The 72,089-nt window shown below is 38.0% G+C and overlaps 2 protein-coding genes and 1 pseudogene across 2 annotated transcripts; all 3 read left to right on the forward strand.

Annotated features, from left to right (window-relative positions):
• The first annotated feature begins 3,213 nt into the window (after positions 1-3,213).
• Positions 3,214-7,043, forward strand: LOC108696510 (5-hydroxytryptamine receptor 3A). Its single transcript, XM_018225948.2, has 3 exons — positions 3,214-3,498; positions 6,417-6,461; positions 6,818-7,043. The coding sequence occupies exons 1-3, from the start codon at positions 3,322-3,324 to the stop codon at positions 6,929-6,931; spliced, it is 336 nt and encodes a 111-aa protein (XP_018081437.1). The 5' UTR covers positions 3,214-3,321; the 3' UTR covers positions 6,932-7,043.
• Positions 7,044-32,848: 25,805 nt separating this feature from the next.
• LOC108695840 (5-hydroxytryptamine receptor 3A-like) lies at positions 32,849-45,338 on the forward strand. The gene is made up of 7 exons (XM_041569044.1): positions 32,849-32,965; positions 34,879-34,923; positions 35,263-35,372; positions 36,317-36,486; positions 41,003-41,160; positions 43,197-43,407; positions 44,782-45,338. The coding sequence occupies exons 1-7, from the start codon at positions 32,849-32,851 to the stop codon at positions 45,042-45,044; spliced, it is 1,074 nt and encodes a 357-aa protein (XP_041424978.1). The 3' UTR covers positions 45,045-45,338.
• A 6,780-nt stretch (positions 45,339-52,118) lies between these two features.
• On the forward strand, positions 52,119-66,311 carry LOC108695842 (annotated as a pseudogene).
• The last annotated feature ends 5,778 nt before the right edge of the window (positions 66,312-72,089 follow it).

The raw sequence follows: 72,089 nt of genomic DNA on the forward strand, positions 1-72,089 counted from the left end.
CACTGGGGCAGATTAACTAAAGGGCGAAGTGGCTGCCGCTAGTGAAAATTTGCCAAAATAACAATTCGCAGGGACATTGCCAATTTACTAAAAGGCATATAGGACTAGTCGCTTGTGAAAGAGCTCAGCACTAAGGGGCAGATTTACTAAGCTCGAGTGAATAATTCGAATGGAAAAATATTAGAATTTCGATGTATTTTTTTGGGTACTTTGACCATCAAATTTGATCAAATCGAATGATTCGAACGATTCGAAGTAAAAATCGCTCGACTATTTGACCATTCGATAATCAAAGTATTGTCTCTTTAAAAAATACTACGACTTCCTACTTCGCCACTTTAAACCTACCGAGGTTTAGTGTAAGCCTATGGGGACCTTCCCCAGCACTTTTCCAAGTTTTTTTTGATCGAGTAAAAATCCTTAGATCGATTGCTTAAAATCGCTGGAATCATTCAATCTAACGATTTTTGTTCGATCAAAGCTTTTGCGCTAAGATCCTTCGAATTCAAAATTCGAACCTTGATAAATCTGCCCCTAACTGTTTTGCATCTTTTGGCAGGCGAATTTTCGCAAACTCATCAAAATGCGAAGTTTCCATCACCCTTTTTGCCAGAGTCTGTTTCACCGGGTTATACCTGGCGAATTTATAAGATGTAGCTCTGTCCTCAATAATCATATGCCAGTGACATTATATTCTGTATGGCGAAAAAAGTCATAAAAAAAAGACAAAACGCTGACGTTTTTATATATTTTAATGTGGCATTATTTTTAAAAGTTGTAACTGTTAAAGGGATACTGTCATGGGAAAAATTTTTTTTTCAAAATGATTCAGTTAATAGTGCTGCTCCAGCAGAATTCTGCACTGAAATCCATTTCTCAAAAGAACAAACAGATTTTTTCATATTCAATTTTGAAATCTGACATGGGGCTAGACATATTGTCAATTTCCCAGCTGCCCCAAGTCATGTGACTTGTGCTCTGATAAACTTCAATCACTCTTTACTGCTGTACTGCAAGTTGGAGTGATATCACCCCCCTCCCTTTCCCCCCCCAGCAGCCAAACAAAAGAACAATGGGAAGGTAACCAGATAGCAGCTCCCTAACACAAGATAACAGCTGCCTGGTAGATCTAAGAACAACACTCAATAGTAAAACCCATGTCCCACTGAGACACATTCAGTTACATTGAGAAGGAAAAACAGCAGCCTGCAAGAAAGCATTTCCCTCCTAAAGTGCAGGCACAAGTCACATGACCAGGGGCAGCTGGGAAATTGACAAAATGTCTAGCCCCATGTCATATTTCAAAATTGAATATAAAAAAATCTGTTTGCTCTTTTGAGAAATGGATTTCAGTGCAGAATTCTGCTGGAGCAGCACTATTAACTGATTCATTTTGAAAAAATGTTTTTTCCCATGACAGTATCCCTTTAAATATATTTTTTTAACCATTTGAAGCTCATGCCACATTTGTTTTAGGGTGGGCTAATGTCTAGGACAATAGAGGGTGCTTTTTTTATTTTGCTTCCTTGGACATTTTTAATAATAAGTGGCCTCTTCAAGCATTTTAACCAAAGTCTCTAATAAAGACATACAGTGGTGTGAAAAACTATTTGCCCTCTTCCTGATTTCTTATTCTTTTGCATGTTTGTCACACAAAATAACGATAACACAAAGATAACACAAGTAAACACAAAATGCAATTTTTAAATGAGGGTTTTTATTATTTAGGGAGAAAAGAAATCCAAACCTGTGTGAAAAAGTAATTGCCCCCTGAACCTAATAACTGGTTGGGCCACCCTTAGCAGCAATAACTGCAATCAAGCGTTTGCGATAACTTGCAACGAGTCTTTTACAGCGCTCTGGAGGAATTTTGGCCCACTCATCTTTGCAGAATTGTTGTAATTCAGCTTTATTTGAGGGTTTTCTAGCATGAACCGCCTTTTTAAGGTCATGCCACAACATCTCAATAGGATTCAGGTCAGGACTTTGACTAGGCCACTCCAAAGTCTTCATTTTGTTTTTCTTCAGCCATTCAGAGGTGGATTTGCTGGTGTGTTTTGGGTCATTGTCCTGCTGCAGCACCCAAGATCGCTTCAGCTTGAGTTGACGAACAGATGGCCGGACATTCTCCTTCAGGATTTTTTGGTAGACAGTAGAATTCATGGTTCCATCTATCACAGCAAGTCTTCCAGGTCCTGAAGCAGCAAAACAACCCCAGACCATCACACTACCACCACCATATTTTACTGTTGGTACGATGTTCTTTTTCTGAAATGCTGTGTTACTTTTACGCCAGATGTAACAGGACGCGCACCTTCCAAAAAGTTCAACTTTTGTCTCGTCGGTCCACAAGGTATTTTCCCAAAAGTCTTGGCAATCATTGAGATGTTTTTTTAGCAAAATTGAGACGAGCCTTAATGTTCTTTTTGCTTAAAAGTGGTTTGCGCCTTGGAAATCTGCCATGCAGGCCGTTTTTGCCCAGTCTCTTTCTTATGGTGGAGTCATGAACACTGACCTTAATTGAGGCAAGTGAGGCCTGCAGTTCTTTAGATGTTGTCCTGGGGTCTTTTGTGGCCTCTCGGATGAGTTGTCTCTGCGCTCTTGGGGTCATTTTGGTCGGCCGGCCACTCCTGGGAAGGTTCACCACTGTTCCATGTTTTTGCCATTTGTGGATAATGGCTCTCACTGTGGTTCGCTGGAGTCCCAAGGCTTTAGAAATGGCTTTATAACCTTTGAAATTGAACTCAGGTGTGATAAACCACAGTTAAGTTATTTTTTAACAAGGGGGGCAATCACTTTTTCACACAGGCCCATGTAGATTTGGAGTTTTTTTTCTCCCTTAATAACGTAAACCTTCATTTAAAAACTGCATTTTGTGTTCAATTATGTTATCTTTGACTAATAGTTAACGGTTTTTGATGAGCAGAAACATTTAAGTGTGACAAACATGCAAAAGAATAAGAAATCAGGAAGGGGGCAAATAGTTTTGCACACCACTGTATATATGACCTATATGTACCCGCCCTATTTAAATTGACATAAGTGTAGGTGTGTTAACGAAGTTTCGATAGGAACAAAGTAACACTAGCAAAAATGTGCTCAGAAATGCCCTCACTGACAAAACTTCGCCATCGTTCATCTGTGAGGCGTAACATTGCATTTCGATAAATAAGCGTATTTGCTGCGAATTAACGTTAGCAAAGTTGTGCGAAGTGTGGCGGAGCCTTCCGAGGCCCTGTAGTAAATTTGCCCCATTGTGTTAGTGGCCCTCACAGCATCATATAGGATAATGGCAGAAATTGTGTCAGATCTCCCCCTGATATGTGTGGTTTTCTTCTACTTCAAGAGAACAGGAGCAGTAATTCCTTCAAGTCAGCCTCATTGCAGCTATATGATCAATTGTTCAAAGGGTACCAGAAGGACATAAGGCCAGTGAAGAACTGGGCAGATCCCACAATCGTGGCCATAGATATTACAATATATGCAATCTTAAATGTGGTAAGATATTTTCTCTTTCCTTGGCTGTTGTTGCTTGCATTTAGCATTCTTGTTTTCTGTTTCTGTGATTGCATCATAGTAAAACATTATTACATCACTGCTAGGATCATGGCTTTGGGTTATGCAATAAAAGACACTAAGAGGCTGATTTATTATCAATAAATGGTCAGAAGAGGGTGAATCAGTATCAGAAAATGTGAATTCTTTAACTTGCTTGAGTTTGTTGCACTGCTCACATACGACTGTGATTTTTCATTCCAAAAAATAAAAAGCTTTCCACTTCAAACCTGGGGAGCTTTTCATTTCTCAAAAAGGAAAAAAATTCTGGACAAGGAAAAAATCCAGCTGATGCAAGAAAACAGTGAGCACATTTCATGAAACATAATTTTTTTTAAACAATAGCTCCTCTATAGTGGCAATGGTACTTGGTATAATTGTGTTCCGCCCACTGCATTTTTTTGGTAGCCTTAGGGGGAAATTTACTAAAGGGCAATTCACAGATTTACTAATGGTAGCTGGCGTCAATTTCGCCAAGGAGATAGACTGGTGCAACTTTGCATTGCTGCAGCATATACGTCCATTGTACTTTAACTGCATGCCGTATGCTAATTAGCCAACGCTACCGTAATTTCGAACTGCTGAGCGTAATTTGGCTGGCGTAATTTCGCCAGTGTTCTGTACCCTGTGCGCAACTTCGGATCTTCGTGAATTAGCGTTGTCCAGGTGAATTTACTCCTGGCGAACTGTTGCAATGTGAGCGAAGCCAGCGCTGCCGAATTTTTGCCGGTTAGTGAATTTGCCCCTTAATGTGCACCTATAAATATCTAAAATCACCCTGTATTAAATTTGCCTGAAAGTACAAGTTTAGGATATTCTCATACAGAAAAATGGACAAGTGAAATATTTTTTTGAGTAAACGGGGGGGGGACAGTAATGCTCATCCTAGTGAGATTTGGGGTGAATACTTATTTATTGCCCTGGGAGAAACATATCACGGTACAAAGGGGCAAATTCACTAAAGGACGAAGCGCCTAAAGCTAGCGTTTATTCGATAGCGTAGCGCATTTTCGTTAATTCGCCGATTCACTAACAGACACTGGCGTAAATTCACTAGTGTTACTTCGCACCCTTACGCCTGCCGAATTTGCGCAATGGATGTAACTACGCAAATTCACTAACGCGCGCATTTTTCTGAACGCTACCTTTTACGCTAGACTTCCTTCGCCATCTCAGACCAGGTGAAGTGCAATAGAGTAGATAGGGATTGCTTCAAAAAAAGTTGAAATTTTTTCAAAGTCCCAAAAAACGCTGGCGTTTTTTCTTTTTTTATGGGTGATAGGCTGAAAAAGATCGAAATTTTTTTTGGGGCTACCCTCCTTCCCCCCTACATTTCCTAACTCATGGCACCTTAACTATACAGTGGGCACATGTGTAGGGCAAAATAAAAAATTTCTTTGATGTTTTGAATATTTCCCATACTTGTGTAGTGATGCTACATATACCTCCATTGTAAATTCAATTTGTCGCCGTATGCAAATTAAGCATCGCTAGCGTAACTTCGCTTTGCCTGGCGAATTAACACAAGTGCAACTTCGCAACCTTTTGTTTCCCCTGAGCGCAACTTCGGATTTTAGTAAATTTGCGTAGCGCTGGCGAAAATTCGCCTGGCGAAGTGTGGCGAAGCCGACGCTGGCGCAACTACGAAACTTAGTGAATTTGCCCCAAAGAATTTCACTGGCACTCAGGTCAAATCCAAGCAGGGACAAGCCCTTGCTACAGTCATTTGCGAAGGTGCAACGTTTCAGTGTAAGCCTCTTTGTCAAGCATATTAAGGGACAGTGTAGGGGCAGATTTATCAAGCGTCAAAAAGTAATTTGAATTTTCGAGTGTCAAAATTCCCACATTCGAATAAAATGTATATTTGAATGTGAGATTTATCACACCTCAACCATGGAAACAGTGCTAATTCGAATATTTGCCACCTGCTGAGTTCATGTACAAGTCAATGGCAGAGGTCCGTTGAGCCATTTGGAGATGTTAATAGCTGTAAGACATGCCGGGAGATTCTCTGGCGTCCTTATCTTCAGGCATATCCAGCTCTGTTGTCATGCGTCTTGAAGTGATGCTGCCTTCGGTTTGCCTGGCACTTGCCGCTGAGCGTCATCATACTCACGCTTTGACGCCAAGCATCATGAAGTCATCTTTTGCCGCAGAATTTAATTTTTGGCGCCAAATTCCTTTTAAAAAGCCTATCCTCCATTTTGACATTGCCCAAGCTGGCTTCTGTTTACAGATCCTGCTGAAGCGTTTCTGCTGTTTTGAATTCCTGTTTTTTGACTCCTGCCTGTTTTTTGACTTCGGGTTCTTGCCACCTGCCTTGATCCTTTTCCTACGATTTGCCTTAAACTTGCCGGTACCTAGTTTCTGGACTTATTAATTTACGCACTAACTCCTTGATGGTTCAGCAGCGGAAAGCCCAGGGACCAAAAAGGGCCGTAGTGAACACCAGAATCCACAGGGGTGCCCTGTGCATCTGAGTGTACCCACTGCTTCTAAGGTTCCTAATAGACGAGTACGTTACAATAGCCCTCCTGAAATTCAAGTTTTTTTCGAGAAAAAAAAGTTGATTCGTACAAATCGAATACGATTCAAATTTTCAGGTCGGAACCATTCGATCGAATATTAGACATTCACTTTTTACTTAGATAACCTCCCAGTTGAATTGTGAATATATTTGAATTAAAAAAAATTCATATGAATTCAAAATCTTTGATAAATGGGCCTCCCAGTGTCTTGATATTTTGATAAATATGTCTATACTCATGAGAATAATAATGAATGGATTAAATGGTACCTTAATATTTTATCTTTCCATAAAACTTTAACTCCCTTCTTTGTTCTATTCATATTTTTCCCAGGATGAAAAGAATCAGTTATTGGCAAACTACATATGGTATCGTCAGGTTGGTATGGAATCTGAATTTTCAGCAAAGTCCCGTTCTGGTGACCTTAGACGGATCACTTTTTCTGCTTTTGATTCAGTCACTGGGAAATGACTTCCATGTTTAAGGACCAACATAAGGCTAAACACACCGAAGGGAAACATATAATAATACATATCGCTGTTATTCAATAGAATGTAAAAATGAACTTTGATGCTGTAAGGTGTTTAATCATAACAAGACATTTTTGAATGCACAGAAGTAGTTAGATGTATGCTGTACTATTTAAAGAAATATAAGAAAGAATAGACATTTACTAACTGTATGTCTCTTGTATTTTACAAAAAATCCTGCATATTTATTGTCATTCTCTGTAGAGCTGGACTGATGAGCATTTGATGTGGAATCCAGAAATGTTTGGCAACATAAAGAGAATTGCCATTCCAACTAACCGCATCTGGGTCCCAGATATACATATTCAAGAGCTGTGAGTATCAATAGTGAACTTGCTCAAGACTATTGCACTAAACTCATGGTTACAACCTTACCCCTGTCAGTGTTATATTTACAGAATACGCGTTGAATTGTATAAATGGATCATGATAATTCCACCAAGGAACAATATGCCCTATACACCTCCCACAAGACAAAAAGCGACACATCTTTCCTCGCCCCTCTCTCTTTTGCTGTTCTTCTATCCATGGTCAATAATACATTTCTTGTTATCCATCATGCTTTCTTTTCCACCGTATACTTTACACATTTTTTCATTTCTTTTGGCAAAACAATGGGCCTACTGTACTAGCCTCTCAATTTATTTCTACCAAAAACTGCAGTGGAATTAGCTGGTCTATCTAATGCACAAACGTTTTTGTTTGTATGTATATTCAAGTTTCCCTTTGCACCTGTTATTCTGGTTGCACCTATTCTATTAAAACTCACTTCACATTAACATGGCCTCTGGTCTCAGTTAAACTGTTTATGGCTATACACCTGGTTACCCAGCCTTTAGGCTCCCAACCACAAGTCTCTCCACAGCGGCCCTACGTAGAGGTTGTGACACTAATAAAGTGGAAAATAAATGTGAATACATATTTCTGTTTACCATATTTTACCTCTCGCCTTGGGTCTGTTCATTAGCACATGTAAAGTAGCATATATGCATGCCCATGGTTGTGCAAACTGGAATAGACCTCCAGTTTAGTGATGATCGATTTTTTTCCGCCAGCTATGGATTTACGGCGAAATTCCACATTTCACCATTTGCAATTTTTTTTCTTGAAACTGTGTCAAAAAAATGTTGCGTGTAAAAAAAAAAATTTGTGAATTTATAAAGACAGATTCGCTCGCCACTAATCCAGTTTTTTCAAATCCCTCTGAAAATTGGAACAATGGAACAATTGAACATAACCAACAAAAACACAGATAGTACTTACAATGCCCACCTCTCTCCATGGTGCAGTTTTCTCCTGATAGGAGCACCAGTTCGGGGGGTCAGGTAAGTAAATAGAATCATTTGGGGGTGCTAAAATTTTGGCACCCCCTTTTTTCTTCAACCAGTCTCAATGCTAAAATTTCTGTGAAATCATAAAGATTTTTCCTTTGATCCATCTTGTTATTAACACAGTGACCTGTACTGAAATAAAATACTTTAAATTGAGCACAAACTCAATCACTCTGCTAAGGCTGGGAGGCATATTCATCAAAGAGTGAAACCAGAGCCTGCCACAGATCACCAAAGTGAATTTCCACCACTCTATATTCATTTCTATGGGGTTTTAAATGTTCATGAAGAGGTGAATTTTAAGTTGCATCTGTTTATTGATAAATATGCTTCAAAAATGCCATAGAAATTAATATAGAATAGTGGAATCCCACTCTCATGAGCTGGAATGAGCTTGTGATTCATGCTTTGATAAATATATCTGTTGCTGTCAATAAATTGTGAATAGACATAAATTTAATTCAGGACATTGCTCTTAATATATCATACTTGCTTATTCCCACATTCATCTGGTCCAAAGTACGGTCCTTTATATTGCTTCTATGTGGCAAAATGTCTGTATGCATTGAAATTTACATTTTATTTTTTCCTACCCGCTGTATTTACCCACTATGAAGCACATAATGGATGAGCTGCTTATGTTTTCTTTATGAAACACATAATGGATTATTTATTAAGGATCAAGTAGTGTTTTCCATGAAAGTTTTCAAGTTTATTTTTTTGGTCAAAAAAAAAACCTCTAAATTTTCGAGATTTATTATACCCCGACCCTGGAAATAGTGTGAATCTGAAAATACATCTAAAACATGTTGAGATCATGTAGGAGTCAATGGCAGAGGCATTTAAAGATGTTAATAGCCTTTGTGATGTTTTTTTTCAGAGGGTTTTGACAAAAGCTCAAATTATGAAGGTGAATGACATATAACACAACTACTGAAAAATGAGTTTCACAATGTCCTTTGGATAAACCATAGATGAATTTAGGGCCATGAAGTAATATGTGATGTATATGGAATCATAGTTCCACAAATAAATATGTCAATGAAAATCAATGAATATGAGGTAAATGGGTAAATGGGTAATAATGATAGACAATGGGGGTCATTTATCAACACTGGGCAAATTTGCCCATGGGCAGTAACCCATGACAACCAATCAGATTGCTGCATTCATTTGTACTGCTTACAGCTGACTTTAAAAAGCTAATCACTGATTGGTTGCTATAGGTAACTGCCTATGGGCAAATTTGCCCAGTGTTGATAAATGAGCCTCAATGAGAGCTGCATATGACCAAATGCATGTTTCCAATTTTATTTTACATTATTTGTAGTGATGGGCGAATTTCTCCCGTTTCGCCGAAAAATACGCGAATTTCCTGTGAAATTTGCATAACGGCGAAAAATTTGCGAAACACGAATTTTGGCACCAGCGGCAACATATTTTTGATAATTCCGACGCTGGTGACAATTCTGACGCCCATTAAAGTCAAGCGGCGAAACGCGAATAAATTCGCCCATCTCTAGTTATTTGTGAATTTTTTTTACTAACTCAACGTTATTTTTCGTCAGCTCTTCAGTTTGGAATTTTAGCAGCTATTGAATGGTTAGGGTCAAATTTACTTTAGCAACCAGGCAGTGATTTGAATGAGAGACTGGAAAACGAGTAGGAGAGGAAGTAATGAAAAGTAACAATAATAATAAAATTGTAGCTGTACATTTTTTTGGCATCCAGGGCCAGTGTTGGCAGCCAGTGACCTGACAAACAGATATCATTTTAAATTGCACATTGGAAACAGAAAAGGAAGGCAAAATATTTAAAAACTATAAAAAAAAAGAATACCAACTGAAAGGTTGCAAAGAATAAGCCATACTAAAACTCAGCTTAAAGGTGAACTACTGTTGCCATGTGTATTCTCTTTCCATAAAGACTGTGATACACACTTTATTTGTAGCAGCCTTGGCACAATCAATATTATTAAACACAGTATTTGGATTAATACTCTTAATGATTATAGTATGGGTATTTTATTGATGATTTAGTTTCTTCATATTATATATTACACATATTTCATTTCAGTTAATTCACCTGCTAATTGACTTGAGTGTATCTTTAACAGAATAGTTTTGGGTGCTTAGAATTAAGATATTAGGAGTATTTAGGTTGCAATTCGTTTGAGAAGCATATTGTTTTACACCTCTGAAACACTCCTGAGAACCCCCCTATTTATAACATGGTTATATACGTTTCATTCCAAAGCCAAATAAAATGCTATATGAGGACTGTTCCTCAGTTGATGCATTTTATTGTAGGTATTGATCCGTGTCGCTTCCTTAATTTGTTTGTGTAGCCTATTGCTCTGGGGATTATCCTCAGATTTCTCTATTGATAAAGCATTTACACACATTACTTAAGTTATTACAAATCAAAATGCAGTATCAAAACTGCTGCTCATTTAATGCATTCTACTGTAGGTGGTGATCAGAAGAAGACCTCTTTTTTATGTAGTGAACCTGATGCCTAGTGCATTTCTCATGGCTCTAGATGTCCTTGGATTTTATCAACCACCAGAGAGTGGAGAAAGAATTTCTTTCAAGATCACCCTGCTTTTGGGTCTTTCTTATTATTGTATCCGATAATTTACCTGTGACATCCACGGGAACGCCACTGATTGGTAAGCACACATCTAACCTACTGTTAGTCTCTGTGCTAGCTAGCTAGAATCAGAGATCGAACTTACTTTATTTTCTGTGTGCTAGAAATATATTTTATAGTCTGTATGGCTCTACAAATATATAATAAGCAACATCTACAGCCTAAAATTCCCAAGTGGATAGAGAGACTGATCTTGGAGAAGATCACTGGCTTACTGTGCATCAGAAACCATAAGATGTTTAAACTATCAAAGAAAAGTAGTTCTTTTACATCACAAGAATTTGAGCAAACCAGCACAGGTGAGCAGTATTTGACATTTTATATAAAAATCCAGACTAAGCATGTACAGGTATAGGATCGGTTTTCCGGAAACCCAGCTCCAAATTACAGAAAGGCTGTTGCCCATAGACTCCGTTTTATCCAAATAATCCAAATTTTTTAAATAATTTCCTTTTTCTCTGTAATAATAAAACAGTAGCTTGTACTTGATCCCAACTAAGATATAATTAATCCTTATTGGAAGCAAAACCAGTTTATTGGGTTTATTGAGGGGCAGATTTACTAAGCTCGAGTGAAGGATTCGAATGAAAAAAAATTTGAATTTTGAAGTATTTTTTTGGGTACTTCGACCATCGAATGGGTCAAATTCGATCAAATTCAATCCAATTGAATGATTAGAATGATTCGAAGTAAAAATCTTTAGACTATTCGACCATTTGATTGAATAAAAATCCTTCGATCGATCACTTAAAATCGTTCGGATTGTTCAATTCGAAGGATTTTATTGTTCGATCGAACGATTTTTACTTTGATCATTCTATCGAAGCATTTGCGCTAATTCCTTCAAATTTGATATTCAAATTCAAAGGATTTAACTTCGAGGGTTTATTAACCCTCGAGATTTGACCCTTGATAAATGTGGCCCTTAATGTTTACATGATTTTCTAGTAGATTTAAGGCATGAAGATCCAAATTACAGGAAGATCCATAATCCGGAAAACCCCAGATCCCGCGCATTCTGGATAATAGGTCCCATACCTGTATTAGTAAAAGACTATCCAGTTTTATGAAACTTCAAAAGCGCAGTGTAATAATAAGGGGGTTTATCTATAAATGTCCACGATGTTCATTTTAATAATTCGTTAAGGTTTGTGGGCAGCAACATGTAACATGGCCTTTATGGCATTGGTTTGACTATACAATGTAGTAAGTACAGCAATTATAAGTATAATTAAAGGTACTGAGCAGTTCTATGACCATAAGGCCTTAGGTCCTGGAACTACAAGGTAACTACTAATATCCTCATATTCTATTTATCCCATTTTTTAAAGAGGGATCTCCATTCAAAAACAGTTTTTTGCACAGTGAAAGACAATATAATCCTAAACAAATTTTCCAAAAATGTTTAATGGTTTAGTTGTTTGTAAATATAATTGCTATTGAAAGCAGTATTTGTTTACTCCTTTCTGTACTCCGGTCCTAATTCTTGAAATAATGTAGCAGAAGTCAGTTCTCTTCCCGGATTGTTAATCAGCTGGCTTTTGCTGCTTTGTTCCAAGAGTCAGAACCAGTATTACAGAGAATATGACAGCCAGACAGATACTGCATTCCATAGAAATTACATTTGCAAATGTAGAATTACATTTTTCCACGGTATCAATTTGCTCAAGGGCCAACTGGCTCTGACAACTTACAAAGAAACTCACAAAACTGGAATTAACATTTTTCCTACAATGTAATATAAAATAATAGCCATAAAGTCTATGAAATAGTTTTATACATCCTTTCATTACATTAGGAGGCCCATTTATGAAAGGTTGAATTTCGAATTCATGTGAATTTTTTAATTGGAATATACTCACAATTTGATATGGAGGTTATTTAAAGGAAACTATACCCCTCAAACAATGTAGGTCTCTATAAATATATTTATTGCATAAAACAGCTTATATGTAAAAGCCAGCTTTATGTACCGTATATACTCGAGTATAAGCCGAGTTTTTCAGCCCCCAAAATATGCTGAAAAACTGTACCTCGGCTTATACTCGGGTCAAGCCCAAAAACGGTCGCCGGCGTCTAAGAATAGTCGCCAGCGTCTAAGAATAGTCGCCCGGCGCCCAAGAATAGTCGCCACGTCCAAGAATAGTCTCCAAGAATATTCGCCGGCGTCCAAGAATGGTCGCCGGCATCCAAAAACGAGACGCTGGCACCTCCAATGGGAGCAGAAACCCTCAATTTTTTGATTGAAACTTACCAGAAGCTGCTGCATTTCTCACCCTCGGCTTATACTCGAGTCAATACGCTTTCCCAGTTTTTGGAGGTAAAATTAGGTACCTCGGCTTATACTCGGGACGGCTTATACTCGAGTATATACGGTAAATAACCATTTTCATAATAATATACTTTTTTTAGTAGCATGTGCCATTGCGTAATCATAAATAGAAAAAATAAGGGCCGCCTCCTGGGAGCATATGATTCACAGTGCACACAAACAAACCAAACAAACTTGTTAGGTCACATGAGCCAATTAACAGACAGAGTTCTGTATTTTGCATCCACACTTCTTCCTGTTACAGTTAGAGTTGTAGTATTTCTGATCAGGTGATCTCTGAGACCATCTGAGACCATCACAAAATGGTAGTTCAAGGCAGAAGATGTAAAAGGGCAATATTTACTTAAATATATATACACGTTTGATCAGATTCTTTAATTTGCCACTTAATTCGATATAAACTAACTGTTGTTTTCCTTTAAGAAAAAAATACAACACAAAAAATACAATTTCTAATATTCGATCGAATGGTTCCACCCAAAAATTTGAATTGTATTTGATTTGTTTTGTATTTGATTTGTATTTGATTTGTATTCGATTCGCACAAATCAAGTTTTTTGAAAAAAAACAAACTCTAAAGTCTAATTTCATTTACTGGATTTTATTCTCATTTTGATTTCAGAGCAACTGGCCAAACACAACCACAAAAATATTGCTGACTGTGCAAACTCTATGGGGCTTATTCTGCCAATGAAAGAAAACCCTGACACGCTGGATAGTATCCTACAGGAGGTTATCAGCATCAGGAAAACTGTGGAAAGCAGTTCCATGACAGTGAAGTGGAGTGGCTACAGATTGCATATGTCCTGGACATCCTCCTATTTCGACTGTATCTAGTAGCAGTACTCACATATTTCCTTACCTTAGGAATCTTGTGGTCTAACTGGCACACATCTTTGACAAAGGTTTAGGTTGTGATTGTACAGAAAATATGATGGGAAATCTCTGGAACTGATATGTAGGCAAGTCTGAGCCTTATGTTCAGTGGAGTTCATAATACCTTACCAATGGTATTAAAGGAGTAAATGTTAACTGCAAAATAAAAAAACGTTAACGCAGCAAAAGGTGGAGCAATATTGACAGTATCTGATTTAGGCCAAGGGTTTGCAATGGGGATAGTAAAGTATAGCTCTTGTTTGTAGTCACTAATGTTCTTCTGTACAACTCCTTTATATGAGGAACTAGGCATTGTATGGCTTTACGTAAATTGTAAATATTGAATATCAAGTGCTTATAAACATTTTTTTTGCAACCCTTATCATTTCCTGGCACCAGTTCTATTTCCAAGTTCTCCAGAATATATTGATTTTGCTACCACTGAGTCATTTTGTAGTGCACCCCTGGGTATGTACTGCAAAATATTTGGGCCTGGTGTCCGCTAATTGTCATTTTTTTTAGAATGATTATTAAATGCTCACATGATAATCATGTTTTTGCATCTGGTGCTTGACTTTGATCATTTTGGCTTAGTCCATTATTTATTTTATCATGTTTTAGCTTCATCATGAATCTGTTGTCACCTCACAAATTGCACATCCGCTGCCAACTAACTCCTACTCTCATGCCTTGCTACAAGCTTCCCTTGGCAGACTTATCCCACACAAAATGTCTTACCGAGCTTTCCTTGGCAGACTTATCAAATACAGGGATAGAAATAAAACTCACACACACATTGATTAAGATTAGATAAGAATAATATATTGTAAGAAAATTAATACATCACCGATTGAACACAACGCAACGTCTAGCCAAGCTTCCCTTGGCAGACTTTTGAAAGGAACATCAGCTGGGGGACCCCCGGGACAGGTACAGCGAACTCTCAAAGCCAGATCAAGCGGACAAGGTTCTACACAACAAGTCTGCTTGTAGATGAAGTCCCAAAGCCCCCTCCGCTGAGTTTTTTTTTACTAGTGTAACAATAAAATAATCAATCATGACAGAATTTGGTTATTATCCTAATTGTGGACATATACCAAAATAATGGCCATGTGCCCAGAACTGTGACCATGAGAATGACCATGAGAATGAAAATAATTGCTGTATACCTAAAACTATAACCATGTGAATAAGATACAAGAAGGAATTATTATATTTTATATTTTATATTATATATTATTATATTGAAATAATAACAAGTAATAGATGGCTACATGCCCAGAACCATGACCATGAGAATGGCCATGTTTATATGTTTACGTTCATTCTGTGAACTAGGGATATTTTTTTATACAGAATGTATTTGGGACAAACAGCACCCCATACAAATGGCAGGATGGAAAGGAGAAGAACTCTTCATTCCTGCTTCTTTTGGAACATTTTTCTGTAGCAGTTCCGTATCTAGTAATTACACCACGGAAAATATACGGGAAATATTTATCCTGCTAATACAACTGATAAAAAGATCAAGCCCTTTTAAAAACTGGGGAACATGTTCAATTGCTTGGTATAAAGTTATCTTTATTAAGGGTTATGAAAACATTTACAGTGGATTTTACCTAAATACTAAAGGCATCAAACCCCGTGGATGGGAAAATCTTTGTGGGGTCCTTTTACACACAAGACATTTAAAAAGTACTTCTCAATAAGCACTGTATCTACAGAATAGAGAAAATACTGAAAAGAAAAAAACAAAGGTAGAACATTGTGGTTTGTTAAGCAGCTAGGCTATCCATCAAAATTTAACAGCCGGATCAATAAAAAGAATTTTACTGACATATAAATAATGAAAGACAGTTTATTTTATATGATGTTGCCAAACAATGCCTTGTCTGGAATTTCCCTCCAGAATATGATTTCAAGTTATACAGTTAAATAAGCAGAAGCCATGGATCGTTGTGGACAATGGGAATTAGCATTATGATAATATCCTCACACGTAGAATACATTTCAACAAAGGAAAGCATCAAAATGCCTACAATGGCATGTGTTGGTAAAGAGTATAATAAATTTAATGAACCAAATGAGTAAATAACTGCAAAAGCACTCAGAGATGAACCAGAGCTGAGGATAAAAAAAAGAAATAACAGTGTTGTTGCCCTGTTATATCAGGGCAACAATGTATCCCAACCATCTTCTTCAAATGTAGCCATTTACGGTTGTCTAGCTGATACATCTTAGAATTTTTAATGCATCAGACAGACCAATCGCATCTTCGAATCGCAACTGATGTCAAAGTAAAAGATAGTCTCTAGCCCTTTAACACCTGCCTGACTAAAAAATAATTACTAAGCACAGGCTCACCTGTTCACCTTAGGGAAAAAGAAACTGCATCGAATGCATTGTTGCTCAGCCTCAGAAAGCAGGGGTGTGATATTGTCATAAACCCCCCCCCCCCACTGCATTCTCAGCATTTAACCCAGCTTACAAGTCAACCAAGTTTCTGGATCAACCCCCAAAAATGCTCTAAACAGATTGTTCCTTCCAGCTCCACTTGTCATGTCAGCCCTTAAAACTCCACTGTAAACATGACAAGTCATCCAAAATGTCATTCCTGGCCCCAGGGATCTGTTTGCCGGCACACTCTATAAAGATTGTTCATTTGCCTGGGTGCATGATCAACAAAAATTCTCCATATACTTCAAAAAAGATAAATATATATAAAACCATGCGATATTAAAAAACAAATGACTTACAGTAACAACTAGGGATGCACCGAATCCAGGATTCGGTTCGGGATTCGGCCAGGATTCGGCCTTTTTCAGGTTCGGCCGAATCCTTCTGCCCGCCGAACCGAATCCGAACCCTAATTTGCATATGCAAATTAGTGGTGGGGAGCGAAATCACGTGACTTTTTGTCAGAAAACAAGGAAGTAAAAAATGTTTTCCCCTTCCCATCCATAATTTGCATATGCAAATTAGGGTTCAGATTCAGTTTGGTATTCGGCCGAATCTTTCATGAAGGATTCAGGGGTTCGGCTGAATCCAAAAAAGTGGATTCGGTGTATCCCTAGTAACAACCTGACCACATAAAATGTTGTAATAAATTATTAATTGAAAATACAAATAAAATAAAAATTCTCCTATCTGAAATATCACCACTAAAATTGAACATAGCTACAAAAGGACAAAGTTCTTAGTCAAACCCTCCTATTTTCACATTTCTGGCCATGTATCTGGAACACCAGTGACTGTTCCAATAAAGCCCAACCCTCCTGCCGTATCAGTGTAAGTACCAGATTGACATAAATTCCTGCTGCGATACTGATCTTCCATTGTAAACTTACAGTATAGAACCAAATGATTAAACTCTCTTTGGTCTTCCTGCTCAGCCTTGTATGACACAGTGGTGATTTTAAACTCACAGGTAAAGCTGCCACAAATTTTAAAAAATATTCTGCCCATGGGCATTATCCTACTTAATGAATGCAAAAGCACCAACAATGATTATATCACCTTCAATGTTACTTTTGTTTTATTCAAAATGCATGTCAAATATTAATGGTGTTCTCAGTTTGCCCTCAGGGAGCCTGTATGCCATTAGCCTGAAATCTGTTATACCCAAAAATTCAATAACATTTGTGGGGTTGATTTTTTCAAAGTAATTACAAAACCAGCAATATGTGGTCGGTAAGTAATTGTCAAGGAAATGAAGCCTCTCCTGCACCACCCACAAAATGCAGCACCTGTGATGGAGACAGGGCTGTGAAAATGAAGGAGTCCAGAGAGCTGGTGGAAACCAGAGCATGAATCAGAAAATAAGGCTCAGTTACTCTCTTGCAAGCTCATGTCTGTTTAGTGACGCCCAAGCATAGGGACCTGTGCTCATCCACTGTAAGCCCTACGGGGTAGGGTCCTCTAGCCTTTTTGTTTCCTTGACACTGAGCACTTAATCTGTAATGTAATTATATTTTTTATATTTATGTGAATTGTATTTCTAATAATGCACTTATTGTTACTTTTTATTCCAATGTCCCCTTGTTTGTTACTACTAATTTATTGTTTTGCTGTACAGTGCTTTGCCCTCGAGGAGCGCTTTACAAATAAAAATATACATACATACATTTAAGTGATAAGCCTTTTGGAACAGACAGGTGGTGTATCATTCTGAAGTACTCCAGCTCCTTCTTAGGGACTATATCAAGGGGAGAAATCCTAAAGTTGTAAATGGACCAGCTACACATTTGTGTGTTTTTATCATTTTTTTCTAAAACATTTGGATACTAATCAACTCATTTTTAAAATTCCTTTCCCTTTAAATAATGGCAAACAAAACCCTACACTGAAGTAATTTGAACTAGAATTCTCCCATGCTTCTAACCATGGAAGTATTCTTAATAGTCTAACTGTGTCAGGTATTGCTGGGATTCAAGCCATGGACCTTTGGGTTTCTGGCTCAATGCCTTAACCATTTGGCCAGGTGAGCAGCCTGTATGGTTGCTTGCTATATGTTACCTGGCCTCTGCAGTCCCAGCCCAGCTGCAGCCTGTTTGGCCTCTGCAGCCCCAACCCAGCTGCCACCTGATTAGTTACAATCAGCCAATCAGGGCTGACTCTGCCCTATTTAAGGTCAACCCTCCAAACACACCTTGTCAGAGCATTGTTTCCCAAACTAGCAGTGTGGCATTGTCCCTATCGAAGGGTTTCAGCTGTTGCCTTCTTGCCTTGTTCTGTCCTACCTTGAACCTTTCCTCCTTATCCTTCCTTGTTCTGTTCCTGCCTGGTCTTTCCCTCCCAGTTCTGCTCCAGGTCTACCTTTCACCTTGTCTTAAACTATATCAGCCTTGACCTGACCCCTGCCTTGCTTGTTCCTGATTTCTGCTTCCTGTTCCATCTTGTACCGTGCCCTGACTTCACCTTGTACTGACCTTGCCTCGTCTGTTCCTGATTCTTGCTTTCTGACCCTGTCTTATACCTTGTACCCCTCTCTCGCTATCCTGCTCTCCAGTACTCTCTTGCTATCTGCTCCAATCCTCTTTTGCTATCTGCTACAGTCCTCTTTTGCTATCTGCTCCAGTCCTCTCTTGCTATCTGCTCTCCAGTCTTCTCCTGCTATACTGCTCTAGTCCTCTTTTGCTATCTGCTCCAGTCCTCTTTTGCTATCTGCTCCAGTCCTCTCTTGCTATCTGCTCTCCAGTCTTCTCCTGCTATACTGCTCTAGTCCTCACTTGCTATCTGCTCTCCAGTCTTCTCCTGCTATACTGCTCTAGTCCTCACTTGCTATCTGCTCTCCAGTCATCTCTTGCTATCTGCTCTCCAGTCCTCTCCTGCTATACTGCTCTAGTCCTCACTTGCTATCTGCTCCAGTCCTCTCTTGCTATATTCTTCTGTTATCCTGCTCTAGTCTCCTTCTGCACTCTATCCCCAGTTTGATCTGATCTACGTCCGCACCGTCCTGTCCCGTCCAGTCTGTTCCTGTACTGAGTCGTCGCCCTCTTCTTCCTGCCTAGTCCAGTCCTGATCTTCGCCCTCTCTGTTCTGTTCTGCTCTGCACCTGATCCAGTCTGACTCTTCGCCCTCATCAACCTATTCCTGCCTTCCCTTTACGTGTTCCCTACGCACATACAGCTCCTGCCTCAAGGACTCGCCCTTTCCCCATCAGTCTTCACAGCGCCCCCTAAATATATATGTATATAAATACATTATTCCCTATTCCCTGGTGCTTGACTAGGAAATAGCTCTCCTATTGTTTTTCTTTCTTTTTGACACCACAAAATGCAGGGTGGGGATATGAGTCTGTAAATCATTCATGTTTGTATCTGCAGTCATTAAGAAATTTACACTGGGACTCTTCAAATGGTTTCAGATCTGAAACCTAAATCAGATTCTAAACTATCAGACTTACCTGTAAATCTTGATTTTCATACCCCATTTTAGATTAGGGTGCTCTGAATTGCTTGTGTCATAAAGCTATGCCCCCAAAATTGCCATACACTTTCAACACTATATCAAGATGCTGGAACAAACTTGTGCAAATCCCAGGGAATTTGTTTACCCATAAGACTACTAATACAATATTAAACAATCTAGGCACTGGCCTCCTTCTATCCTCCTCTGCTTTGTCCTCTGTTTTTCTTTTGTTGTTTCCTTTCATCAATAACTATTTTGATATTGAATAATGGAGACTCACAGCCCTCTGCCTCTTTAAAGGACACATAAAGCACATTTCACTGGGGTGCGAAAATGTTAGACACCCACTAGTGAAATTAACAGGCTGGTGATTTGAAACATCTGAAGCAGCATAGAAAACACTCTCTTAATGCTTTGCTGGCTATTTACTTACCTTTCTTCTGGTGTCCCAGGCATCCCTAGTGCATATTCTTCTTTGTGCATGCGCAATATAACATACCTGGTAGCTCCTATGCATGCGTGATTGCCAATAGCCATAGAATACCAAAAATGAAAATGTAGACATAGACAATTTAGAACAATAGTTTAATATGGGACAGGGTTAAATTAGGAAATAGTGGAGCATTTAGTAACAAAATGAAGTATATTACTAATGCACTACAAAGCTTTTACATGCTTGAACAATGAATATGGTGCAACATCCAAAGTGATTCATGTAAAATAATTATCATTAAGTGGACATTAGAGTGCTAATTCATGAGATGTGGGGGAAATCTCATATTCTAGGTGACATCACACAGTTTATAAAAGCAGAATACAAATCCTGTTGTAAGATAAGGGAGGCTGGAAATGGGTAAGAAATCAGCTTTAAAAAGGAAGCCTCTATGGAAAAAGAAATCCATAATGATTGACAAAAACTCTACTAAAAGCATAAGAAAACCAAAAAACAGTAAGGATAGACCCATAAGCGTCAAGAGGAGAAGTGACATCTGGGTAAGTTGGGACATCGTCTGTAGCCATATCTGCTGTGCTATAAAGGCTGTGGAAGAAACCTGAGCATCATTTCTCTATTTTGAGTGCATTTTAAAGGAACCAGGGCTGCAGAGTTCTATGGTTGGGTATTATAAACAAGAAAATAAGCAAACACAGTCACCTGCACAGTAAAAAGACTAATATCAAACGAAGGCTGTTGCGAATAGTTCCAGATATGAATCTCAATAACGGAAAAGGGAACATGTTACGTTTTTATGGTCTGGTTATCCTGTGCCTCATCATGAGCTCCTCTGGTAAGTTTATGTGTCCAATGCATTTTAAATGTCCATTCTGTAATGGTACAGGATTACAATTCACCGTACATTTCTGATAAAGCCACAGACAGAGATAATCACTACTAAGGCACCTCCATTGCTGCTAGTTATTCACAGAAATCACTAATGGCACTTAGGGATGTAGCGAACGTCGGAAAAAATGTTCGCGAACATGTTCGCGAACGTCCGGACAAAAATGCGAACGGTTCGCGAACGTTGCGAACCCCATAGACTTCAATGGGAAGGCGAATTTTAAAAGCTAGAAAAGACATTTCTGGCCAGAAAAATGATTTTAAAGTTGTTTAAAGGGTGCAACGACCTGGACAGTGGCATGCCAGAGGGGGATCAAGGGCAAATATGTTTCTAAAAAATCCATTGTTGACACAGCGCTGCGTTTTGTGCTGTAAAGGGCAGAAATCACACTACGTCACTCAGGTGGTGTTTCTGGAGACGGTATTATTATTGATATTTAGACAGAATGTGAAAAAGCTCACACAGCTAGGTGGCAGTGGTTTGAAGAACACACTGGGCAAATAATGCCTGCAAGGTCAACGTATACACTACAGCAGTGGATACGGAATATATTATTGCTGCTTGGAAAACGTCACTCAGGTGGTGTTTCTGGAGACGGTATTATTATTGATATTTAGACAGAATGTGAAAAAGCTCACACAGCTAGGTGGCAGTGGTTTGAAGAACAGATGCAGATGAGAGATCAGCAGCAGGACAGACAGCTGCCCACAGCAGCTACATACAGAGCACTGCAGTAGAAGGTAGATTACTAGCCAGCAAAGCTACCTAACCTAAAATGTCCCTCAAATCCCTGCAGAGTTCTGTCCCTACAATACAGAGCAGGATCAAGTAGATTACTAGCCAGCAAAGTTACAGCTCTCTCCCTACACTAGCTCTTCCAAGCACACACAGGCAGAATGAAAAAACGCTGCAGGGCTTCAGTTTATATATGGAAGGGGAGTGGTCCAGGGGGTGTGGGGGTGGTCCAGGAGGGAGAGCTTCTTGATTGGCTGCCATGTATCTGCTGGTCTCGGGGAGAAATGGCAAAAATAGCGCCAGCTAAGGCGAACCCAAATTGGCGAACGTTGCGTTACGTTCGCGAACATTCGGCGGACGCGAACGGTCGATGTTCGCGCGAACAAGTTCGCCGGCGAACAGTCCGCGACATCCCTAATGGCACTACAATATATCTGTATAAGGAACAATTGCCATGACCACATCTATACAAATATAACAAAGGCTGATGGGGGTGGTGATGTAGGCATGTTCAAAATGACTTACAGGAATATTGTTATAATTGTTATAGTCAGGTAAAGAGGGACAGAATTAGAAAAGAAATCTGATGTGAGGGAGATTATATACTATAACGTATAAATCATTTAAAGCTTGTGCAGATTTTTGCTGTGGCCATGCATGGTACTCACTTTCCATATACACATTGTATTAGTGGTTGTCAGAGCATCATATAAGATAATGGCAGACATTGTGTCAAATCTTTCCCTGATGTGTGTGTTTTTTTATGTAGCTCAAGAGAACGGCAGCAGTAATTCCTCAAAATCAACCTAATTGAAGGTATTTGATCATTTGTTCAAAGGGTACCAGAAGGGCTTAAGGCCAATGTAGAACTGGAAAAATACCACATTTGTGTACATATATATGCAATCCTAAATGTGGTAAGATGAAATGTGACTCTCTACAGTATTTTTTCTTTCCTCTGCTGTTATTTCTTGCACCGAAATTCCAATTTAAAAATTGGAAATTTTGATCTTGAAGTTGCCAACATAACATAAATGTATACTTGCTGTATCCTGCTGATGGGAAATGACATCCTTGTGCTTACTTCTCCAAAAAATTCTCTCTTGCAGAGCAGAATTACGATGTTGGGAATCGTGAACTCTTGGTAGTCAAGCTTACTCTCAAGGAGTGATGTCACCTTCTTGAAAGATCTTCTATTCCGGTCACTATCTATACTGACCATAAAAACTTAGAGTTCATACAAACTCTCAAGAGGTTGAATCCCCGACAGGCAAGGTGGACCCTCTTCTTTTCTCGCTTTAACTTCGTTTTGACCTATCGCCCTGGCTCCAAGAATCGGAAAGCCGAAGTTTCACTCGGGGGAATCGTTTTCCTGAAAGGCAAGAACCAATTATTCCTCCTGCCAAAATTATTGCATCTCTGTTCCCTCAATTTGCTGTACAAATCTTGGCTGGTCAGTCTTCCGCTCCTACGGATACCCCAATTGGAATGGCGTTTGTACCCCCTGAGCTTCGTCTGTCCATCCTACAACAGACTCATTGTTCCATGCAAGCCGAACATCCTGGACCTGAAAAGACTCTTGAGCTGTTACGACGCCTAGTCTGGTGGCGGAATATCCGTAAAGATGTCAAAGACTTTGTTGCTGCCTGTACTATTTGTGCCACTTCCAAGGCTAGCCATACTCGCCCTGGCGGGTTATTACAACCTTTACCCATCCCCTCTCATCCATGGACTCATTTAGCAATGGACTTCATTGTAGAGCTTCCATCCTCAAGAGGGAACACTGTGATCTGGGTAATTATTGATTGTTTCAGCAAGATGGCGCATTTCATACCATTGCAAAAACTTTCCTCAGCGGTGGAACTATCCCAGCTCTTCATCCAGTTTATTTTCCGGTTGTATGGCTTCCTAGCTGAGATAGCCTCTGACAGGGGATCTCAATTTGCAGCTGAGTTTTGGCGTTCCTTATGTAAAGACTTGGGTATTACTCTTCAGTTTTCCTCTGCCTTTTATCCCCAAACCAATGGGGCAGCTGAGAGTGTAAATCAAGCTTTGGAACAATTCTTGAGGAATCATGTTTCCCTCTGTCAGGATGACTGGTCCGATCTTCTCCTGTGGGCGGCATTCGCTCATAATAATGCATGCCACACCTCCACTGGAAGGTCTCCATTTATGACTTTGTTTTATCTGACGTCCCTGCTGCAGACAATCATGCAGCCCATATGTCTGCTATTTGGGCTGCAACCAAATCAAGTTTGGAAAAGAGCGTTCTTGTGCACAAGACATTTGCTGATCGGAGACGCAGGTCCTCTCTTCCATACAAGGTTGGTGACAAGGTTTGGTTATCCACTAGGAACATTCACTTAAAAGTGCCTTCACCCAAGTTGGGTCCAAAATTTATTGGTCCATTCTCCATCGTGGAGATTATCAATCCTGTGTCTGTTAGACTTCAGCTTCCCCCTGAAATGCGAATTCCCAACGTGTTTCATGTCTCCCTGGTGAAACCAGCAATTTCCAATCGCTTCTCTTCTGGTCAGTCTCCCCCTTCAGCTTTCTCCGTGGATGGCCAACAAGAATATGAAGTGGAAAGGATCCTAGACTCGAGATTCTCCAGAGGGTAACTTTGAAAAAAATTATCATAAATTGATCATATATTTTCACTATCATATTGGGAAAACTGTGAAATTATGTGTAATTAGTGTTTATATATTGACTGTATTTGCAGTGTTGGACTGGGGTGCCACCTCAAAGGACCCAACCCCAGTAGCTAACTCCATCACTACACAAACCCACAACCAGCCACCACCTGTAAGGACCATCTGCGATTTGAACACTTGGGACTGGGGTTGCTGGACTTTAAGTGCATAGTTGGTGCACTTACCAAGTGAGCCACTGGAGGCTCTTGGGGCTGTTCCTGATCCTGTTATAGTAATCTGTATCTTGTTACTTTTCTAGTTTGCCTCTTCCCTGGTCTCCTCCCTTCTTGTTACCCTCATGTGTTTTGTGTTCTATAATAAATTGTTCTTTATAAACCAAGCCTTGCTCAGGGCTGAGTCATTGAATGTATTCTGTCTGTTCCTGACCTAAACCTTGAATCTGTTTGGTTTTGTTCCTGAATCTGTTCCTGGATATTCCAAGTTCCAAGTCCTGAATCTTGTTCCTGTGTTTTTGTTCCAGCTTTTCATTGCCTGCCTGGTAAAGACTTTATTTTTTGACCTGTTCCTGTTTTGCTTCAGTTTCATTAAATCCTGTATATTTCAACATGCCTGCTTCAAGTATTTGTGGCTTTTTCCCTGGGCTTCCAACACACGCACTACCAAGTGTGAATTTAACTCCTGTTGTAGCGGTTTCCCGCTGTGAACGTTACACCACAGTTTGCAGCAAGGAGCAGGCTGGGTCCACAAGGGCCGGGCCCACTGTCTTTTTTTCCTGGTGTCCCACTGGCCTAGGGTTCTGTGTATTTGTATTATTTAAAAATGTAAACATATGAAGCTATAGGTTCACAACAGATATGTATTCCATGCAGGCAATGTCCTTAAAAGTGTTTAACAGGATATTGTTATTGGATGTTAGTTACTATGACAACTTGTTGACTGGCAAAAGCACTTATCAACATTAATTTGTGAGAACAAGATATTGTTTCAAAAACACATTAAATTCCACAACATTGTATTGATACACTAAAAGCACACTTAACCGTCCATTGTTTTTGGACAGAAAAACTCTCTAAAAGAGATAGCAGTTCATGAAAAGCACTTCACCCGTGGGAAGCTCACTGCACCTGCACATAGGCCCTAGGGAGTGACATAAAGCATATTTTTTTTATGAACACGTCCAGCCACATAGTCTTATTAAAAAAGTCTTATACACACCTTATAATCTACCAATCACTAGCCCCTACATCATTTAAACCTTTTTTGTATTTAACATGTCCATAGATTCTACCCACATACCTTAGTTAGCCTATAACCCACCTAAAATCCTTCCACTCTCTACCTATTAGTAATACTTTTTTGTGCTAAATATTTCCAGACATGTAATGGTAATAACAGCTTTTAAGTTATAGCCTTAAATCAGTTAATCACAGGCCTCAGCTACTGATTTATAATGTATGTACAATGGCAGTAGGGTGCAGGTTTAGGCTGGAAGGCACTTCCCATGGCCATGCCATCACCACTACCAAAACAGTGGGGGTCATTTATAAACACTGGGCAAATTTGCACCTGGGCAGTACCCTATGGCAACCAATCAAATGTTTGCTTTCATTGTTCAACTGGCAGCAGTCTGTAAAAAGCCAGTCACTGATTGCTTGCTATGGGTAACTGCCACGGGGCAAATTAGCCCAATGTTTATAAATCAGCCCCAGTGTGTTCTTGTGCTTACTCATATATTCAATTCCTCGCCAACTTCTGGTACTTTGCCCTCCTTATCCATTAGGCATGTGCCAAGCCCATTCTAAAAAAGGCTATTCTGGACCCATCCTGTTTTTCTAACTACTGCCCTGTCTCTCTCTTGTCCCTAGCCTATAAACTCAAAATCTTTTCTTTTCTAGTATTGCTAACCTTCTCTGCACCCATAATCTGCTGGACCCTATGCAGTCTGGCTTTCAACCAGCACACTCTACTGAGACTGCCTTAACCCTTTGCCTGCCAAGCACGTACACCGTACGTTCTGGCAGGCAAGGGCTTTAACTGCCAAGCACGTACCTTGTACCTGCTTGCAGTTTAACATGCTGTACACTGTATCAGCGGCTTTAGCCGCCTTGCAGAGGTTTAGCAGCATTGACAGCCCCCTGGGCAACGAGGCTGGGGGGCTGTCATGTCGGTCCTGCAACAGGGTTGTCGCAGGGCCGACCTAAAAGAGGCAGACACAGCAAATCACGTGTCTGCCTTGCTGCACTGCTTCCTCCTCCTTACCTCGTATTCCAGCGACGCCCACACACTTCCTGCTTGCTGTGACTCTGCAGATAGCTTCTCTAAGAACTTCTCCAGCTCTCAGATCACCCAGAAACGGTAAGTGGCCTTTATTTAACACACTTACATACACTTACCTACATTTATACACTCATACACACATATTTTAGCAGAAAAAAAAAAGTTTTTTTGCATTTTACACTTATATGCACTTATATGCACACTTTTACACACTTATACACTGTCACACAATTCTTGGAAGTGTACACACATGTATACACATTATTTTTTTTACTTTTTCATTTCACCAATTTGTGTTTTTTTTACCCCTAAAAACTGTTTATTTCAGCAGCGTGACTATTGGATAATCGATTTCGGCCACTAATTACACTGTCAGTGCAGTTATTTTGTTATTTCATTGATTTGCACAATTTTTGTGGTTTTATTGCAATTTTATCCCTGCATTATTGTTCCTTATGTATCTTTAGTATACTGTAGTTTTGCTGTTTGGTGCTTTGGTATAGAAAGATATAATTTACTTAGATTGATCCATCAGAATATATGCTTTCCAAAAAGATATGGTTTTCTGGGGTCTTTTTACAGTTTGGGGGTCTTACGGCACATAACGCACAGTTGGGGTTCTCTTTTCAGCAGCTTAGTTGGCTAGCGTGAAAATTCATATGCACGTTTTTCATTTGGGGCCCGTACACACCACATACTTTGGTAAATCTATGCATATTGGGCATCAAACTATTCAGTAGACCTCTGACGTCCATATTTAAAGTGATTTTTCTTTGTACGTAAAACATTGTGTTCAATAAATGTGGCAAACTGCTAAATTTTTAGGCGATTTTCAGAAATGTTGTAAAAATCTCTATGTTTACAAAAGCTTTGCAGTTTGGTAGTTTGGTGTAGAAAGACGTCTTTATCTTGGTTGGTTTCGTCAGAATGTGTACTTTCCAAAAACATATGGTTCTGGGGGGTCTTTGCTGTTAGGAGGGTCTTGAGGAACATAATATTAAGTAAAGGGTCTCTGTTTACATTTGGGGTCCGCACATGCCAGCTGCCTTGGGATATCAATGCATATTGGGCATAAAACTGTTCAGTAGACCCTTGGCATCAGTATTTATGGTGTTTTACAATTGTATGTACGAAGTTGGGTGAGATAAATGCGGCCAATTGCAATATTTTAGGCGATTTTCAGAAATGTAAAAATCGTTGCTTTAATCGCCAAATTTAGAAAAAAGGCTTGCGACTTGGTACTTTGGCGTACAAAGACATGCATACCCAATTTGGATTCGCGGGAATGTGTACTTTCCGAAAATATAGTTTTCTGGGGTGAACTTACTTTTTTCTACATTTACCCCCCTCAAAACAATGTAAATGTGTTGATTTTGCAATACCTGAAATGACAGACCAAATGGGGGTCTTCCTTTTGGGGCCCCTATATGCCACGTGCTTGGGTACACCTATACATACTGGGCATCAAACTGTTCAGAGGACCCCAGGCTTTCATATTTGTGGTGATTTATCTTGATACTCAATAGTATGTGGGACATACAATGCAGCAGGGTGGAAGCTTTGAGGTGATTTTTGGAAATGTCACCAAAATCGCCAAATTTAGGAACGTTTAGCAGCTTGGTGCTTTGGAGTATAAAGACCCAATTTGGATTCGGGGGAATGTGTACTTTCCGAAAATATATGGTTTTCTGGGGTGAACATACTTTTTTATACCTTTGCCGCCCCACAAAACGATGTAAATGTGTTGATTTTGTAGTACCTGAAATGGCAGACCATATTGGGTGTCTTCATTTTGGGGCCCCTATATGCCACGTGCTTGGGTACACCTATACATTTTGGGCATCAACCTGTTCAGGGGACCCCAGGCTTTCATATTTGGGGTGATTTATATTGATACATAATATTATGTTGGAAATACAATGTTGCAGGTTGGAGGTGATTTTAGAAAATGGCACCAAAATTGCCAAATTTAGGAAGGGTTTGCGACTTAGTGCTTTGGAGTAGAAAGATATGCATACCCAATTTGGATTCGGGGCATTTGGGTACTTTCTGAAAATATATGGTTTTCTGGGGTGAACATACTTTTTTTTCTAACTTTGCCCCCCCCCCCAAACGATGTAAATTTGTTGATTTTGCAGTATCTTGGATTACAGAACTGATAGCTCAAATGAGGTGTCTACATTTTAGGGCCCCTATATACCACATGCTTAGGTAAACCTATACATATTGGGCATCAAACTGTTCAGTGGACCCCAGGCTTTCATATTTGGGGTTACATTGATACCTAATGATGTGTGGGAGATATGATGCTGTAGAGTGGAAGCTTTGAGATCATTTTTAAAAAAAATCACTAATTTCTATAAAACATTATAACTTTAGGAAACAATTGCAACTTGGTAGTTTGGAGTACAAAGATATATTTACCCATTTTTGATTCACCAGAACCTGTTCTTTCTAATAATTGGTAGTTTTCTAGGGTAAACCTACTGTTAGCGGAATGTTTGGCCTTGAAATCAGAAGTATATCATTCTGATATATGTGATTGTTCTTTGTGAAACATGATTTTTTTTTCATTTTATTAGACACTTAGAAGCCTATATTTTTTTACAGAAGTAGAATTACACCAAAATTCTTGCATATTTTGAAAGTTCAGGTTGTCCTGAAAAAAACAATATTTTGTTTTCCTGGGTAAACTAAAAGACCACCCCAGGAAAGGTCCTTAAAGTGAAAGAGTGCAAAATATCTAAAAACTGCTTGGCAGTAGATGTTCGCATCTAGACAAAATGGCTGACAGTGAAAGGGTTAAAGGTGGCCAAAGACACACCGATAATATTGTAGGAAACTATTTTTCGTATGATATTTGTTGTGTGTTTGGTGGAAGACGAGCTGACCAATATCGGCAGAAGACTTGGATATCGGTCGGCTCGTTAATTGGGCGTCTTTGAAAGCACCCGAACATCCGCTATTGTTAGTGCTGAATCATCAGATACAAGTAGAATTCTATTGTTTCTACTTGTATATCTGATGATTCAGCTATACACGTGTGTATTGAAACAAACAATCTTTCCTGGAAAGATCTTTTGCAGGAAATACCATAATTGTAACATCTATGGCCCCCTTTAGAGTTGCAAATGATCTCCAGATTGCTAAAGCCAAAGGACGTTATTCTCATTCTCCTGGACTTCTGCCTTTGATACTGTTAACCATTCTGTTTAATGCAAATTTTCCATTCAATTGGTATCTGGGATCGAGCTACAGCCTGGCTCTCTTCATACCTTTCTGACGCTCCTTCTCTGTTTCTTTTGCTAACCAATCCTCTCCCCTGGTTTAGCTTAGAGTGGAGGTGCCTCAGGGTTCTGTACTTGGTCCTCTGCTGTTCTTTGTACATGCTCTCTTTAGGAGGCCTTATATCTTCATTTGGCTTAAATATCACCTGCACGCCAATGACATACATATATACAGTATTCAGACACCCCTTCACTAACCACTAATATTCAGACTTTACAAATATATAACCAGTATATGCTGTTTTTAGATGCATTAACTGAGCTTACCGCTATACATGGTGGGCCCAGGTGCACACGCCCCAGACCTTCAGCAAGAGGAGCAAATACCAGAGAAATTCAAAGGAGGCTGGCACAAGCCTGAACCCACAAAGTAGTACACCAGAGTCAGATAGTAAAAGGTTAAAAAAGCTTACATTTTATTTTCCATCAATTAAGAACCAAGGCCTGATGCATTTTGTATCTATCAGGGACACTTAGTCATATGACTTTTACTATCTGACTCCAGCTCTGCTACTTTGTGGGTCCAGGCTTGTGCCAGCCTCCTTTGAATTTTTCCACTAATGTTCAGATCCAGATAACAAACTGCCTACTAGCTATCTCCTCCTGCATGAACCAATACCACCTCAAACTGATATGTCTTCCCAACAAAACCGAGCCCTTCTCTTCCTTTCACCATTACTATTGATGGCATGACCATTAATCCTGTTAATTCAGCATGCTGCCTGGGGGTCAACTTTGACCAGTCTTTCTCTTATCATATTAATACTACTGCCAAAACCTGTCGTTTCTTCCTCCGTAATATAGCCAAGAATAATCCATGCCTGTATCCTATTCCGTTTAGACTGCAATCTCCTACTAAGCAGTCTTCCTAACCCCCATCTCTCTCCCCTCCAATTAATCTTAAACTCTGCTACTAGGATCCTCCTGCTCTCTCCTAAGAGGGAACTTGTTCAACCCCAACTAAAATCATTAACATGGCTGCCAGTCCAGCAAAGGATATCATATAAAATCATTCTGCTAACATTCAAAGCCCTTCAGTCCTCTGCTTCTCACTATATTTCTTCACTTGTCTCACTGTACTTTACTGGCCCCCTCCTCTGCTCCTCTTAGAGCCACCATCTTTCACACCATCCACATCCACTGCTACCTCTCATCTTAAACCCTTCTATCTCGCTGCTCCTTACCTCTGGAATTCCATCCCTGAACTCATCGATAAGGCGTGATCTCTCAAGAGTCCACTTTTTGGAGCACTAGAACATTAGTCTAGTCCTGGCACCCAATGGACAATGCCTTTATCTTGTGCACTTTTCCCCTCCAATTTGTGCCCGTATGTTTACCACCCACCCACTTAGACTGTAAGCTGTATGGGGCAGGGACCTCCTTCCAACTTTATCTCTTACCACATAGCACTTAAGCTCTATGTCCTTATATAAGCTCTGTGTACTGTGTGTATTTATGGCATTTATTGTGTGACTTGTCCTCCCTGTGTGGACTTTAATATACTGTGTTGTACTTTTATGCATTGTACACTGTGGCTCCTTAACAGCACTTTACAAATAAAGTTATACATACATACATAGATACATACATACATATATGGGCTAATAATGGGCAAGTGTATGATTAGCAGGTTTAAGGCAGAAGGACAGAATTATGGTGTCATAGGGGCAGTACTAGACCATATACCAGCTGCTAGTCATGACATGTGAAAAATCTATAAATAAGCAGATTTTTACTTTGGTAGTTGGAAGTTTATTTGTCCTCATATGAATTTGTCCTCTTTGTATGCAGATGGCCAACAAGCAAATCTACTGTACAGTCAAACCAGTAATTGTAAAACCCATGTTAACTGACTGATGTGAGATGGGTCATTTTGCTAATCTAGGTGATGTAAAAAGTTTTACAAAGTAGAACAATGGTTATAGGTGATAGGACAGGGTTAAATGATGAAATACTGCAGCCTGCAGTAAAGAAATTAAGTAAATTCCTAATGCAGTATAAAGCTTTCAAATACTTCTACAATTGATGGTGAAATATCCAAAGTGATTCCAGTAAAATAATTATCATTAAGTGAACATTACAGAGCTAATTCATGAGAGGTGGGGTTATTCATATTCTAGGTGGCATCACACAGTTTATAAAAGCAAACGCATCTTATTGTATGATAAGTCTTGAAAAGGGTGAGAGATTGGCTTTAAAAAGGAAGCCTATATGGAAAAAGAAAACCAAAATTAATCACCAACACAAGCATAAGAAAACCAAAATACGACAAAGGCAGACCCAAAGGGTGTCAAGGCAAAAGTGGAACTTCAAGAAAAGTCTGGAAGAGGAGGTTGGACATCTGAGAGAGGTGACCCTCTATAGCCATAGCTGCTGCACTACTCTGTATCTCAGAAGAGAAAAAGGGAACATGTTACCTTTTTGGGGTATGTTAATCCTGTGCCTCATCGTGAGCTCCTCTGGTGAGTTTTGTGTTTTGCATATGACTTTACAATTCACAGTCATTTCTGATAAAGTAACTAGTTCACAGCCAGAGATCATCACCAGTAATCCAACTCCAATACTGTTGGTTATTTACAGGGACCAAAAATAGTACAAACCCCCTCCCCATTAAAGGTGGGCCCTCATCTGACATTAGGGAGATTATATACTACAACGCAAAGCATACATGTTACCCTCTTTCCATGTACAGGTACATACAGTATTGCATTAGAGGCCCACAGAGCATCGTGTATGATAATGGCAGACATTGTGTCAGATCTCCCCCTGATATGTATTTATGGATTTTTTTTTGTAGCTCAAAAGAAAGGGAGCAGTAATTATTCAACATCAGCCTCCATGCAACTATACAAGCACTTGTTCAATGGATACCAGAAGGGTTTAAGGCCAGTAAAGAACTGGAGAAATATCACAACTGTGTACATAGATGTTAGTGTATATGCAATCCTAAATGTGGTAAGTGTTTGTATTTAACATTTTTGTTTCTCAAATTATAGAATATATATATGTTATTACCACACCACTATGATAACGGTTGACTCTGTAAAGGAACAGTTCGGGCTCACATTTGACATCTGATTTTCTGCACTTGATTTACTATAGCAGGCAGCAGTCTGTGGTTAACTGTTCTGCGAGCCAAACGTCCTGCCGCATGCTGTCTAGAAGTGCACCGAACTAACGTTTGTGGAAATTTCTGTGGTCAAAGCACAATCTGTATGTCCTGTTTAGAACTCCTTCAAGTCGCCAGCTGAGAACCAGTTAAGGGATAGAAAATCCAGTTATTTAAGGCAACTCATTCTACCATAACATTACTCTTTTTTTGCCCAACTATGTATATTAGGAGAAACATTATTGTACATAAGCTTTTTTTTCCAAAACTTATTTCTGAGCTTTACTGTTTCTTTAAAGCCAATAGTGCATTATTTTCTCCCCTGGTGTTAATACGCTTATGGAGAAAACCCCTGTATGAGTCCTATATCTATAACTTGTTGTTCTTATTCTTTATTTATATAGCCCAGGATATTCTGCAGTTCTTTACAAACATTACACATCAATTATATAATTCTCTGCCCCAGTGGATCTTACAATGTAAGGATCATATAGTACTCATACATACTATGGGCATTTTTTTATCAGGAACCAATTAATCTTCTTACATATTTTTGGAGCGTGGGTAGAAACCAGAGTACCCCTGCGAAAAGCCACGAAAGAATGGGGAGAAACTTGCAGGAATCCGTAGTATTCCAGTGCTGCAAGGCAACTATAACTATTGCTCCACTATGCTGCCTAAGAAGGCCCTCACCTGGATCTCCAGGAGCTACAACATTTCAAAAATGACTTTCCTAAATGATCCGGTAAAGTTTATGGAACAAATTTCTCAAGTTTTCTGTAGTTACAAGCAGGGATGATCCTCAGGCGGCAGCAGCCCTGATGTCTCCACCCCTCTTCCGCTCAGTGCTGCAACCTTTTGTGTCAGAGTGGGTCAAAGGAAGGCCGCATCGCTAGTGCATTGAGATCTATAGCGCTTTCTGCACTAGTGGAGTCAAATTTCCATTTTAGAAACTGGATATTCGGCTATTAGTTACCAGAGGCAGCTTTATGCCGCCCCTTGTAGCTGGCTGCTCACTGCTGCCTAAGACAAGGTTCTCACCTAGCCTCATGGCAACAAGGATATATTAACCTCTACAATCCATAGAATCCCCACTGTACATTTTGGGCAGGTGCCTGATTATTGCAAGAAATGTGTTTCCCCAGCTACTGCTACTACTGATCCCCAGTAATCTAGTCAATTATGAATAAATGACCTATTGTATATCTTCAGAAGGCCTTAAAAGGTTGGTTTACAAAAGGTAGGTGTTTTTATAGTTTTTTGTTAGGTGTTTTTTAGGTGTTTTTAGTTTTTGAATTATTTGCCTTATTCTTCTGTTTTCAAATGGGGGTCACTGAGCCCATCTTAAAAACAAATGTTATTGCTACTTTTTAATACTCAATCTTTTTATTCAAGCCTTCTCTTATTCATATTACAGTCTCTTATTCCAATCATTACATCGTTACCAGGGTAATTTTGAGTCTAGCAGATGGATTGCTGAAATTGCAAACTAGAGAGCTGCTGAATAAAAAGCTAAATAACTCAAAAACCACAAATAATACAAAATTATTATTACAGGATGATGACTTGTTTTAACATTTTTATAAAAATATTGTGGAATATATTTGATAAAGATTAATACAATAATATACAAATGTGAATTATAACCTATGGGATAACTGGATAACACATGCAATTATTACCCATCAAAGTAAAGATGTGATCTATCATCTTTGCATAGAAACTAAACTCCCTTTGTTTTATTCCCATTTTTTCTTAGGATGAAAAGAATCAGTTTATGACAACCTACATATGGTATAGTCAGGTAGGTATAAAATCTGAATTTACTATAAAGTTCTGGTGACCTAAGGCAAGTCATTGTTTCTTTGTTCCTTCAGTCACTAGGTATTACTCATAATAAACTATTTGGAATGTCTCATAATTTGTATACATGATAAAAACAAATAAAGATCTGAAAGACTTTATAGTTACCTAATACCCATTTTTTTCAAGAAATTCAAGGATGAGGATCTCTGCAAAACTTTTGCTGCATGTATTACTTAAAAAAAACTGTGTAAAACAAGAAAGTACAGACATTTACTAATAGTATCTCTCTCTTTGCAATTTGCAAACATGTCTGCATATTAACTGTTATTCTTTATAGTACTGGACTGATGAGCATTTGAAGTGGAATCCAGAAATGTTTGATGATATTCAGAGAATTGCCATTCCAACTAACAAAGTCTGGGTCCCAGATATACTTATTCAAGAGCTGTGAGTATAACAGTGAGAACTTTCCTGATACTATTACACATGAAGAGTTAGAGGGGTGGTTCAACTTTTTAGTATGTTATAGAATGACAAATTTCCATTGAATTGTATAATTGGATCATGATAATTCCACCAAAGAACACAAACAATATGCCTAATACATGTCACTGCAAGAGTTGGACTAGGGTAGTGGGACCCACAAAAAAAGAAATTACAAATTTTTTAACCTTCTTTCTTCCTGTTGTTCTTCACACAATCCCTACTTTACTTTCTTTTCCACTATTTTTCATTACCATTTTTAATTTAATTTGCCAAAACTATGACCTCTAAATCTGAATTAGCTGATCTACATTCAGATGGGAAGTATAAGTTCTAGAAAGCAAACCAACTGATCATTTACAGAGCAAGCTCCACTTGAGCCCTAGGGGGTTCTATTTATATAGTCTGATCAGGTACAACTTCAAATCGAATCCCACCAAAAACCATCAAAAATTAAATAAAACCTACAATTTAAAAAACAAAACAAAAAAACTAATAGAATGAATTGTCATTTTCTGTTGCTTTATTCAGTACCAGCCTGTTAGTATCCAATGTCCCCATGAACCTGCTTTTTAAAAACAACAATCTCTATACAGGGATGCACTTTAACACTCTACTAACTCTTGGTGCAAACTATAAATTGGAGCCGTTTCAGGTTGCTTTTTTTGTGACAGGGCAATATGTCTGGATACATTATGGTGAATATTTTATTTTTCTAATTAACAATGGATGAGTTGGACTTTCTTCCATTCTGAAACCAATAATTTAAGCTCATAACCAACACTTTTCTTTTAACTGTATTTTTATTGCTTCACTGCATTTTAAAATTTAAATAAATACTTACTATTCATCTATATTTAGGAAATACTGTATGTATTTACATGACTAACTATAACTTTCTTACTTAGTGTGGATACAGGAAAATCCCCAGAAACTCCTTATGTTTATGTCAACTATGAAGGTACAATAGAAAATTCTAAACCCATTCAAGCAGTGACAACTTGCAAACTGAGAATATTCTATTTTCCTTTTGATGTACAGAAATGCAATATCACGTTTAGCAGCTGGCTTTTCACAGGTATGTTTTGCATGTTTGTAATAACAATCTACCAAACTGCATGTCTGATGTCTCACAACTTAAAAAAACAACACCAGGTATATATATATATATATCAGTCCATGAAAGCACTCACAGCAATTGCCATCAAGCATGTATCAAAAACGAATTTATTAGTGCACGGTGTATCAACGCGTTTCGGCTCACATGGAGCCGTCGTCAGGATAACAACAGGAAGTGTGGCACATCATTAAATAACCCCCTCACATCTATTTCACTCGAGCGAACACCACGAGAAGTATGAAGAAAATCAGCGAGCACTCCGGAAGCCTCTTGTGGTAGGTAAAATTCAGCTTGATTTCAAATACATTAAAACCATTGCATCCTGACACGTTTCGTATCTAAACGATACGTAGTCATAGGCATAAATTCACAGAAACTTCTAACTTCTAAAAGGAGTATTTAGGAAATGACATCACTCATTAAATCAAACAAGGTGTTTAACATTCTCTTACTACTACTGCTTTAAGTATTTCAATGCTGCAGTACAATTTAAAACTGTGCCGTTCTCAGACAAATACAATTAAAAACTTTTTATTGAATTGGCAAAAATGTTATTGAAACAAGTTCATAGAAAAAGAACCTTAGAAAATTATATATATATATATAGATGGTAACCTCTATAGAAAACCACTTAGTTAAGCTTCATTGAATTTCCACCTTTTTTCACCCATTAGTATATATAAATCAATGGATTTTCAGAGCATATTCGATCAATTGATGTTATAAAATTATTAGCAAAAAGCAGCTTTTGAAAATAAGGGTTTGGATTAAATTGTGTCAGCGAACCTTCACAAATAAGGTGTAAATTTAGTAATTTGAAGTAAAAATTATAACTTGGACACAAAAAAGATTTTCATACGAAACCAAAACCATATATAATTTTCTAAGGTTGATGAATTTTACTGGGATGGAATACAACCAAAACGAGGATAAAGCTAAAGAGAATTAATTATTAGTAAGGAAAAACATGTAGGTCGGAACGATAATCACAACGATCTTTGTTACCAACATTATGTATACAATAGTGTGTAGCTTAAAACAGATGGGAGCTATTTGAAATCCTATGATCGATGAAAGATGAATAAACTTGAAAAATATTTTTAAGAAATGTATATGTGTTTAGAGGCTTAAGCGAATAGAGATAAAAAACTGAAACATTCGATTATTTGGGCTCATACAGAGATGCTCAAAGAACATTAAACATGACAGGCTATATCAAATCTGAGATTTAAGCCTGCTGGTTGTCGAGTCCCCAGTGTAAAAATCCAAAAATCTTCTCTGTGGAGAAGTTTCTCCATTAGATTACCTCCCCTATAGACGGGCTCAATTTTTTCTATACCCTGAATGTTCAAATATTTTATGTCTCCATCGCTACACTCAAGAAAATGCCTCGACACTACTGAGGAGTTTCTTCGAGAGGTTATATGATTTATGTGCTCCCTCATTCTGTTCTTTAAGTTTCTTGAGGTGCAACCAACATATTGTATGCCACATTTTGAGCAACTTAGTAAATAAGTAACAAATTTTGTATTACAGTTTATGAAATGATTCATTTTGAATGATTTTCCTGTACTGTTACTCTTAAACTCCTTGGATACTAATATTCTCTCACATGTAATGCACCTGTTGGCACCACATTTATAGGTACCCTTAGTTTGTAACCAGGTTTTGCTCTTTATTTTACCTGGTACGACACTAGGTGCTAATAAGTTAACTAGTGTAGGTGCTCGTCGTGTGACAAATTTGCAACCGTCTTTGAGAATATTATGTAAGCTCTCATCATTAAACAAAATGGGTAGATTTTTTCTAACTATTGTTTTAATTTTGTGATATTGCCTGCTAAAAGATGTAATAAACATGGGTTTATCATCTTTTTTATCATTATTTTTTGTTTTTTTACGATCATTTAAAAGGGTCATTCGATCTATCCTAAACGCTTTCAAAAAGGACAATTTCAAAAGATTGATAGGATAATTTCTCTGAAGGAGACGGTCTCTCAAGTCAACAGATTTCTTAATGAACTCTTCTACTACAATTACGTCGAAGTCGTTGGAATTGTCCAAAGGGTATAGCTTTCAACACATGTCTAGGATGACATGAGTCAGCTCTGAGTAGAGTATTTCCTGCAGTTTCTTTACGAAACACTGTACTGACTATGTTTGCTCTTATGGGTTAATTCCAGATCTAAAAAACCAATTTTGTTCTGACCAAATTCACTCGTGAACCGTAAGTTACAATCATTCTGATTCAATTTTTGCAACAAAATTGTTAAACTCAATCTGTGTATCACCCCAAATAAAAAGCAGATCATCCACATATTTCTTATAGAGTTTTATATTATTTAAAACATGCATTGTACCTCCAAAAATGCGGGTTTCTTCCCACCAACCCATGTATAGGTTGGCATATGTTGGGGCAAATTTTGCTCCCATTAATGTCCCGCATTTTTGGAGGTAAAAAGCAGAATCAAATTTGAAGAAATTATGTGTTAATAGATATTCTAGTGTCCTCAAAATGAAATCTATCACGGTGTCGTCATAATTACTATAAGTTATTAGGTGGTATTCTACAGCCTCCAGGCCTTTCTTATGTGGGATGCATGTATACAAGCCCACTACATCAACCGTGGCCCAGCTGAACCTTGTTTCGTCCCAGTCTAGCATTTCAAGTATTTGTAAGACATGCTTCGTGTCCCGTAAATGAGAATCCAAACGCATGACGAGAGGTTGTAATAACATGTCTATTAGCTCTGACAAATTTTCGTTTAAGGAACCTACACAAGAGACAATGGGCCTACCTTCGGGGGGGGGGGGAACTTGTTATTATGTATTTTAGGAAAATGGTGGAAAATGGGAATATTAGCATTTTCAGGTGTGAGAATTTTTCACTTGATAACTGAACACCCCTCTCTGATAGCCCATTTCCACCAATTTCAGTAAAACCTCCCTATATGTTCCTTGAGGATTAAAAGCTAATTTTTGATATGCATTTTCATCATGTAGCTGCCTATAGGCTTCGCTAATATATTCACTAGTGTCTAATACCACTACTTTTCCACCTTTATCCGCCTTGCGTATGACAATAGAATGATCAGATTTTAGTTCTCTTAAGGCTTGTAATTCGCTTGGACTTAAATCTATATCACTCGAGCGAACACCACGAGAACCACCCCATATGTTGTCTAAAGCTCAATTCATCTAACAACCCTTTCGAGTCCAATGAATGGAAAATAAATTTAAGAATTAACATCAATTAGGGTAGGAGCTTCACTGGAGTACCAACTCATAAGTAACTAGCGAATACATCTCTTTGAGCCCTCTAGGGGCCACTGTGTCAAGGGTCCGCATCCATTTAGCTTCACGCTGTAGTAAAAGTTTAGATCTGTCACCACCTCTCCGTGGGGGGGGGGGGATATGATTGATTAGAACTGCTCGTAAAGTAGGCAAGGGATGCTTGCATTGTAAGAAGTGTCTAGCCAAGGGGGTATCGGATTTGCCTGTGGCCAAAGCCACATGTATAACAGAGCGATGATTGTTCATACGCATATGAAATGACGTTACACATTTCCCAACATAGTAAAGGCCGCATGGGCACACTATGCAGTATATAACAAACTCAGAGGTGCAAGTCAACCTATATGGGATCTGGTAACATTTTCCACTATGTGGTTGAGAGAAGGTTTCACCTGTTAGTAAACAACCACATGTCTTGCAGCCCACACATCTATAGCAGCCAGTCTTGTTAGATCTGAGCCAGGTATCAACCCTGTCAGTGCGTATATCTGTCACCATTAGAAGGTCCCTCAGCGAACAACCTCTAAGGTACGCACATATAGGTGTTGGTATATGTGTAAAGGGCAAATTGGCATCCATGTGGAGTATTGGCCAATGTTTTTTAATCACAGTATCGATTCCCTGGCTCGCTGGTGTATAGTCTGAGACAAACACCATCCTCTCCACCCCCATTGTCTCATTATCCCTGTTTTTGTCCTTTTGCACTGACATCCTTGTGTGACATTTTAATCTGGGATTTACCCTGATTGGTTGAGGGGGTTATTTAATGATGTGCCACACAAAATTTTTAAATAATTATTCAGTAAAGAAGGTCCGCACTCTCAGGACTTAAAAATTAGATAATGTTTTAACAAAAGACTAACGTTTCAGCCTCTCCGAGGCCTTTCTCAAAGGCCTTTGAGAAAAGTACACACATTTGCAGAGGAAGGTACATGGTACATTCTTGGCAGATTGAGCCCTTGCCCGCCAGCATGTGTAGTGTAGGTGCTTGGCAGGCAGGGTTAAGGCTTGCCCACCATATTGTGTTAATATTATGACTTATGTACATTACCACCTCAGAATTTTAGAAACAATTTTAGCATATACACATTCTATTGATACAAAATAGCATTTTACCATTTTTATCATTTAAATGCTGCATAGTGCAACTGTGATACTTAACTGTAACTGTTTGCTTGCAGTTCAGGATTTGAATATAACACTAAAGAGATCTGCAGAGGAAGTGAAGAAGGACAGAAGGGTCTTTATGAATAATGGAGAATGGGACCTTCGTGGTGTGTTGCCAAAATATAATTCCTTGAAGGAAGATGGAGAAAGATATGCAGAGGAGGTTTTGACCGTAAGTTTAAGACAAATTAAAATATTGCAGTCTATGAAATGTTATCATTAAACCATTATATAAACCACCAAGTAAATAAATAATAATGAATTCATAATAATAATGAAAACCAATGTAATGATTACACACAGCCCAACGTAATATATTAACTAAAATGAATAAATTATACTAAGGTGAATGGCATATAACACAATAATTTAAAAATGAGTTACACAATTTTTTAGGGCAATGCTATGTGGGTATTATGCACATTGTAACCATCTTCTTTTTTAGGAGTACGTGTCTTGCATTGTGAAGGGCTCTGTAGCTCCTTATAGCCCTCCTCAGCCTAATCATGATGGTTTCTTTGCTCTGTTGTTCTCTAAAGATGGCCATACACAAGCCAATATATAGTAAGCTGCAGACAGATTAAGTCAGCAGTTTATTGGGCAGTGTATGGGGCACTTGAGAAAGGAGGTTGTACCTCCGAAACGTCGTGTGGCGAGCTCAAATAAAACCACTGAATTTGTAGCACAATTGCTGAAGTGTGTGCCATATGATTTTTTATTTTTCATATGGAATATTGAAACCCATTTATGCAGCAAGGTTTCTGGATAGAGCACCACAACATTTATATCACAGTCTATTGAACTATTGGGCAGTGTATGGAGCCCTCCAACGGCTTCCCTGATCGATATCTGGCTGAAAGCAGGCAGAAGTTGATTAGGCAGGTGTTAAAGGCCCACGGTGTGGCCGTGGCAACAAAATGAGTGGAGACACAGAGCCAATGTTACTGGTGTGCTGCTGCTTCTCAACTTTTATTACATTGTTATTTCTCAACATACAGTTTATTATTACCTGTCATTTACCATTCATGTGTCACATACATGCATTCTCAAAGATACTAACATCTGAACAATATTGTACTTGAGCCTTCTCTCATAACTTCACATTCAAGGCAAATAACATATGTGATATCAGCCACATCATAGCAGTATTATATTTACACATATAAGTATATATACTTTATTCACAGTATTGGCTGCAGCAATAAATACATCAGTTGAATGTATAACCTTAATAGGGTGAGATCTAACAGACAGACAGGCTGATGCTGTTGGTTGGCCTCAGTTAAAGAGCAACAGCCTGGTTTGTAACACTTTTCAAAATAACCCAAAATCTCCAAATCAGAGAAAATACATAAGTATCAATGTATCTGAACAAGTATAAAAAAAGGTTGCATCAGACATTTTGTCACTCTATAGATACTATGTTACAATTCCCATGTTAAGGCAACATATAAGCCTTTCTAAGGAGAGAGAGAGAGAATTCATGTAAATGTGACTTCATATTTACTGGGGTCACAAAGGTCATAAATTGGACTGAGAACGTTGTGATCAGCCCTATAACGCTCAACCTCAACAAACCAGCTCATCTCTGTATGTATGGCCAACTTAAGTCCTACCTCCTCAAAAGTCATAATCCAGCATCTTACATTGATGATATCTAAAAATATCAAAATAGGCTGTCTACCTGGATATATGTCTGTGCTAGTAACAGCAGTTCTGGTTACATAGTTGGCCACAGGGATATTAAGGAGTGATTTGTATGTCTCTGCCCACAGTTCCTAAGGTGAGGGTTAAAGCCTATCATTTTTTGGTTTTAAGGCAGTGTTAAGTGTATAGCATATGGCATGTAAGTAACTCAGTAGTGGTGGTGATCTTTATTCAGCTTTCAATCTGAAACATTTGTCAGAATAGTGGTGTACCTACACCTGTAATTTATGCTGTCGCCATTTCTCATCAAATTATAATCACATAAAGTTGATCACAACACATTTTATAGACTTAAATTGCATTGAACATCTTTCTTATTAAGGAGAAGCACATCCTAAATGTGTTTATGTTGCCTTTTGCTCTACACCTAAAGACCACTCTGGGGTAGTGTGTATCCTAAGGACCCTCCATTGATAAAACATTTGCACACATTTAAAAGCTGTTATTGCAAAGCAAAATGCTGTCTCTAGACTGTTGTTTAATGAATGCATTCTACTGCAGGTGGTGATCAGAAGAAGACCTCTTTTTTATTTTGTGCACCTGATTATGCCTAGTGCATTTCTCATGGTTCTAGACATCCTTGGATTTTATCAACCACCAGAAAGCGGAGAAAGAATTTCTTTCAAGATCACCCTGCTTTTGGGCTACTCTGTCTTTCTTATTATTGTATCTGATAATTTACCTGTGACATCCACGGGAACACCGCTGATAGGTAAGAACAGAAAAATCATTACCAAAGCTTTTTGTTATTAGTTATATTTGCAGGAAGTTCTTTAGTTCATTGTGTGAATTGTATTTTAATTCTTCTACCACCATTAAAAAAATACAGTGGTTATTTATTTCACCAGTAGAGTGAGCAGATCTTGGACTGGAAACATTTTCTAGATTAAGGGTCAGATTTATCAAGGGTCAAACTGAAAATTTGAATTTTTAAAATTGTATTTTGACTTTATTTTAGTGTAATTTGACTAGGGAATAGTCCAAATTCGATAAAAAAATATTAATGTACTGCCCTTCAAGAATTCAAATTACTATCCACCATCTAAAACCTGCCAAATTGGTGTTTTAGCCTATGGGGGACCTCCTACAATAAATTTGGATATAAAGTCGTTTTTTAGAATTTTATTTTTAAAAAAAACTAATCGAATTTGATTTGAGTTTGCAGGTCGATCATATTCCTATCCGATTTTTTTTTTTAATAAATTGGATTGGTCATTTTTTTTTTCTTTGAATTTCGTGTTTAAGGGCGTTTTTATAAGCATCAAACGAAATACTCCTTGACATTAGACACGGGTTAACCCTTACGTTGAAAACGTGTGCTGGAGTATTTAGTTTGAATTGATAGGTCCTCCTATACCCCAAGCACCGTACGGGATATTGAGAGACCAGAGGGCAGATTTATCAAGGGTCGATTTTTGAAGTTAAAAATACTTCAAACTTTTTTTCATCGAATTTGGCTATTCTGCGCTCGAAGTAAAATCGAATGATCGAACTATTAAATCCTTCGAATCGAACGATTTTATCGTATGATCGAACGATTTTTACTTCAAAAACTTAGAAAAATGCTTGCATGGTCCCCCATAGGCTAAAATAGCACTTCGGCATCCAAATTTTTTTAAAGAGACAGACTTTGATTATCGAATAGTCGAATATTCAAACTATTTTTACTTCGAATTGAATTTGAAGTAAATTCTAAGTCGTAGTATACTATTCGATGGTCGCAGTATCCAAAAATTACTTTGAAATTTCAAATTTTTTTACTTTGAAAATTCCCTCTAATTCACTTCGACCCTTGATAAATCTGCCCCCAGGTGTGCACCTGTAACCTTTGCTGATCTACGTTTTTATAAACGCCCATAAACTCAAAATTCGACCCTTGATAAATATGCCCTAAGAGTTGCACTTTCTAGTTAGAAAGTTACAATGCCAAAGAACATCAATCCCTGTTAACTAAAGTTAAGAAAATGTAATTTGCTTTCATCTTAAACTTTCCACTGCTATGTGAATGGTTTGCTCCCAACACACACCATCACTGAAACATCCTACAAAAAGTGTAAGAGATCTAACTTTCTGTTCTGTGTGCTAGGAATATACTTTATTGTCTGTATGGCGCTACTTGTAATCAGCGTGGGGGAGAGCATTTTCATAATCCGAATAAATAATAAGCAACATCTACAGCCGAAAGTTCCCAAGTGGATAGAGAGACTGGTCCTGGAGAAGATCACTGGCTTACTGTGCATCAGAAACCAAAAGATGTTTAGGCCACCAAGGGCATGTAGTTCACCTTCATCACAGGAAGTGGAGAGAACCAGTACTGGTGAGATGAATTATTTGGCATTTTATGTTTAAAAAATCTATAAATGCAGTGGAGGTGGAGTATAAATGCAGAATAATGTACTTAAAATAGTTCCATTATATCCAGGTTGATAAAAGGTGCAATGTAAGGGGAGGTTATCTATGAATGGAACTCATGGTGCTTTCATCATATTTCTACTTTACATTGCGGGCAGCAGCATGTAGGGCAGGGGTGTCCAAACTTTTTGCAACAAAGGGCAGATTTAGTGAGGTGAAAATGTGTGGGGGCCGGGCATTCAGCCTGACATCCATTCCGAGGTAGCTTGCTTGCGATCAGGATCACTCACTCCTGGGGATAGACGCGTACACATCGTTTCGGAAGTGGAGAAGTGGAGTCTGTTTGAAATTACCACGCCTCATTTAAACAAGGATTTGCATAGCAGTAAAATTTGGGCACATGATTAGTGAAATAATCGTCTAAACTGCTGCCTGTGTGCTGAAGGTGTTAGCAATAGACACATACTGGTACGTAGTGACGCATCGCTCCCACATACTTCTTTAGTTTACTGTACTGGCACGTCAGTATGTCTATTGCACCTTCAGCCCTAAAGAAGTATGTGAGAGCAGCGCGTCACTCTGTGCCAGTACGTGTCTATTGCTAACACCTTCAGCACACAGGCAGCAGTATAGACCAAGTGGCAGATCATTTCACTAATGTGCCCAAATATTACTGCTATGGCTGCGCGATTCCTGATTGCACTGTGCTGGCGGGCCACATTATTATTAATTTCTTGATGGAGGCTGAGGGCCGGTGTAAATTTGAAATTGGGCCGCAACTGGCCCGTGGGCCTGACTTTGGACATGCCTGATGTAGGGCAACCTTCATGCAACTTTGTGCGAAAATACAATATAATAACTATTGCAAATACAGGTATGGGACCTGTTATCCAGAATGAACTACTAGAAATTAATTTAAACATTAATTATACCCAATAGGCTGGTTTTGCTTCCAATAAGGATTAATTATTTCTTAGTTGGGATAAAGTACAGGCTACTGTTTTATTATTACAGAGAAAAAGGAAATCATTTTTAAAAATTTGGATTATTTGGATAAAATATGGGAGTCTATGGGAGACAGCCATTCCATAATTCGGAGCTTTCTGGATATCGGGTTTCCGGATAAGGGATCCTATACCTGTATAAGGATTTTAATCACTGAATAAATAAGCATCCATAGGTGCAAACCCCAATCTCCTAATATTTTTGATTATTGCATTTAAAAATCATTTTTGCATATTCAGAATTTATAATTGTAAGCACATTTCCAATATACAATTAAACATTTTCAAAGTTAAAATGTAAATTGTATTTGCAAAATGGAAATGTAATTGCAATTAAAAGCACTATTTGTTTTCTCCTTTCTATTCTTCTCTTTTAATTTGGGAAACAATGTAACAGTCATTTGTATTCAGTATTTGGTTGTTATATTATCTGCAATTGTAATAACTATGGTATCTCTAACACATTTGTGTAAGATATAAGTCAACAATCTATCATACACAAGTAAATTCTACCTTTATAAATAGTTTTTTCTAATGTCATCAGTTATAATCAGTGCTTGTGATGTAAATTCTGTCCCATGTCTCAGTCTGAACCTTGTGTATTATAATAATTAATTATCCTCCTGTACAGGGAGTCAATTTTTCACTATGTATATAAAATAGCCAGTATAGTTTTTATACATTTTCAAGTAGCCCCTGCATATTATGCCAAAATATTTGTGGTCACCTGAATTTCCTAAAATACACAAGTGAGCACCAATTATAACTGATGATATCACTGGGCATTATTTATAAGCTTTATTTTACAGTTTATTCATAGCTCTTGTTTCTTATGTGTCAATGAACTAGTTAGGCTAGCAAATACAAAGTTATGACATAAAACCAATTATTAGTTCAATAATAGTTAATTGGGATTTGAGTTTGTCCAGTATAATAATGTGTCCAGGTACCAAAAAAGAAAAATAGAGAAACCATTGAAAGGGAAAATAACAGTTTTCTAATGTAAAATGGAAGCCACATGTCTAATTTCAGTAGCAATTAAACTTTTTTTACATCCTGCTGTTATATTAGAACAAGATGAATTGATTCTGTTTTGCAGATCAAGTGATCAAATACAACCTCGAAAATGTTGCCAACTGCAGAAACTCAATGAAAGAAAACCCTGACATGCTGGACAGTATCCTACAGGAGGTTATCAGCATCAGGAAAACTGTGGAAAGCAGTTGCAGTCATGAGAGTGAGGTGGAGTGGCTACAGATTGCATATGTCCTGGACATCCTCCTATTTCGACTGTATCTAGTAGCAGTTTTCACATATTTCCTTACCTTAGGAATCTTGTGGTCTAACTAGCACAAATCTTAAAAAAATATTTAGGTTGTGCTTGTACAGACAATGTGATAGAAAACCACTGTACAGCACTGTATGCATAAGTAGCACCTATACATAAAAATGCACATACGTACAAGAATTATATTTAAAAAAATCTAGGTTACTTATTATTTCTAGAGCTAAACAGGGCAAACAGGGAAAGCAAAGCTATTGGAATAGCTTAATTTTCTCTGGTTGTCCTGTTTATTTCAAGAAATATTTATTATCACTATTAATATTATTATAATTATATATAGAGATAGACTAGCTAGATAGCTAGATAGCTAGCTATATAGATAGATAGTATAAATATGTCACCAGAGTAGATGCACAGTCTCAATTGCATAGCTATGTCTATGATAGCTTCTATATTCATATTATAGAACTCATGTTTGTAGTCACTAATAATCTTCTCTACCACTCATTCATATGAGGAATACATTTCAAGAGCTTATAAGCATTTTTGTGCAACATTAATAATGTCATTAATTTCTGGCACCATCTCTATTTCCAGTGTCTTTCAGAATAAAAAGCTTTCTCTGCAATTGGTTGTTATTAATTGCACTCTTCAGAGGCTGTGGGATACATTCTCTAAACACTGTAAAATATTAGGCCAGATGTTCTTGGTGTTTTCTCAGCTAAACTGTCTTTTTTCTCTTTTGTAGAATTAATACTAGAGGGCTTATTTACAACCACAATCAATAATGGATGCAAGGCTTGCATGCATTTGCATCATTCATGAATGGTACTTGCATCAAAAGACGCTCCTTGCACTTTGCTACAGTTGGGTTTGTCCAGCCTGCCATCTGTTCTGAATCCAGTGCAAGTGAGTTCTATTACCACAGGGAAAGCCTGGAGCTACCACCACCTTCAAGCTTGTTGTAAGGGTTCCCACTACAGGCTGCCTTGATCTGTACATTAGCATACCTCCCAACATTATTGTTATTACAGTTATTACAGTTTTGCTAATGAAGGTGAATTGCCCTTTTAAAGGAACAGAAACATCAAAAAACAAAAGTGCTTTAAAGTAATACAAATATAATGCAGTGTTGCCCTGCACTGGTAAAACTGCTGAAACCCTACTATTTATATAAATAAGCTGCTGTGTAGCAATGGGGCAGTTATTCAAAGGAGAAAAGGCTCAGGTTACACAGCAGATAGAATATATAATGGTGTTATCTGTTATCCACTATTTAACCTGTGCCATATAGCCGTTTTTCCAATTTCCGCCATTGCGCCCCAGCAGCTTGTTTATATGAACTATAGTAGTGTTTCTGAAGCAAACAGATCAGTTTTACCAGTGCAGGGCAACACTGTATGATATTTTTGTCATTTATTTGGTTATGTCAGCGTGAAGCTTTTACTACTTCACAAACCGCACATCCACTGTCACCCAGCTTTGCCCATTCCTACACCCACTGCACCATTTATTGTTGAGGGTGAGTAAGTCATAAATTAAAAAAATGTCATTATAAAGTACTATGAAGTAAATCTAAGTCATAAACAAAAAAACTGCAGAAATATTTCATTCTACTGATTCTTCCTATAATAGGAAATGTAACAGTGTTTTGTCAAACAAAGGCATATCTTGTCTTTCTGTTTGACCTTATTTGCAGTTTGCAAACTTGCACTGACAAGGGGACCCCTCAATTGACTCTTCGCTCTCAGTCATCTCACTGAACCCCATTGTTACATACCTTAATGACACACCAGGAGCCAGAAATGGAGTAAAATGGCCCCAACATTTATTCACATTTTGTTAAATAAATAGTACCTTGCCAGCCTAACCCAAGACAATATTCTAAAGCCAGGATTCCTTACGGGATAGCTACTATGCTCTGCCATTCCTCACTAAAGACTTGAAGGGGCAGATTTACTAAGCTCGAGTGAATTTTCGAAGTTAAAAAAGTTCGAATTTCGAAGTAATTTTTTGGGTACTTCAACCATCGAATAGGATACCACGACATTCGAATTTACTTCGACTTTGATTTGAAGTAAAAATCGTTCGCATATTCGACCATTCCATAATCAAAGTATTGTCTCTTTAAAAAAAACTTTGAAGTCATACTTTGCTACTAAAGTGCAATGTTAGCCATGGGGACGTTCCACAGCACTTTTCTACGTTTTTTTTTGGTCTAATAAAAATCCTTTGATCGATCGCTATAAATCATTCGAATCGTTTGAAACGATTTTTATTTGATCGCAGGATTGCCAAATTTGTTGAAAAAACGTTGAATTCGATATTCGAAGTTTTTTAATTGGATGGTCGAATTTCAAAGTTTTCTATACCCCAAACTCTGCTACAAGCAGGAGCTGCATCTCCCACTATAAAAGAAATTCAGCAGCCCTGCTGCCACTCCTGAATCTGCAGTCTCAATGAGAGGAAATCCAGGAATGGGCAAAACCGCAAGTTTCATAATTTCCCACATTCTTTGTTTTGAAACACTTGTTAGCCTCAAGTCAAATTTGTTTCAGCCCCATATTGTGAAAAGTGGATGGCATAATTAAAGTGATGTTCTGCCAAATAATGAATACATAATGGATGTTCTGCTAATGAAACTATCTGTACCCTTTGTAAGCTATGAGCTATGTAAGTTACTGGGCAGGTTATCGCAGTCTCTGAAAAGAGCTATATAAATGTGTCAGCACTACACACATAATAGTTAATAATCCTATATAATAAAGTTGAAGTGTCTCTGCATCCAGTGGGATTGCACTACTGTGCATGTGCCCCACGGACCGTCTCTGGCAAATTTTTTTTAGACTAGAACAATTCTGTTTTTATAAATGTTTGACTACATACTGTATATATATAGTGAATAAAGTACCCCCTCTTGTAAAATATAAGGATATTATAAGTTACCGAGGAGTTTCATGACCTGTTTTTATACAGGTCATGGATCTCCAAGGTAACTTCTAATATACTCATATTTTACAACTGGGGGTACTTTATTTATTATAATACACAAATTTCAATGAGTCATGTGACAGAAATGACATCAGAACTCACCGTTTATAAGGATATAATTTACAGGATATTCATGGCTTTTGTGTATTATATTTATTTATATATATATATATATATATATATATATATATATATATTACATCGATTACAGGTAATGCTAAAATGCACATAAAATATAAAACAAGTTAGGGACCGCCATTCGGGGTTTACCTTGACGTGGTATGGTGGCTTATCAATTTTATGATCATAATTTTGTAACAAAATAACCCCTGTTTTGGGTACATATGCAATAGCATTTAATATATATATATATATATATATATATATATATATATATATATTAAAGCCTTTAGAGTGCTCCCACAACCCCCCTGTTTTGATATTATATTTATTTATTTATTTATTTATATATATATATATATATATATATATATATATATATAATATATATATATTTAATGTGTCAATGGAGAGGCCGGCACTCTCGTCATTATGTATAAACTTGCCTGGGTGCAGTGTCCAAATTTAGTACATCTAACACACAAAAGGTCCGCACTCTCAGGACTTACTTGTAAATAAAAAATGGCCTTTCTCAAAGCAAAGAAAAATACATAATGAATGTCTTAAATACTAAAAGATGGTGGGAAGTGTAAATTGGCTGACCAATCAGACGACATCGAGTCATTAAATAGTTAAATACAATTATACATCTGTGCTTGCACAAAACTAAGACTATAGCTATTAAGACAATCCCAATTAAGTTAAAACCCCCTCTATTACGTTTTTAGAAGGATAAAAAGGATTAAAAACAATACTAAGTAACAATCACTTCCTATTAGGTGTTAATCTCAATTTAAACTTTCTACGTTACATAGTATCAAAAACATGTGTAGGTGAAAGATCTGAAATAACTTACCCTCGTATATGCAAATAATAATCGGTGTTAGATGTACTAAATTTGGACACTGCACCCAGGCACGTTTATACATAATGACAAGAGTGCTGGCTTCTCCATTGACTCTGTTTTGCTATTTGCTCAGCATGGCACCCGTGTTTTTTGATTCATTATACAATTTACTTCAAGGATGTCTATACTACGATTGGCGTTGCTAGCCAAAATTTGGACTTACGTTTGTATGCCCTCCTCAAGTCTTTAATGGTCTGATTGAGGCATGCACGGCCGACAACAGTGGCCGACCTACAGGACGCTATGATGCATGTGACCAGGCCCGGATTTGTGGAAAGGCCACCTAGGCCCGGGCCTAGGGCGGCAGGATTTTAGGGGGGCGGCATGATGCCCAACCACACCCACTTTGGTTCAAAAACACTGGGGATGCGCTGGAGATACAATATTTTTTTAAATTTCTCCATTGATGATGAAAATTTGCAAGAATAAAGGGGAGGGGACAGGGGCGCCGAACGGCAGTGGGCCTAGGGGCGCCCTCTATATAAATCCGGCCCTGCATGCGACTTGTAAGCTTCCCTCTATATTTTATTCGTGGCTACTCCCAGTGATGACGGCAGCAACAGTATGTGGAGTTAAGACCAGCGGCTCGGGTGCAGATGGCTGTATATTGCCCCACACATGAGTGGATACAACCCCAGAGATGTGGGATGTCTATTCTGTGTAAGTTTACTACTTTACGCTAACCTCTGATGGGGAGCTCAATGAAGGTCTGTTTACCGGTGCGCTGCTGGTCCTGTAGCGAGTGATCTTCCATTTGTCGCTATATGCCGGAACTTAATACTGAATATGCCGTGCAAGCCTATCACACAACGCTAACCTCTGATGGGGAGCCTATGGTAGATCTGCTTACCGGTGTGGCTTTGGTCCTGCAGCATGCGATCTTCTACCTGTCGCTACTTTCCAATACTTAACACGGCGTGTGGGTTCACTGCCCTGTGTGGGCCTCTGACGGCAGGTCCATCGGGGACCCGCTGGCCGGCGTGTCGCTAGCCCTGCAGTTGGTGTTCTGGGAGAGGTCGGTGTTCCGTTGCCCTTTGCAGTGTTTGCTTTATCCGCTGGCCTTTTGGAGTTCCTTAGTCAGCGGGCCTTGAACTGCTTTCCTGGAGCTTCTAATCTTGGTCGTAATTTTTTACTATTTGTTTCTTATTTTTGTAGACTGTATTTTTTTGATTTTTTGATTTTTTAGCTTAGCATAATGGGGTTTATTTTTTATTAATTGATTATTCAGGGTTAATATACACTAGTTAGGTTACATATAATATTGGATGAATACTTACATATTGATAATATGAGTCCATCACATGATGTTATTAATAACACTGGGTTTAATAACTTGTATAGTTATTTGGGACTAAAGCACATGTTGGTTTGTTTTAATACACATAAGTGGATTTGCCCCGTAGCATGCAGTGTCATTAGGCAACATTTTATCCCAGCACTCATAGGTTTATATTAACCCATTGCTCACTGTTACAAATGGGGGTTAACACTGTAGTAGTTTTTACATCTATGGATACGGACCCTGACCTGTGAATTACATAATAGTTTACTTGATGTGTTATAGATCCGATTATTATTTGCATATACGAGGGTAAGTTATTTCAGATCTTTCACCTACTCATGTTTTTGATACTATGTAACGTAGAAAGTTTAAATTGAGATTAACACCTAATAGGAAGTGATTGTTACTTAGTATTGTTTTTAATCCTTTTTATCCTTCTAAAAACGTAATAGAGGGGGTTTTAACTTAATTGGGATTGTCTTAATAGCTATAGTCTTAGTTTTGTGCAAGCACAGATGTATAATTGTAACTATTTAATGACTCGATGTCATCTATGATTGGTCAGCCAATTTACACTTCCCGCCATCTTTTAGTATTTAAGACATTCATTATGTATTTTTCTTTGCTTTGAGAAAGGCCTCGGAGAGGCCGAAACGTTAGTCTTTTAATAAAACGTTTTTTATTTACAAGTAAGTCCTGAGAGTGCGGACCTTTTGTGTGTTTATATATATATATATATATATATATATATATATATATATATATATATACACACATACACACACAATTCATTTTGGACACTGGAAAAAACATACAATACACTCCAAAAGGATAAAAAAAGGAGGACATACTTGAAAACCGGGAAAATTTATGAGGAAGTCTAGGAAGGGTTAAAATAGCTCAGGAGAAAGGAGGCAGTAAGTAGTTAATGAAAAAAGAAGTATTGCAGGCAGGAAAGGAGCGCAGTGTGTGTGAGGTGGATAGCAGAGGGAACTCACAGCTCCTTTACCTCATCTAGTAACCAGTAAAACTAACTAGGAAGGCAGCAAGGAGAGAAAGCTCCCCCCTCCAAAGGAATGCAGAGAACAAACTTACAGAACGGCAGGAGCTTTGATAGTGTCTGTGGGAGGAGGGGCTGCTAGTGCAGCTGTAGAGCAGGACGTAGGAAAGTGAAAGTAATTGCTTCCCTGCAAACCATGTGACCTCTCTCCTCCAGACATCACACGCATGGGCAGAGAGGGGAGGGGGAGTGTGTAATGAGCAGAAATGGAAGCCCCCATGACAAAATACAAACTAAAATAACTTATGCATGGATTTGTGGATTAACATTTTATTTGCCAGACAGTGTTTATGGGTGTGTGTTTTTTATAAAAATGCAAAAAAAAAATGACGACAGATTCCCTTTAAGGAAGACTGGAAAAAGGTGAGAGATCATCTCTAAAAAAAGAAGCCTGTATGAAGAAAGCCTGGAAGAGAAGGTTGGGACATATGAACAATGTGACAATCTCTAGCCATTGCTGCTGTGCTGGAAGAGGCTGTGGAAGAAGCCTGGGCATTATTTATCTATTCTCAGAATATTTTCAAGCAACTAAGGCTGGGGCTGCAACTTTGATTGCTTTTGTTTAAAGGAGAAGGAAAGGCAAAAATCATGCACTACCTCCCTCTAAAGTACTTACATTGATGACCTTAATCACTATATTTTCTGCTCAGCAATCCGAATACAAAAGCATAAAATCGTGTTTGATGTTCTGCTCTGCTTCAGAACAACACGGTGGCCATCTTGTTTATGGATTAGAGGCTTCCTTCACCTCTCTGCACATGTGTGGGAAAAAAACTTCCCCTCAACCCAGGAGCACGTCACACATGACTTGGGCTCAGTTCCAGGCAGAAAGGCAGCGAGTGCGCACAATATAATAGGCGTGCTGCCTACTGTAAATGCTGATTTAAAAAATGTCCCCTCGCTGCGCACCGCAAGCGCTCAAAGTTGCCATGTAGCTGTTACCTTCAATAATAAAAAAACAAACGATCATGCGTCTCCATGGATACAAGGCACTGCCGCGCTGATTGGTTGAGGGAGTGTCTCCAGGCGTCAATGATGACACGCGCATAGCTGATTTGCATGCTCAGCCTCTGAAGTCTGCGCAACAGAATAGAATTTGGCCCAACGCGACTCAAGGCTGCCTCGGGCAGCAGAGAGGAAGCTGCCTGCAAATTCTGTGACGTCACTGGAGCCCTACGCTTCATTCTAATCAGATAGCAGTTCCTGCTACTAGACACCAGGGAGACAGCATTTACTATGTTCTGTAAGTAATTAGTATACCAGCCTTGTGATAGAACTTTACTTAGGAATAAGCTTTCCTTCTCCTTTAATGCTTTTACAAATTGTTCCAGATATGAATCTTAGTAGAGGGAAAGGGAGCATGTTACTTTTTTATGGTATATTAATCCTCTGCCTCATCGTGAGCTCCTCTGGTGAGTTATACGTATGACTTTGTTTCCATGTTGTAATGGTACAGGATTTCAATTCACAGTAATTTCTGATAGTAACTTTTTCACAGGCAGAGATTATCAGTACGGCACCTCCAATCATGTTCATCATTCACATGAATCACTAATGGAACTACAATATATCTGTATAAGGATGAATAACCATGACCACTGCCTGCTATACAGATATAACAAAGGCTGATGGGTGGGGGGTGATGTAGGCATGTTCAAAATGAAATACAGGCATATTGTTTAAATCAGGTGACAGGGCCAGAGTTAGAAAAGAAGGAGGCAAAGCAAGGCTTGTCTGATGAGAGGGAGATTATATACTGTAAATCATTCAGAGTTTGTAAAGGTTTTTGCTTTGGCCATACATTGTACTCTCTTTCCATATACACACTGGGGCAGATTAACTAAAGGGCGAAGTGGCTGTCGCTAGTGAAAATTTGCCAAAATAACAATTCGCAGGGACATTGCCAATTTACTAAAAGGCATATAGGACTAGTCGCTAGCGAAAGAGCTCAGCACTAAGGGGCAGATTTACTAAGCTCGACTGAATAATTTGAATGGAAAAATATTCGAATTTTGAAGTATTTTTTTGGGTACTTTGACCATCGAATTGGGCAAATTCTATCGAATTTGATCAAAACGAATGATTCGAACGATTCGAAGTAAAAATCGATCGACTATTTGACCATTCGATAATCAAAGTATTGTCTCTTTAAAAAATACTTTGACTTCCTACTTCGTGACTTTAAACCTACCGAGGTGCAATGTTAGCCTATGGGGACCTTCCCCAGCACTTTTCTAAGTTTTTTTTTGATCGAATAAAAATCCTTAGATCGGTTGCTTATAATCGTTGGAATCGTTCTATCCAACTATTTTTATTCGATCTTCGATCAAAGCTTTTGTGCTAAAATCCTTCGAATTCGAAAATCGAACCTTGATAAATCTGCCCCTAACTGTTTTGCATCTTTTGGCAGGCGAATTTTCGCAAACTCATCAAAATGCGAAGTTTCCATCACCCTTTTCGCCAGAGTCTGTTTCACCGGGTTATACCTGGCGAATTTATAAGATGTAGCTCTGTCCTCATTAATCATATGCCAGTGACATTATATTCTGTATGGAGGAAAAAGTCATAAAAAAAAGACAAAACGCTGACGTTTTTATATATTTTAATGTGGCATTATTTTTAAAATTTGTAACTGTTAAATATATTTTTTTAACCATTTGAAGCTCATGCCACATTTGTTTTAGGGTGGGCTAATGTCTAGTACAATAGAGGGTGCTTTTTTTATTTTGCTTCCTTGGACATTTTTAATAATAAGTGGCCTCTTCAAGCATTTTAACCAAAGTCTCTAATAGAGACATATATATGACCTATATGTACCCGCCCTATTTAAATTGACATAAGTGTAAGTGTGTTAACGAAGTTTCGATAGGAACAAAGTAACACTAGCAAAAATGTGCTCAGAAATGCCCTCACTGACAAAACTTCGCCATCGTTCATCTGTGAGGCGTAACATTGCATTTCGATAAATAAGCGTATTCGCTGCGAATTAACGTTAGTAAAGTTGTACGAAGTGTGGCAGAGCCTTCCGAGGCCCTGTAGTAAATTTGCCCCATTGTGTTAGTGGCCCTCACAGCATCATATAGGATAACGGCAGAAATTGTGTCAGATCTCCCCCTGATATGTGTGGTTTTCTTCTACTTCAAGAGAACAGGAGCAGTAATTCCTTCAAGTCAGCCTCATTGCAGCTATATGATCAATTGTTCAAAGGGTACCAGAAGGACATAAGGCCAGTGAAGAACTGGGCAGATCCCACAATCGTGGCCATAGATATTACAATATATGCAATCTTAAATGTGGTAAGATATTTTCTCTTTCCTTGGCTGTTGTTGCTTGCATTTAGCATTCTTGTTTTCTGTTTCTGTGATTGCATCATAGTAAAACATTATTACATCACTGCTAGGATCATGGCCTTGGGTTATGCAATAAAAGACACAAAAAGAGGCTGATTTATTATCAATAAATGGTCAGAAGAGGGTGAATCAATATCAGAAAAGGTGAATTCTTTAACTTCCTTGAGTTTGTTGCACTGCTCATTCCAAAAACATAAAAAGCTTTCCACTTCAAACCTGGGGAGCTTTTCATTTCAAAAAGGAAAAAAATTCTGGACAAGGAAAAAACCAGCTGATGCAAGAAAACAGTGAGCACATTTCATGAAACATTATTTTTTTTAAACAACCCCTACCATTAGGATGTATTTTATAAACATAATAGCTCCACTAAAGTAGCAATGGTACTTGGTATAATTGTGTTCCGCCTACTGCATTTTTTTTTGGTAGCCTTAGGGGGAAATTTACTAAAGGGCAAAGTGGCTAACGCTGGCGAAAATTCATTTCGGCAATTCACAGATTTACTAATGGTAGCTGGTGTAATTTCACCAAGGAGATAGACTCTGGCGCAACTTCGCATTCTTAACGCCAGGCGAATTTTCAGTCGGGGCGAAAGAGCGTTACTACGCAAATTCACTACCTTTTTGTTTTTACTGAACGTTGGCTCTATCGTCAGACTTGCCTTCGCCACCTCAGACCAGGTGAAGTGCAAGTGAAGATAGGAGTTCCTCAAAAAAAAGTTGAAAATTTTTCTAAGTCCCAAAAAACGCTGGCGTTTTTTCCTATTTCAAAGGGTGATAGACTGAAAAAGATCGTAAATTTCTTTTTGGGGTTCCCTCCTTCCCCCCTAAATTTGCTAACATATGGCACCTAAACTATACTGTGGGCACATGTGTATGGCATTATAAGAACTTTATATAATTTTATTAAGGTTCCCTGGCCTTGTGTAGTGTAATGTATTTGATGCAGCATATACAGCCATTATACTTTAACTCCACACCGTATGCTAACTAGTCAACGCTAGCGTAACTTCGAACTGCTGAGCGTAATTTCGCTGGCGTAATTTCGCCAGCATTCGGTACCCTGTGCGCAACTTCGGATCTTCGTGAATTAGCGTTGTCCAGGCAAATTTACGCCTGGAGAACTGTTGCAATGTGAGCGAAGCCAGCGATGCCGAATTTTTGCCGGTTAGTGAATTTGCCCCTTAATGTGCACCGATAAATATCTAAAATCTCCCTGTATTAAATTTGCCTGAAAGTACAAGTTTAGGATATTCTCATACAGAAAAATGGACAAGTGAAATTCAAGTATTTTTTTGAGTAATCGGGGGGACATTAATGCTTATCCTAGTTTGGGTGAGATTTGGGGTGAACACTTATTTATTGCCCTGGGAGAAACATATCAAGGTACAAAGAATTTCACTGGCACTCAGGTCAAATCCAAGCAGGGACAAGCCCTTGCTACTATTTGCGAAGGTGCAACGTTTCAGGGTAAGCCTCTTTGTCAAGCATATTAAGGGACAGTTTAGGGGCAAAAAGTAATTTGAATTTTCGAGTGTCAAAATTCCCACATTCGAATACAATGTATATTTGAATGTGATATTTATCACACCTCAACCATGGAAACAGTGCTAATTCGAATATTTGCCACCTGCTGAGTTCATGTACAAGTCAATGGCAGAGGTCCGTTGAGCCATTTGGAGATGTTAATAGCTGTAAGACATGCCGGGAGATTCTCTGGCGTCCTTATCTTCAGGCATATCCAGCTCTGTTGTCATGCGTCTTGAAGTGATGCTGCCATCGGTTTGCCTGGCACTTGCCGCTGAGCGTCATGATACTCATGCTTTGACGCCAAGCATCATGACGTCATATTTTGCCACAGAATTTAATTTTTGGCGCCAAATTCCTTTTAAAAAGCCTATCCTCCATTTTGACATTGCCCAAGATGGCTTCTGTTTACAGATCCTGCCGAGGCGTTTTTCTGCTGTTTTGAATTCCTGTTTTTTTGACTCCTGCCTGTTTTTTGACTTCGGTTCTTGCCACCTGCCTTGATCCTTTTGCTGTTCTTTGACTACGATTTGCCTTAAACTTGCCGGTACCTAGTTTCTGGACTTGTTATTAATTTACGCACTAACTTGTTGGTTCCGCAGCGAAAGCCCAGGGACCAAAAAGGGCGTAGTGAACACCAGAATCCACAGGGGTGCCCTGTGCATCTGAGTGTACCCACTGCTTCTAAGGTTCCTAATAGACGAGTATGTTACAATAGCCTTCCTGAAATTCAAGTTTTTTTTTGAGAAAAAAAGTTGATTCGTACAAATCAAATACGATTCAAATTTTCAGGTCGGAACCATTCGATCGAACATTATACATTCACATTTTTCTTAGATAACCTCCCAGTCGAATTGTGAATGTATTCGAATTAAAAAAAATTCACATGAATTCAAAATCTTTGATAAATGGGCCTCCCCGTGTCTTGATATTTTGATAAATATGAGAATAATAATGAATGGATTAAATGGTACCTTAATATTTTATCTTTCCATAAAACTTTAACTCCCTTTGTTTTAGTCATATTTTTCCCAGGAGAAAAGAATCAGTTATTGGCAACCTACATATGGTATCGTCAGGTTGGTATGGAATCTGAATTTTCAGCAAAGTCCCGTTCTGGTGACCTTAGACGGATCACTTTTTCTGCTTTTGATTCAGTCACTGGGAAATGACTTCCATAAGGCTAAACACACTGAAGGGAAACACATAATAATACAAATCGCTGCTATTCAATAGAATGTAAAAATGTACTTTAAAGCTGTAAGGTGTTTAATCATAACAAGACATTTTTCAATGCACAGAAGTAGTTAGATGTATGCTGTACTATTTAAAGAAATATAAGAAAGAATAGAAATTTACTAACTGTATGTCTCTTGTATTTTACAAAAAATCCTGCATATTTATTGTCATTCTCTGTAGAGCTGGACTGATGAGCATTTGATGTGGAATCCAGAAATGTTTGGCAACATAAAGAGAATTGCCATTCCAACTAACCGCATCTGGGTCCCAGATATACTTATTCAAGAGCTGTGAGTATCAATAGTGAACTTGCTCAAGACTATTGCACTAAACTCATGGTTACAAACTTACCCCTGTCAGTGTTATATTTACAGAATAAGGGTTGAATTGTATAAATGGATCATGATAATTCCACCAAGGAACAATATGCCCTATACACCTCCCACAAGACAAAAAGCGACACATCTTTCCTCGCCCCTCTCTCTTTTGCTGCTGTTCAATCCATGGTCAATAAGTATTTTTTTGTTATCCATCATGCTTTCTTTTCCACCGTTTTCTTTATACATTTTTTAATTTCTGTTGCCAAAACAATGGGCCTACTGTACTAGCCTCTCAATATATTTCTACCAAAAACTGCAGTGGAATTAGCTGGTCTATCTAATGCACAAACGTTTTTGTTTGTATGTATATTCAAGTTTCCCTTTGCACCTGTTATTCTGGTTGCACCTATTTTATTAAAACTCACTTCACCATAACATGGCCTCTGGTCTCAGTTAAAATGTTTATGGCTATACACCTGGTTACCCAGCCTTTAGGCTCCAAACCACAAGTCTCTCCACAGCGGCCCTACGTAGAGGTTGTGACACTAATAAAGTGGAAAATAAATGTGAATACATATTTCTGTTTACCATATTTTACCTCTCGCCTTGGGTCTGTTCATTAGCACATGTAAAGTATCATATATGCATGCCCATGGTTGTGCAAACTGGAATAGACCTCCAGTTTAGTGATGATCGATTTTTTTTCGCCAGCTATGGATTAACGGCGAAATTCCACATTTCACCATTTGCAATTTTTTTCTTGAAACTGTGTCAAAAAAATGTTGGTGTAAAAAAATTGACGCCAATCGAATGCGTTTTGTGAATTTTTCGAAACAGATTCGCTCGCCACTAATCCAGTTTATTCAAATCCCTCTGAAAATTGGAACAATGGAACAAAACCAGCAAAAACACAGATAGTACTTACAATGCCCACCTCTCTCAGTGGTGCAGTTTTCTCCTGATAGGAGCACCAGTCAGGGGGGTCAGGTAAGTAAATAGAATCATTTGGGGGTGTTAAAATTTTTGGCACCCCCTTTTTTCTTCAAACAGTCTCAATGCTAAAATTTCTGTGAAATCATAAAGATTTTTCCTTTGATCCATCTTGTTATTAACACAGTGACCTGTACTGAAATAAAATACTTTAAATTGAGCACAGACTCAATCACTCTGCTAAGGCTGGGAGGCATATTTATCAAAGAGTGAAACCAGAGCTTGCCACAGTTCACCAAAGTGAATTTCCACCACTCTATATTCATTTCTGTGGGGTTTTTAAATGTTCATGAAGAGGTGAATTCTAAGTTCCATCTATTTATTGATAAATATGCTTCAAATGCCATAGAAATTAATATAGAACAGTGAAATTCCATTCTTATGAGCTGGAATGAGCTTGTGATTCATGCTTTGATAAATATATCTGTTGCTGTCAATAAACTGTGAATAGACATAAATTTAATTCAGGACATTGCTCTTCATATATCATACTTGCTTATTCCCACATTCATCTGGTCCAAAGTATGGTCCTTTATATTGCTTCTATGTGGCAAAATGTCTGTATGCATTGAAATTTACATTTTATTTTTTCCTACCCGCTGTATTTACCCACTATGAAGCACATAATGGATGAGCTGTGTATGTTTTCTTTATGAAACACATAATGGATTATTTATTAAGGATCAAGTAGTGTTTTCCATGAAAGTTTTCAAGTTTATTTTTTTGGTTAAAAAAAACCTCTACATTTTCGAGATTTATTATACCCCGACCCTGGAAATAGCGTGAATCTGAAAATACATCTAAAACCTGTTGAGGTCATGTAGTCAATGGCAGAGGTCCCTTGAACCATTTAAAGATGTTAATAGCCTTTGTGATGTTTATTTTCAGAGGGTTTTGACAGAAAACACAATCAATTTGAATTTTTCCTTGCTGAAAACTGGATTAATTTGGTTTTTGTTAACCCCGAGCTCTCTGATTCAAGTTTTTTCTTAAATTAGAAACCATTCGAGTTCATTCGAGGTATAAAAAACTCTAAAATTTGACCTTTGATAAATAACCCCCATAATGTAAGCTCATGTTTTCAACATACTTTTATTTTAATTTTTAATGAGCTGTGTAGGTTTTCTTTATGAGACAAACAATGTAAGCTTATGTTTTAGACATTTTTTGTTTTGATTGTATTTTTATTGCATATTCCTTTTAAAGGAAATACATAATATTTAGCTATATTTATGAAACACTGTATGTATTCAAGTCACTAAATTATTCCTTTCATCCTCAGTGTGGACACAGGAAAAGCCCCAGATACTCCTTTTGTCTATCTTACCCATGTTGGTACAATATTAAATCTGAAACCCATACAAGTGGTGACAGTCTGCAATCTTGAAATATACTATTTCCCTGTTGATGTGCAGGAATGTGTACTCACGTTTATCAGCTGGCTTCTCACAGGTATGCTTACATATAACAGAATTCAAACATGAAAAATAAATACTGTAATATTCATAAAAAACGTTGTTACAAAAGTAGAAGTTGCCATAAAATGCTTCTGCCGTAGTGATGTGCGGGTCGGGATTTCCCTGACCCGCACCGGACTCTAACCCGCCCTTCCTTTGCCCGTGCCCACCCGCATCCGACTTTCGTGTTGCTTTTATAGACCCATGCTAACCCGCCCGCCAATGACGGGGTGAGCATGTGCAAAGATGAACCCGGAAGTCGGAAGCCGACATTTGATGGTGGCGGGCGGGGAGAGCAGGAGAAGGGCTCAACCTGCACCCACCCGTCACCTGCAAAGAAGAGTGCAAGGTCGGCCCGAACCAGCGGGTATGGTGCAGGCCCGCACATCACTATTCGGCCAGACTTACATGACTAGATTTGCTTCTGCTAGCTGCTCCCAAATATCCGGCTTTAGTTGCAGTTGTTTCTTTTCTTTTCAAAGACTATTACAGGTGCATACAGATGTGTTAGCGCTATTTTAGGCATGGTTTTGTGTTTTCTACACTTTGCAGTTGAGCTGTACTGAAAGCTTATATTGTGTGACATCAAGGCCTCCCCTAGTGAGACAAATAAAGTATACAGACAGATTGCTAGACCATATACCAGGCATCACTGTTTCTAAGAAAGCAAAAAGTTTACCCGCAACCGACCATAACCCGCCACTCTCTACTTAAACCCTACCCACCTGTTGAATTGTCTCTAAGCACCAAATTCATCCATTTGTGACATCACTGAAGGGTGCAGGGCAAAGCCGCAATATAAATATTGACATCCAGAGGCAGAAGCTGGGCATAGTTGCAGGACAGGCAAAATTTGGCCTGCACCCACCCATGACCCGCCTAAGATGGGCAAACCCACCTGACCCTTTTCATCTTAAAATACTGAAATCCAGAAAGGTAGAGTGAAAATGTTTTGTCTTATTTATATTTCCCCATAAGAATTTTTTTCCATAAAGATATCCTATACACAGTCAATTGATAACAAAATTGTGTTTACCCTTATTTATATAAATGCTTCATAATGCAACTAAGAGTCTTAACCAATGCCTATTTTCCTTGCAGCTCGGGATGTGGATATAACACTAGAGAGATCTGCAGAGGAAGTGAAAAAGGATAGAAGAGTCTTTATAAATAATGGAGAATGGGAGCTTCTTCATGTATTGACAAAACATATTTTGTTTCAGGGTCAATATGATCAATATGAAGAGGAATCTTTTACTGTAAGTTTAATATGACGTAAGATATTGTATTCTATTAAATTAATCAACCGTTAGTCAAAACACCAAATAAGAAATGCTAAATTCAAAAACAGACTAATGATTAAAACAGGCCAGGCTTAACCCAGTTAATCAACTAATAATAAATACCCTCACCTAAAATGAATGAATGAAAAGAAAGCTAAATTTCATCATTCACTAGATCTTTATTTCAAAAACTCAAATTATGAAGGTGAATGACATATAACACAACTACTGAAAAATGAGTTTCACAATGTCCTTTGGATAAATCTTAGATGAATTTAGGGCCATGAAGTAATATGTGATGTATATGGAATCATAGGTCCACAAATAAATATGCCAATGAAAATCAATGAATATGAGGTAAATGGGTAATGGTGATAATACCTGTAGTAGACAATGAGAGATGCATATGACCAAATGTACGTTTCCAATTTTCTTTTACATTATTTGTAGTGATAGGCGAATTTCTCCTGTTTCACCAAAAAATATGTGAATTTCCCGCGAAATTAGAAAAATTTGCGAAACACGAATTTTGGGCGCCGGCGTCAAAATATTTTTAATGCCGGCAACAATTTCCGACGCTGGTGACAATTCTGACGCCCATTAAAGTCAAGCGCCGAAACGCGGAAATTCACTGCAAAGTCACACCTAGCTAATAAATTCGCCCATCACTAATTATTTGTGAAATTTTTTTAACTAACTCAGCTCATCAGCTCTTCAGTTTGGAATTTTAGCAGCTATTGAATGGTTAGGGTCAAAGTTACTGTAGCAACTAGGCAGTGATTTGAATGAGAGACTGGAAAACGAGTAGGAGAGGAAGTAATGAAAAGTAACAATAATAATAAAATTGTAGCTGTACATTTTTTTGGCATCCAGGGCCAATGTTTGCAGCCAGTGACCTGACAACCAGATATCATTTTAAATTGCACATTGGAAACAGAAGGGGAAGGCAAAATATTTAAAAACTATAAAAAAAAGAATACCAACTGAAAGGTTGCAAAGAATAAGCCATACTAAAACTCAGCTTAAAGGTGAACTACTGTTGCCACGTGTATTCTCTTTCCATAAAGACTGTGATACACACTTTATTTGTAGCAGCCTTGGCACAATAAATATTATTAAACACAGTACATTATTGTGTCCCGTATACTCACTTACATTTACTGCCTGATTTTCAGCCACTTTGTTTAATTAATTATGTATCTAGTTATTTTATTTGGATTAATACTCTGATTTCCTATTGATTATAGTATGGGTATTTTATTGATGATTTAGTTTCTTCACATAAATGCACATATTTCATTTCAGTTAATTCACCTGCTAATTGACTTGAGTGTATCTTTAACAGAATAGTTTTGGGTGCTTAGAATTAAGATATTAGGAGTATTTAGGTTGCACGGGAAGGGTGCAAAGTGTCAAATACACACACAAGCCTTTGTGCGTGGGTCATGTTCATTGCTCTCCAGAATGCAGCACGACCTTTGTATTCCTAAAGAATCCCTAGTCTTGAGCTACACAGTACAAGTTGCTGCATCCATGTAGAGAAGAAGACCAAGATATCTGTAACTTTTTGCACTGGGTGGGATTGCCTAAACTGTGTTAAATAACTCTTGCTTATTCAATAGAAACTCATTATGAATTAGTTTGAGAAGCATATTGTTTTACACCTCTGAAACACTCCTGAGAACCCCCCTATTTATAACATGGTTATATACGTTTCATTCCAAAGCCAAATAAAATGCTATATGAGGACTGTTCCTCAGTTGATGCATTTTACTGTAGGTATTGATCCGACGTGTCCCTTCCTTAATTTGTTTGTGTAGCCTATTGCTCTGGGGATTATCCTCAGATTTCTCTATTGATAAAGCATTTACACACATTACTTAAGTTATTACAAATCAAAATGCAGTATCAAAACTGCTGCTCATTTAATGCATTCTACTGTAGGTGGTGATCAGAAGAAGACCTCTTTTTTATGTAGTGAACCTGATTGTGCCTAGTGCATTTCTCATGGCTCTAGATGTCCTTGGATTTTATCAACCACCAGAGAGTGGAGAAAGAATTTCTTTCAAGATCACCCTGCTTTTGGGTCTTTCTTATTATTGTATCCGATAATTTACCTGTGACATCCACGGGAACACCACTGATTGGTAAGCACACATCTAACCTACTGTTAGTCTCTGTGCTAGCTAACTAGAATCAGAAATCGAACTTACTTTATTTTCTGTGTGCTAGAAATATATTTTATAGTCTGTATGGCTCTACAAATAAATAATAAGCAACATCTACAGCCTAAAGTTCCCAAGTGGATAGAGAGACTGGTCTTGGAGAAGATCACTGGCTTACTGTGCATCAGAAACCATAAGATGTTTAAACTATCAAAGAAAAGTAGTTCTTTTACATCACAAGAATTGGAGAAAACCAGCACAGGTGAGCAGTATTTGACATTTATATAAAAATCCAGACTAAGCATGTACAGGTATAGGATCGGTTTTCCGGAAACCCAGTTTACAGAATTACAGAAAGGCTGTTGCCCATAGACTCCGTTTTATCCAAATAATCCAAATTTTTAAAATAATTTCCTTTTTCTCTGTAATAATAAAACAGTAGCTTGTACTTGATTCCAACTAAGATATAATTAATCCTTATTGGAAGCAAAACCAGTTTATTGGGTTTATTGAGGGGCAGATTTACTAAGCTCGAGTGAAGGAAAATGAAAAAAAAATTCGAATTTTGAAGTATTTTTTTGGGTACTTCAACCATCGAATGGGTCAAATTCGATCGAATTGAATGATTCGAACGATTTGAAGTAAAAATCATTTGACTAAGTACTGTCTCTTTAAAAAATACATAGACTACATACTTCGCCACTTTAAACCTACCGAGGTTCAAAGTTAGCCGATAGGGACCTTCCCCAGCACTTTTCTGACCAAATAAAAATCCTTTGATCGATCGCTTAAAATCGTTTGAATCGTTCGATTTGAAGGATTTTATCGTTTTTTACTTTGATCGTTCTATCGAAGCATTTGCGTTAAATCCTTCAAATTTGATATTCGAATTCAAAGGATTTAACTTCGAGGGTCGAATTCGAGGGTTTATTAACCCTCGAGATTCGACCCTTGATAAATGTGCTCCTTAATGTTTACATGATTTTCTAGTAGACTAAAGGCATGAAGATCCAAATTACGGGAAGATCCATAATCCAGAAAACCCCCAGATCCCGAGCATTCTGTATAATAGGTCCCATACCTGTATTAGTAAAAGACTATCCAGGTTTATGAAACTTTAAAAGTGCAGTGTAATAGTAAAGGGGTTTTATCTATAAATGTCCATGATGTTCATTTTAATAATTCGTTAAGATTTGTGGGCAGCAACATGTAACATGGCCTTTATGGCATTGGTTTGACTATGCAATGTAGTAAGTACAGCAATTATAAGTATAATTAAAGGTACTGAGCAGTTCTATGACCACAAGGCCTTAGGTCCTGGAACTACAAGGTAACTACTAATATCCTCATATTCTATTTATCACATTTTTTAAAGAGGGATCTCCATTCAAAAACAGTTTTTTGCACAGTGAAAGACAATATAATCCTAAACAAATTTTCCAAAAATGTTTAATGGTTTAGTTGTTTGTAAATATAATTGCTATTGTATTTATATATATTTATATGTATTTGTTTACTCCTTTCTGTACTCCGGTCCTAATTCTTAAAAATAATGTAGCAGAAGTCAGTTCTCTTCCCGGATTATTAATCAGCTGGCTTTTGCTGCTTTGTTCCAAGAGTCAGAACCAGTATTGCAGAGAATATGACAGCCAGACAGATACTGCATTCCGTAGCAATTACATTTGCAAATGTAGAATTACATTTTTCCACGGTATCAATTTGCTCAAGGGCCAACTGGCTCTGACAATTTACAAAGAAACTCACAAAACTGGAATTAACATTTTTCCTACAATGTAATATAAAATAATAGCCATAAAGTCTATGAAATAGTTTTATACATCCTTTCATGACATTAGGAGGCCCATTTATGAAAGGTTGAATTTCAAATTCATGTGAATTTTTTAATTGGAATATACTCACAATTTGATATGGAGGTTATTTAAAGGAAACTATACTCCTCAAACAATGTAGGTCTTTATAAATATATTTATTGCATAAAACAGCTTATATGTAAAACCCAGCTTTATGTAAATAACCATTTTCATAATAATATACTTTTTTTAGTAGTATGTGCCATAGGGTAATCATAAATAAGAAAAATAAGGGCCGCCTCCTGGGAGCATATCATTCACGGTGCACACAAACAAACCAAACAAACTTCAAGACAGAATAGAGTGGATTCGACCAGACTGTTCAATCACTAAGACTCCGTCCAATGAAGCCAATATCAAATAGAACAAGAAAGTGATGAATTTCAGTCCAACGCAGTGGGTTGCTGCAAAATCAGTGCTTTATTCGACACAACATGTTTCGAGCTAGGCTCTTTGTCAAGTGTAATACAAAAAGGCACCACACAACCCTATATAGTTTAAACCACACCCATCATTAGTAGTAATCGGATGCAGGTTATTGCTGTTAGGTAATTATTCAGCCTGACCCCATTCGAAAAAAGTTATACAGACAATTTACAAAGTCCCATAATGTGTAGACAAGTTTCATATTAATCACAGCACGAAACATAACTGTGCATTTCCAAATCCATAACGTGGACAGTGAATCTGTAAATATGACATAATAAAAATTACTTTAAAACGCTTAAAAACAATTACCTGGGTACTGCTCTAGGAGCCTACCCTGAGCCAGCTACATTTAATCATAGGACATCAAACGATATCTCAATATCTGTAATAGAAACATTCTTACCCTTAAGTAGAGAATTTCACATTCATAATATTAGTCAATAAGTATCCATTTTATCTGGAAGGGAAAAGATCAAAAAATGTATCAAAAGGATAACTGAATATGTTACAAGGTATAAATAGTGTAAATTTCACAAGAAGCTGCTAATACTCCAGTGTTCATTTAAACCTTCTGGATGTAAGCTGTTCAATTTTTTAATCCACTTTGCTTCTTCTTGAAGTAGTAATTTAAGCATATTGCCCCCTCTTTGTGGTTTACAAATCACTTCTATCACTTGCCATTTGAGCTGTGATAAATTGTGTTTAAAAGAAGAGAAATGTCTTGAAATGGGCGTATCTGTTTGAGTCCCTACTTTAAAATTACGTATGTTGGATCTATGTTCTTTAATTCTCTCTTTAACTGGATGGGATGTTTGTCCTATATACACTAGTCCACACGGACATTTCAACAGATATACCACATTTGCACTTTCGCACGTAAGGCGCGCAAGTATGAGAGGGACGCGCAGGACTTCCTGCATAATAGAGTCTATACCTGGCAGGAAGAGAAAGGCATGCGGCGAAGCACGGGAGACAGACGTGACGCCCCCTACCGCCAGCAGCACTGGAACCGCTATCAACCAAGGAGGACACGCGACTCTTCATCTGATTCAATGGGAGGGTTCTCTTCCAGTTCAGACAGGAATATGGACGCACCCGCGGCACAGATGGAACGGCCTCGACAACTGAATTATGCGGGATCACAGCAGGCTCCTTCCACTTTTCCTTTTTTAGACCAGCGCACTCAAAAGAAAAATCCAAGGCTGCCTACGCCAAGAGAAGCATACCCGCAACGGAACAAGCAGAAGAGGTAACCGATTTAGTTATCAATATTTCCTCCCATGTTTTGTCCCCTGAAGAAAGATCGGTTTTAAACAGGGGGTTGGGATTTGTTCCAGCATACAACATGGACTTTTTGAACTGGGAGATTGACTTTAACAAACTGTTAAGGAAATTGAAGCTTAAAATTTGGTTTGAAAATAATGTAACTGATAACACTGATAATACTGTTGTAGAAACTTTAAAGAAAAAAAGTACGTTTGTCCCACCAGTGCAAAACACCACCTTGTCAGCGTTTGAAAAAGTAGTAATTGCTGAAGTTAAAAAAATTTGTGAGAAACCTAGTATGGCTAAATTGAATTTTAACCTTTCATTTAGTGAGAGACAGGCACTACAAAAATTACAATCTAATAATTCGCTTGTGATTAAAAACGCTGACAAGGGTGGTGGTATTGTACTTATGGATAAACAGATGTATATTGATGAAGCATATCGCCAATTATTGACACCGGGACATTACAAACCTATTGGGAAAGATCCAGTATTTGACATACAAAAGGAGATCATGTCTCTGGTGACTGATGCTTTTAACAGTGGGCTTATCACGTCAGACACCAAAGACTTTCTTTTGGTTGATCAGGCTTGTGTACCAGTCCTGTATCTCCTTCCCAAAGTACACAAAACCTTGATTAATCCCCCGGGGCGGCCTATCGTCTCTGGGATAGGCTCAGTTTTGGAGCCGTTATCAAAATACGTGGATTCATATTTGCAACCATTAGCGCAAAAAATTCCTTGCTGCTTAAAAGATACAAATGAGTTATTACAAAAATTGTCCACATTGGAGGTGTTAGACACTAATTGTACCTTATGCAGTATTGACATTGTCAGTTTATATACATCTATACCTCAAGATGAGGGAATTATGCATATTGAAGAGTGTCTTCTTGAAACAAATTTGACACACACCATGGTGTACTTTTTGATTGATTGTTTAACATTGATATTGAAACGCAATTATTTCAGATTTGAAGACAAATTTTACTGGCAAAGTCAAGGTACATCGATGGGGGCGGCGGTCGCTCCCTCATTTGCGAATTTATTCGTCCACAAGTTGGAAAAAATGTTTTTCCTTAATGCAGAATTTAAAGAGCATATTGCACTCTATCTCAGGTTTGTGGACGATATATTGATCATATGGAAGGGGGACATTACTGTTTTTCAGGACATGGTAAATAAGGCCAATACTAAACACCCTTCAGTTAAATTCACCTTAGAGATTTCGACCCATTCTCTTAACTTCCTTGATGTAAAACTAACCAGGGCATTATTGAGACTGCTTTGTACCAAAAAGTTACAGACCGTAACAGCCTACTCCACGCCTCTAGTTATCACAATCCTCGCTGCATTGCAGCGATTCCAAAAAGTCAGTTTTTGAGAGCAAGGCGGATTGCCTCGGATGATGCTAGATATTGGGAGGCGGCTGATACACTCATTAACAGATTTAAAGCTAAAGGGTATAAGTTATATAGCCTATATAAAATCGCAAATGAAGTAGGAGCCACATCTAGAAGTGAATTATTAGCCCACAAACCTGTACCAAAAAATAATAAGAGAATGACATTTGTCAGTAAATTTTCACGAGCAAGTGCCCAGATAGAAAATGTGATTAAAAAGTTTTGGCCCATGTTGCAGCATGATAAATCACTGAAACGTCATTGTAGTGAAATTCCAATGTTTTGCTATACTAGAGGAAAGACATTACGCGATAAATTGTGTCCAGCAGAACCTCGTAAACCCAACAAATTACAGTCCCTCTTTCAAGGACCACCAAAAAAGGGTACCTTCCCATGCCTTAGTTGCATATGCTGTTCATCTATCATTAAAGGGGAAGTTGTACACCACCCTATAAATGGTAAGGGATTAAAGCTTCATTCCTATGCTACGTGCGAAAGTGCAAACGTGGTATATCTGTTGAAATGTCCGTGTGGACTAGTGTATATAGGACAAACATCCCATCCAGTTAAAGAGAGAATTAAAGAACATAGATCCAACATACGTAATTTTAAAGTAGGGACTCAAACAGATACGCCCATTTCAAGACATTTCTCTTCTTTTAAACACAATTTATCACAGCTCAAATGGCAAGTGATAGAAGTGATTTGTAAACCACAAAGAGGGGGCAATATGCTTAAATTACTACTTCAAGAAGAAGCAAAGTGGATTAAAAAATTGAACAGCTTACATCCAGAAGGTTTAAATGAACACTGGAGTATTAGCAGCTTCTTGTGAAATTTACACTATTTATAACTTGTAACATATTCAGTTATCCTTTTGATACATTTTTTGATCTTTTCCCTTCCAGAAAAAATGGATACTTATTGACTAATATTATGAATGTGAAATTCTCTACTTAAGGGTAAGAATGTTTCTATTACAGATATTGAGATATCGTTTGATGTCCTATGATTAAATGTAGCTGGCTCAGGGTAGGCTCCTAGAGCAGTACCCAGGTAATTGTTTTTAAGCGTTTTAAAGTAATTTTTATTAT

This window comes from Xenopus laevis, chromosome 7L, assembly GCF_017654675.1.
Source record: "Xenopus laevis strain J_2021 chromosome 7L, Xenopus_laevis_v10.1, whole genome shotgun sequence".
Lineage (NCBI taxonomy): Eukaryota > Metazoa > Chordata > Amphibia > Anura > Pipidae > Xenopus > Xenopus laevis.

Excerpts from the sequence above, each read along its gene's own strand:
- LOC108695840 (XM_041569044.1), top strand. The coding sequence starts at position 32,849 with ATGCAACTATACAAGCACTTGTTCAATGGATACCAGAAGGGTTTAAGG. Across the intron at positions 34,924-35,262 it reads CCTACATATGGTATAGTCAG|TACTGGACTGATGAGCATTT; the intron begins GTAGGTATAAAA and ends TATTCTTTATAG. Across the intron at positions 43,408-44,781 it reads CACGGGAACACCGCTGATAG|GAATATACTTTATTGTCTGT; the intron begins GTAAGAACAGAA and ends TCTGTGTGCTAG.
- LOC108696510 (XM_018225948.2), top strand. The coding sequence starts at position 3,322 with ATGTGTGGTTTTCTTCTACTTCAAGAGAACAGGAGCAGTAATTCCTTC. Across the intron at positions 3,499-6,416 it reads TATATGCAATCTTAAATGTG|GATGAAAAGAATCAGTTATT; the intron begins GTAAGATATTTT and ends TATTTTTCCCAG. Across the intron at positions 6,462-6,817 it reads ACTACATATGGTATCGTCAG|AGCTGGACTGATGAGCATTT; the intron begins GTTGGTATGGAA and ends CATTCTCTGTAG.